Source organism: Lepus europaeus, chromosome 14, assembly GCF_033115175.1.
Source record: "Lepus europaeus isolate LE1 chromosome 14, mLepTim1.pri, whole genome shotgun sequence".
NCBI classification, from domain to species: Eukaryota; Metazoa; Chordata; class Mammalia; order Lagomorpha; family Leporidae; genus Lepus; species Lepus europaeus.
In genome coordinates this window covers 53179415-53251254 of record NC_084840.1, presented here as the reverse complement: position 1 = coordinate 53251254, position 71840 = coordinate 53179415, and the positions used below count along the sequence as shown (strand labels likewise).

At 45.9% G+C, this 71840-nt stretch overlaps 1 protein-coding gene and 1 non-coding gene across 2 annotated transcripts; both read left to right on the top strand.

Annotated features, from left to right (window-relative positions):
* The first annotated feature begins 57332 nt into the window (after positions 1 to 57332).
* Positions 57333 to 66426, top strand: LOC133773430 (serine/threonine-protein kinase 33-like). The gene is made up of 3 exons (XM_062210777.1): positions 57333 to 57403; positions 58740 to 58937; positions 65652 to 66426. Exons 1-3 carry the CDS (start codon positions 57333 to 57335, stop codon positions 66424 to 66426), a joined length of 1044 nt encoding a protein of 347 aa, XP_062066761.1.
* LOC133774025 (U6 spliceosomal RNA) lies at positions 64819 to 64925 on the top strand. The gene has a single exon (XR_009868006.1). It is a non-coding gene; the product is annotated as a U6 spliceosomal RNA (small nuclear RNA).
* Positions 66427 to 71840: the final 5414 nt, after the last annotated feature.

Here is a 71840-nt window from a genome sequence, read left to right as displayed (position 1 = left end):
TTTGTGTGTGCGTAGAAATCTGAATTCTAGAAAATAGGTCACGACGTGCTGCTGACTTGTTATTTGATCTTCAACCATTCTTCTGAACACTCACTATTTCCTTTTTTTTATTGGTAAATGTGATTTTGTTTCTATTTCGTGCCAAAAAGAATTTTAAACATCTTTTGCTTTAGTCAATTCTCTCACATCACTAAAGGAAGAAGTAAATACCAGACCAAAGTACCAGTAGAGGAACAATAAATGCATTTATCGTGCGTAATATTAGAATGAGATTGATACAGTGTTGGGAGCCCTGTTCTTTGGACCTCGTATAATTTGGGTGCTGATAAAAAACAAGTGCCAGTGTGATGTTGCAAATTCTTTGTCTAATTCCACTAAATACTCTGGGATGCTGGTATTTGGGCCTCTCATTTGCATATCTTTAATTTCTCTAAATACTCCCTGGACCCATCCTTATCAGTAGCTTGTTGCCAGTGCCTTTATCATTTCCCAATTGTCCTTACCTCTTATCTGTATTCTTCTGGTTTAAGATAATTTTTAAAAAGCCATTTAAGAGCTGAGCTAATTTGGAATCCTTGCACTATCAACTCCCTCCTGGTTCCTCAGTGGGCCTACTTTCTCTTTTTCCACACACCTCCCACTGCACAAAACATGTTTATAAAAACACACCCTCTTCCCCTTGGTCCCCTTTGGCTGGCCTTAAATCATTCTGCCTGCCCCCCCGCCCCCCCGCCCTCATCCTCATGTTTTTCCTGAAAATGTAATGTTAACTTAGTCCTAGTGTTCTCGCGCCTTCTGCTCCCCCTGTGTCTGCATTTCTTGAGTAAATTCAGCAGAAGTTTTTTTTTTTTTTTTTTTTTGCCGCTGGCCCGGCTGAAAGCACACGGAGCCGAGCACTTCTTTCTGTCCTGTTTCCGTGGGCCCTGTCTTCTGGCCCTGCTGGGAGGGCCCTTTTCATGTTATCTTTCCTCCCAAGGCAACAGCTCACATCCTGGCAGAGGAGACAATGGTAGCGCAGGCCTTGACTTAGCTTTTATGCCTTTTGTTTAAGAATGCAGGATTTCCTTATAGTTTGTTTGGGCTTTGAAAAAAAAAAAAAAGCTTATTTACCAATCCTGAGAGGTGCCAGATTCACCACCCTGAAGAATAAAAGCCAAGTTTATATGTGCCTGAAAATACTCCATCATGTCCAGGCCAATCCGATGTTTTGGGCCAAGTTTGAGGCCGATTTGACTGCTGTGTGTTCTGTCCTGTTGTTTGCCAAAAGAGTGGCTGCTCAAACAGGCCAAAACCACAGCTCACGGTGCCTCTCCTCATACAGAGGGAACAGGGCTAGAAATGCAGACCAGGATAATGCTGGGAACAGGAGGGGCGATGATTGCGCTTTTAAACGATGATCTTGTTTATACTTTGGTGTTCAAGTCTAATGGTTTATTTGTTTAAACCAAGCTCCTTTGCCTTAATTAAATGCTGCAATGTGAGGTTTAAAACCATAGCTGTGTTTCAGTCTCACCTTCTGTATTTTGGATGGAGAGCATATCTTTACACAGTATTTCTAATACAATACAGCTTTTACAAAGCCTTTAAGCCAAGGCACAAGGGCCGGTTAAGAGACAAAGCGTGTGAGCTTCTGATGGAACCGCAAGCAGGGTCTAGGACGGGGGTACAGTGCAAGTTTACTCCGACTTCTCCAACCAACCCAGGCCCACATGTTTGTCTGGTTTTCCTTCATACTGATGTGATGTCGCTGCCTGGAGGAGTGGTGCAGGCTACAGCAGGGTCTGCAGGGAACACTCACCCGTGTGCACACTCAGAGACAAAGCATAGGCTGCTCGAGCTGCCCTGGCTGCTGAGCCAGGGGCCGTAACCCGGGGAGACAAGATGTTAGTACCGTGCCCTCCACTCAGAGCCAGCAGGCCCTGTCGGCTAACTGACTATACTCCAGGCACATGCTCTCTGCTCACTCGTCTGTTAACAGGGTCTCCAGAAGGCTCTCCATGAAACTGCTGTTTGTGGAACAGGCCCCTTACCCTGGTTGGGAGGTCTATGCTCCACGTTGGAGTGCCAGGGTTTGAGTCCCGGCTCTGGCTTCAAGCCTATACAGCCTCTGGGAGGTAGTGGTGCTGCTCAGGTAGCTGGACTCTTGGCCATTCACGTGGGAGAGCCGAACTGAATTCCCCCCAGCTCCTGGCTTTGGCCCCAGCCCAGCAAGGCATTTGGCATTTGGGGAGTAAACCGGTGGATGGGAACACACACACATACACACTCTCTCTCAATTAAATAACTAAAATTTGAAAACAACAACAATAACCCACAAAACCAACCATGCCTTCTTCTTAAAATACCGCATCCTCGTCTGGAATGAGCATCTTTGTGATCCCATTAGTCTTGACAGCCCTTGTTCGAGTTCTGATTCAAACGCTACCTTCTCGGGCAGCTGTTTGGCACAGTGGTTAAGTCACCACTTAGGACCCCTTCCTCCTGGTTTGAGTCTGGTGACTTCACTTCCAATGCAGCTTCCTGTTAATGCCTACCCTAGGTGATAGCAGGTGATGACTCAAGTAATTGGGTCCCTGCCACTATATACGACAACCTGATTGAGATCTGGTCTCCTGGCTTCTGCCTGGCCCAGCTTTGGCTGTTGTGGGCATTTGGAGACTAAAGCAGATGAAAGAACTTTGTCTTTCTGTCTCTCTTCCTTTCAACTAAAAATTAAAATAAATAACAAACAAAATGTAAATGCTACTTTCTCATGGAAACTTTTCTCAACCCCTGGGTAAAACTGTGACTCATTTTTTTCCTGGGTGTCCGAAGTACAACACTCCTGTACTAGCACGTTATCCCTTCTGCTCTATCATAGTGGCCCGTGGCCATCATTGATGGTCAGCTTGGTTAGATCAAGGTTTATGTCTTTGTCTTCTGACTGCAATTTGAGCTAAACACTACTCTTGCCAGAGTTGGCCAGTTTGTATTTGTAAACTTTTAAAAATTTATTTGAGAGGGAGAGCAAGAGACAGAGAGCACGAGCAAGTGCCCATCCACGGGTTGACTTCCAAAGGGCCCACAATGGCAAGGCCTGGGCTGGGCTGGGCTGGGGCCAGGGCCAGGAGCTGGGGACGCAATCTAGGACTCCCACAAAGGCTGCAGAATTACTGAGCCATCACTGCTGCCTCTCAGGGCCTGCAATGGCAGGAAGCTGGAGTCAGGGGTTGGAGCTGGGAATTGAATCCGTGTATTCCAATGTGTGACATGGGTGTCTTAACTGTTACAGGCTAACCATGCACTTATATTTTAAGGTCTCTGTCCAGATGTTCAGATGGGGTCACAGACAGAACAACTCTTTGGGCACGTGGACTTTGTCTTGTTTGTCTTTGTACCTCCGAGGACTGAACAGATTGTCTGAACAGATCGTCCGTCACGTCGAAGGTGCTCAGATGCCTGTTGGATGATTGAAGGGCATGATGTGGACACAAGAGTCGGAGCTGACACGGCTGTCACAGCTATCTTTCTTGCTGTCTCCACTTCTTCACTTCTCATTCCTCTGTAGTCCAAAGAATTCCTGGCTTCTTTCCTTGCCTGTAACTATTTCTTTGCAAGCATTCTTACTCAAATTACCATGGCCTTCTGTATGCCAGCCACCTCCTGTATCCCAAGGGACATTTTCCAGGCTGATGGCATTCAGTTCTCCCGAGATATTTGACGCTGGTGAGCAGCCCCTTGCATTGAAACTCGTCTTTCTCGGAATTTCACAACGTGACTCTCTTGCTTTTCTCCCTTTTCCCAGAACCCTCCCGTGTCAGGTCAATCTTGGGGCCTCCAAGCATTTGGTCCCCTGTCTTAAGCTGTATGTGCTCCATCAACAGCCCTAACCCCATCCTGGCTCCAGCAACAGCCTCAATCCGGATATCCATACAATCCCACCCCCAGCTAAGACCTGCCAGAGCTTTGGGTTCTGACCCCCATTTGTCTACTGTGCAGCTGCAAAGGGGAAGACACAGCCTCCTTATCCGCAGTCTGTTGTCTTCCCACTCACATCTGTCCTACCTTCCGCTCCTCGTCACCCTCACTGTATTGTGAGACTGTCCGTAACCGTCAAGGTGATGAGTGTGTTGCTCACGACTTTACCTCCTGCTCATTTTCCAGCACACATTGCCCTGGGCCTATCTTTCATATTAGAAAATTTATTTATTTATTTATTTTTGTTTGTTTGAGAAGCACAGAGACACATACACGCACACAGAGAAAAATAGAAAGAGAAACAGAGAGAGAGAAAGAGAGAGAGAGAGAGAGAGAGAGAAAATGGAGCTCCCATCTGCGAGTTCATTCCCCAAACACCTGCAGCAGCAAGGGCTGGCCCAGGCTGAAGCCAGGAGCCAGGAACTCCATCCAGGTCTCCCATGTGGGTGGCAGGAGCCCAGCTACGTGAATCATTACCATGGCCTTCTAGAGTAAGCATTAGCCAGAAGCTGGGATGGGGAGCACACCTAGGACTTGGACCCTGTAGCATCATAACCTCTATGCCAAATGCCTGCCCTAAGTGTATCTTTCTAAAATATAAGACCCAATGCCAGCACCATGGCGTAGCGGGTAAAGTCACCACCTGCAGTGCTGGCGTCCCATATGGGTGTCAGGTTCAGGTCCCGGCTGCTCCACTTCTGATCCAGCTCTCTGCTATGGCCTGAGAAAGCAGTGGAAGATGGCCCAAGTCCTTGGGCCCCTGCACCCACGTGGGAGACCCAGAAGAAGCTCCTGGCTCCTGGCTTTGGATAGGCTTAGCTCCAGCCATTGCGGCCATCTGAGGAGTGAACCAGCGGATGAAAGATCTCTTACTCTCTCTCTCTCTCTCTCTCTCTCTCTCTACCTTTGCCTCTCTGTAATTCTGTCTTTCAAATAAACAGTCTTTAAAAACAAATAAATAAATAAAATATAAGACCTAAGACACACGATCATGGGACCTCCATCAAAGTTTCCACGTGCCCAGAAGACTGCCCAGCACCAAATATAGAACGCCCTGTGAACTCAGGTTTCTGACTCCTGCCCAAGGCTAGGATTCCCACGCGCCCCCAGGCTTTGCACATGCCGGCTCCTCATAGCGCCCACGGATCCTTCCAGACTCATCTCAGCCGCCTCTCCATCTGGGAGGCCTTCCCGTTCCTTCTCAGAGCATTGCTCCTTTATCCCGCTGGTCGCTGTTTCCCCTTGGGTCTTCCGTCTTTCTTCTCAACTGGACTATGAACTCTTCCAAGGCACCGGCTCACCCGATGCCCTCATTTTAGCAGGCATCAACGGTCCCTCAGCTCCCCTTCACGGTCAGGCACGCCGGGCAGTGCGTGGTCACGTGGAAGGTGAAGCGCCCACCGCCCTGGCGCTCTGTAACTCTGCCTGCTCTCTGCTGCTACCTGCTCCGTCGGCGTAGGAACGCAGTGAGTCAGCGCAGGTCATTGCAGGCTTTTCTGCTGTTGGCTCTAGAGCCGGACGTTGGAGAGGGCTTCCAAGAGAACAATGTAGCCTCTTTGAGCATGTGCTTTAACAAATGAACCCCCGTGTTTGCTTCCCGGTGATAAGTCTGGAAGCTCCTGCTTCCTTCCTTCATAAGGAATTGGGAGCAAGAGACCAAAACTCCCTGGACGAAGAACTCCTCCCAATGCCTCCAGTCTGTTTACCGCCATCCACAGGAACCCGAAGTCCACATCTTTACAGGGCCTCCCATCAACTTGCCTAAGTGTCCCATTTCTCCCCGGCGCTCTTGTGAAGTTGATGGGCCGCTGGGGAGCTAAACCTGTGAATGTGACCCACATTCCCTGGCTGGGGATTCCCAGTGTTCCATTCACATCTCCTTTTTTATTCTTATCGCCAGAGAGGAGCAAGAGGACTGTCTCTGCCCGAGCCAAGTGGAGCCTGGAAATGGCCACTCTAAAGTGGGACAAAGACCACACCAGGGAGCTGAGTTTTCGGTCCTACACGGTCGTGACAGCTGTGGACCCTGTGTAATGAAGAACTCTGTGTTGTATGCTGGTTTGGTCCCATTCCGTGGCATTGCTCGCGTGGCTGGGCTTCCCGGGAGCGTTGTTCTGCTCCAGCTAACGAGGAGCATTTAATCTGAACGAAGAATCAAAGTCGAGCCTGAGCCACACGGCCCACAGAGACCCTGGGACCCGGTCGTCGCTGCCTACCCTTTTTTGGTAGTATACAAGACATGCATAATAGAGTTTCCCTGGCTTTCAGAGCTTCGTAGTGCATTTTTTTCCAAACACGGCAGCTATTTCCATTATATTTTCTTCTTGATTCATCATTTTTAAACGCAGCCTTGTGGGTTTGAGGCCCGACAACCGAGACATAGAGCTGGGGGATGGTGGAGAAGATTGCTTTCGAGGAGGGGCGCAGCTGTAAATCCTGAACTAAAGTGATCTTTGTGAACTAAACGGTACCTGAATGTTATGCAAGTGAAAAGCCGGGCAATGGACTGCGATTTAAAATGATCATTGTTGTATACCTCACATGCTCCAAAACAGGTCGTGGTGTGTGTGTGTGTGTGTGTGTGTGTGTGTGGCAACATTAGAAAAAGTATGCAAATTGAAGTTATACTGTTTAGTCTGAAGAAGCATTGGAAAAAACTGACTGAATAATTGGACAACAAGGAGATCCAGCTTGCGTTGAGGATATAGACCATTATTTATTAGTAATAGCATACAAAATTGAAGTGGACTTAAGGTGTTCAGGAAATAGGTAGGTTAAGTAATGCAAATATAAAAAAGCTAATGTTTACTGGACTTTCAATGTTCCCCTTTTTTTTGAAAGTAGGGAGAAGATGCTAGGGTGAAAACAGAGGAGGAACTTCCCTGTGGTTCTTTGTTAAGAACCACGCAGTCTATTAAGAATCGCAGTCTGTTCTTTAGAGCAGACGTCCTCGGAGTGAGGCCTTGGAGCTTTTCTGGGCTAAGGTGCCGCACACCTCTGTCTGTCGGCTGCAGAGTCTGATTTTGCTGTATCTGCTAGGAACTTCTTGATCTGCCAGGAGAGCCCAAGATCTCCCGGTCTGTACCCTGCAGAAACCCATGGGAATTCAGTAATTGATTATGGTGATCCCACTCCCACAATGCCTTTCTGTATAAGATGGTACCCACCTGAGGTACTGAGAACACATTCACACTTCTCTTCAGAGAACCTGACTCACTATCTATGATGGGGGCTATCACAGAAGAAACGTGCCCCTCAGCCACACAGCAGCTTAGCGCGCATTGGAGGCGTGGGAGGTAAGATGGCAACTGTGGGTTTGTCGCCCCATAGGTGTCAATCCTTCATTCAGGAGATCCAGAGTGAGGTTCTGCTCTGAGATGGAACAGCTGCCTGTGACACATCTTGGAAGGTTCTAGAAGCACCCCTGTCCTGAGTTGGCAAACATGAGGATAATCTTATTGGCCTTCCTCCCAGCAAGAAGGCTAACAGTATAGACCACTACCTGTTACCAACCACCAACCTTTGACCTTCAGATGGATCGGCCCCCTTACTCCAAAGCCCCTTATTGCCATTGCCCTTGCTTCAGTGCCCGATGACCTGGGCCCAGGCAAAAGATAGACCCAGAGTGGCTCTGGGAGATGGTGCTCTATGCCGCTGGCCCTGGTCAAGCTCCTGTGAAAGTCTGCTTTGTCCTGTCGGTCCAGCGCATGTCCTTGACAGATCTGGGAAAAGATGCAGGAGCTTTCTGGAGAACCCAATCCTTTGGCCTTTATTTTGGTGCTTCTGTGTTAAGCTGTTCTCCACTCCAGCTGCCCAGTGGAATCCCAGAGGGAGCTTTTAAATAAGACCTGTGCTTGGGCCCCACCCTGCACCAATTAAATCAGATTCTCTGGAGAGGAAACCCAGCCATGGTGTGGTTTCAAAAGCTCCTCAGGTGATTTTAATGTGCAGCCTGGGCTGGGAACTGCTGGGTCAATGGCCACAGCTCTGAGAAGAGACTGTTGAGCACCAGTGTTTGGGCAGGTCTGCAGAACACTAAGGAATCCGACCCTGCACAGGCTCCAACCACACTTCCATGAGGGGTTCAACTGGATCACAGGTGATTGCCCTAACACCAGAGGTCAAGAATGTTTGCCTTTATTTATCTTTTTACAGAAAAGCATTACAGTTTTGGGTCCAGCACTGTGGTATAGTAGGCTAAGCCTCTGTCTGCAGCACCGGCAGCCCATATGGGTGCAGGTTCGTGTCATGGCTCCTCCTTTTCCATTCCAGCTCTCCGTTATGGTCTGGGAAAGCAGTGGAAGATGGTCCAAGTGCTTGGGCGTCTGCACCTACGTGGGAGACCCGGAAGAAGCTCCTGGCTCCTGGCTTGGGATCGGTGCAGCTCCAACTGTTGCGGCCATCTGGGGAGTGAACCAGCAGATGGAAGACCTTTCTCTCTGTCTCTCCCTCTCACTGTCTGTAACTTCTACCTCTTAAGTGTATAAATAAAAACTTAAAATAATTATGACAGTCTTTCCCTGTCACTGGTCTGGGTTGGGTTGGAACTTATGAAGAACCACAGGTCTAGTGTGGCCTGGCTCGGGCAGGCCGCCATGTCCTGTTGGGGGCAGGGATCCGCAGAGATGTCCTCATGGTTATCATCTCTCTTCTCAGCAGATCTTGAACAGAACCCAAGGTTAAGGTTTTGGTGAACCAGTCTCTCCAAGAATCCACATAGCCACTGCCCATCCTCGATCCTAAAAGCTCTAAGACTCAGGCCTTGGGACCTGTGGCATTTGCAGATCCCTGCTCCTGCAGCCCACATCCTGTTCACATCCCTACCCCAAAACAAAACACAGACCGATTTCTCTGCAACTTTCTCTCCTGCTGGACCCTACTGGCCCATCTGGAAGTCCTGAACGTGGGTCTTATGTGCTGAAGTCTGTGCCGTGCTGGGGCATTTCAGAGCTGGGACTAGCCAAGGTCAGTCTTTCATGGTCTGGAGGTGAACGCGAGGCCTTTCCTACTAACAGCTGCTGACGCGGCTGTCCCTTTGTGACAGCGGTTCCTCCTCACTCTGCCAGAGGCACGGAGAGTGATTAGGGAAAGATGTGGGAAAACCAGTAGACTCTGATGCAGAACTAGACTGAGGAATAGGTGGGTGGGCCAAGGAGGAAGAGGAAGGTGCAGAGTGACTCATAGATTCTCAGATTGCTGGGTAGAGAGAGAGTCCATCACCGACCAGGGACCCAAGGAGAAGATTCTTAAACCGTATGAGCTGCTTTGTCTTCAACCTTCCATATTTACTCTTCTAATTTATATTTCTCTCATTTAATGCTTCCTATAAAAACTTATAAATCATTCATTAGAAGTTAACGAAACTCCTAGCTATTGATTAAACCAGACCCAGCCAAAGGGATAAAACTTTAACATCGACTGCTAAAAATGGATTATCTCGACTTCATTCTTTCCCCAGTCTTTCAGCATAGCCACGATTCATTAGAGTCAGTCTTTAAATCAGCCTTGGAAATGGAAAGAGAAAAATCTATGAAGCTGGGTATGTGTTTCGTGCATGCCCAATGTATTGGATACACTTCAAGCACCTGCTACAAACATTGGCTCTGTGCTACACCACGGTATCCCACTCTTTCTTAAACACAGCTCTCAGGCCGTGGGGTGGTTGGGAACTAAGTGCAAGATGCTGAGTTATTTTTAAAACAAAATCCTCAATCATTCATCTGAGGGCATTTCTATGACTCAATTAATGGATCACTTGGCAGGTGTTTATTCAATGCCTTTTCTGTGCATGACATTGTGCTACGTAAGCTGGCAAAAAGATGAATAAGCAGAAGGGGCGCACGGTGAACTTTGGTAATCAAATAAGTGAAACATGATGTCTAACACATGAGCGTATACACGGGGCATGCATGGATGTGATATTGGAAACATCTTGGAGGTCAAGGTGCCTCAAGGCGCCATCGGTGAAAGATGAACCGTCCCTCAAGCCTGGAAGGGCATATTTTACCCGAATCATCTCAGTCTCACTGTCATCACAGTGTAGTAGTAACAGCAGCTCCTTCTTCTGTTGATTGACACAGCACCTGTGGCATCACTCAAGTCCTCCCAAACCCCTCTGTCTCTCCTATGTGACCCTGGGAGGCTCCTGCAGGCGGTTCACATGTGTTCACACATGCTGGCCCCTGCAGCAACCTAGTGGGTGCCACTTGCTCAGGAAGGTGCCGCTGGGGCTCCCGCATGCAGGGCCCTCCTAGGGAATGCTACTGTCTGTGCAGGGAGGGGACCCGCCCCAGTGCTCCTCGAAACTGCCTCTTCTGGGGGGCTGGTATTTTGGCACTGTGGATTAAGCTGCTGTTTGCAACATCACCATCCCATGTGAGTGCTGGTTGGAGTTCTGGCTGCTCTGCTTCTGATCCAGCTTCCTGCTAACGCACCAGGGAAGGTACCAGATGGCCCAAGTCATTGGGCCCCTGCCACCCATATGAGAGATTCAAATGGAGTTCCAGGTTCCTGGCTTCACCCTGGACCAACCCCAACTGATACAGTCATCCGGGGAGTTGGCCAGTGCATAGAAGATCTCTCTGCCCCTGTCTCTTCCTTTCTCTCTGTCATTCTGTCTTTCAAATAAATACTCTTTTTTTTTTTTTTTTTTTTTTTTTTGGACAGGCAGGGTGGACAGTGAGAGAGAGAGAGACAGAGAGAAAGGTCTTCCTTTTTCATTGGCTCACCCCCCCAATGGCTGCTGCGGACAGCGTGCTGCAGCCAGCGCACTACGCTGATCCGAAGCCAGGAGCCAGGTGCTTCTCCTGGTCTCCCATGCGGGTGCAGGGCCCAAGCACTTGGGCCATCCTCCACTGCACTCCCTGGCCACAGCAGAGAGCTGGCCTGGAAGAGGGGCAACCGGGACAGAATCCGGTGCCCCGATGAGGACTAGAACCTGGTGTGCCGGCGCCGCAGGTGGAGGATTAGCCTATTGAGCCATGGCGCCAGCATCAAATAAATACTAAGTCTTAAAACAGCAGCAACAAAACTGCCTCTTAGAGGACACCCTCACCTTCCCCAAGGCTGGTCTGGCTCTAGGCTGTGCTCTGCTGAGACACGGAAGGCTGCTCCTCCTCCCAGCACCGTGTGTCACACTGGTCACTTGCGCACCAGGCTGGGTGCTGCTCACGCCTATGGGAAAGCAGCTGCCTCAGCACCTGCAGGGACCCCGCAGCACAGGCCTGCTCTGGAGCACACCTGGTTGGCTTCTGCAATGTCCCTGGCCCTGGAGGAACTCCCTGGGGTCAGCAGCCACCAAGACGCAAATCATCTGCTGCCAGATTGTCTTCTCCCTGCCCCAAAGAGATCCCTCCACCTGGTGCACGCCCAGGCCTCCTGCAGAGTGAGATGCCTCGTGCTGGCACATGGGAACTCTCCCCATGCAAGTCCGGCTGCTTCTGTTGCTGCTTCCCTGTTCCCTTTGGTCCATTCTCCACCCAGGACCACAGGCTTCGGCTGAAACCATATTCCAGGATATGTCGACACTTCACCTCCCAGCAAGTTTAGAAAGAAGTTCGCATACCTCAGTCATCCAATGCCGTGCCCCACCTGGCCCAACTCTGAGCTCATTCTTACCACCCGCCTCTCCCTTCCAGCACCATCAGCCTCTGACACTTCCAAGAACTGCCTCAGGCCTTTGCAAGAGCCATCCCTCCCTTTCCCTAGAATTCTCACTACTGCACCTTCCGGGTCTCAGCTTCAATGCCACCTCCTCAGAGAGGTCTTCCTTGTCTCCCTGTCTAAAAGGCAGTCCCACCATTGTGTCATTAGAACACGGTTAGGGCCTTAGTCTGTTCAGACTGCTAAAACAACACACCACAGAGAGGATGGCTCATAAGGAACAGAAATTTATGCTCACAGTTCTGGAGGATGTCAAGTCCAAGATCAAGATGCTAGGAGAGTGGGTGTCTGGCATAGTCCACTTCCCGGCTCACAGAGGGCCATGTCTCACGTGGCGGAAGGAAGAACTCTGACCTTTGATGGCACTAATCCCTTCCCTGAGGTCTCCACCCTCCTGACTGAATCACCCAAAGACCCCCACCTCCCAATACCATCACTTTGGGAGGTAGAGTTCAACATATGAATGGGGGCGGGGGGGACACAAACCTTCAGACTGTACCTGTTAGTCACTGGGGTTTTGGTTTGTTTATTTCCGTTATTGCCACCTCTCTACTAGGTAGGGGACACCCTAAGGACGAGGACCACTTGTGTCCCAGCAGAAATGTGGCGAGTAAGTGAGTGAAGCGCTCGTTATAGAGTTATTGCTGTTTTCCTGAGCCCATTTCTTCAACTGCACCGCGAGTCTTTGAACCTGCGACTCTGTTTTAGTCTTTGTGATTTCCATATGTATGTGTTTTGGCCTGGCCCCAGATCCAAATATTTGCAAAATTGAAGAAAACTTGACTCATGCTTGGAAAGAACTGCAAAGAGGAAGCCTTCAATACTTGAATATTTCAAACTGAGCCTCGGGAGTGGAAGGGAGCCCAAAGCAAGCCCTAGGCCAGGATTCAAGGGCACTTCCTTGATGTTGCAAGTGACTTAGGGCAACGACAGCCTGCCTGGGGCAGAGCTGGGGAGAGCAACTGAGCCCCAGGGAAAGCTCCTGGTGAGCCTCTGGGGTTTCCCTCTGAGTCCAATTCTCTGCCTTCTCCAGGGTTAGGGCTGCCAGGGGAAGAGGGTGGAGGCCGGCACAGTGATTCCGGCCTCCCACAAACTTGTAGCCTGGGCCTGGTGAGAAGTCGCATGGCGTTTGCTGTCCTCTCCTGTGCTCTTTTTGGTGACTCCTGGCCAGCAAGGAGGAATTGCTGGAAACGAGAAAAGCACTACCAGTCAGTTAAAGCATGCACACGCATGCACGCGAGTGTGTACACACACACACACGCACGCACACACATGCATGCACACACAAATGTGCTCCTAAAAACTGAGATCATAGGCTGGGGTCATGGACTCCGCTCAGCACGCCGAGACGCTCTCACGGTGCTGACAGCTGAAACCCAAGCCCCATCATTCATATTTCCAGGAATGGCAAAGCATCAGGGCTAAGTCCTGCAAAACCCAGAAGGCAGCCTTATGCATTTTTAACATTTATATATGCATTTTCATTTTATTTGAAGTGTAGAGAGATCGAGGGAAAGGGACAGATAGAGAGAGCGAGCGAGAGAGAGAGAACTCCCGTCCATTGGTTCATTCCCCACATCCCTGCAACAGCTGGGGCTGGGCCAGGCCGAAGCCAGGACTGGTAACTCAGTCAGGGTCTCCCACACAGGTGACAGGGATCCACAATACTTGAGCAATCCCTGCTGCCTCTCAGGGTACACCTTAGCCAGAAGCTGGAATTTGGAGTGGAGCTGGGATTCAAACCAGGCTCTACAATATGGGATGTGCGCATCCTAAGTGGCACTTTAATCACTGTGCCAAATGCCTGCCTGACCTTGCGCACTTTCTTAAAAAACATTCCCGAGGCTTGGGAACACGAAAACTAGTACCTACAGCTAGTGCAACGCCAAAGCCCCGAGGGGAAGAGTCCCCTGCTACCTGAGATACCTCCTGCCCTCTCTGTCTCCTCAGTCCCTCCTCTGGGGAGTCCCACACTGACTCTCCCTCCCAGGCCTTCAGGAAGGGCCTAGCCTGGAATATGTTGCTACTCAGTTGACATGGAAGTGAGCACTTGCCCACTACACCCAGGGCTTGGACGTCACAGGGCCAATGGTCACCTCGACCCAAAATGTTGGGGGTGTACTGAGGTCCACTCGGGCAAATGGAGCAAGGAGGGGAGAGATGGCTGAGATCCTGCTGCTGGACAGGCCGGGTCTCTTCCACCTTGTGTATCTATGTGCTCTTTCCATTGACCGTTGACACAGGAAGTACTTACACATCAGACAGGGGCAGGCACACTAGGCCCTCTCCTTGTTCCACATCACAAAGTGCTTCCCAGTCTCATTCCTGACCCCACTTAGCAGAGCCACTCAGAAGTTTGCCCTCGGTGTTGGCTTCCCCCTTCCTGTCCCGCACACCGGGTCCTTTCTGTGTGTCTCCATGAAGGGCTCTGTACTCTCTTGCAGCTCAGGGTATCCATGACCCCCTGACACCCACCTGCATTCTCAGCCCCTCCCCCACCAACCCTTTTCCAGTCAGCCAGCAAAACAACTGTTTTAGGCCCAAGGTTCTCGTGCTGCTGGGTACGAAGTTTGATCACCGAACCCACCCTCTTGCTTCCACCCTAATCACAATTATCTGAAGACTGTTACAAGGGCTGTCCTCTCCAGTGTGTGTTGAGTGATTCTTAGGGGTACACCAGCTAAGCTTGTGTGTTTGGCATGGGTTTTCTGCTTGTCCTGTCATCTCCAGGCTCTGTCACACAGTTCAGTCTTCAGTATAAGCGGCTTGCCATATTTGGGGCTATTTCCATGTGGGTTATTCCTGTCTTTCCATCTGGATTTTAAATTTAAATCCACTATGTCCTAGCACAGAGCTACAGACACTGGATAGCTCTCAGGATGGAGTCTCTAGTGTGTAGAATCATGAAACACTTAGAAGTTTGAGTTGGGAGGACTTTACTGAATCTACTTCGGCTTCCGAAAGACAAGAAAGTAGAGGCTCAGAGAATTCAATGACACGTGAAATGGCAAACCATTTTTTTGCTGAAGAAAACATATTTCCCTGACATCTGATCTGGTGTGATGAGCATCAGTGAAGATGAACCACTCATGGACTTCACCGTCCAGGAACTTAGGGGTTGATGTGAGTAGGAGACAGGCTATTGAATGAACACTGGGAAGTCCACTACATGATAGGAAGCTGCGAGCACCATCAAGGTGTAAATGGACTGTACTCAGGTGTTAAAAATGAATGGGGGGAAGCCGGCGCGGCGGCTCACTAGGCTAATCCTCCGCCTTGCGGCGCCGGCACACCAGGTTCTAGTCCCGGTTGGGGTGCCGGATTCTGTCCCGGTTGCCCCTCTTCCAGGACAGCTCTCTGCTGTGGCCCGGGAAGGCAGTGGAGGATGGCCCATGTGCTTGGGCCCTGCACCCGCATGGGAGACCAGGAGAAGCACCTGGCTCCTGCCTTCGGATCAGCGCGGTGCGCCAGTCGCAGTGCGCCGGCCGCAGCGGCCATTGGAGGGTGAACCAACGGCAAAAGGTAGACCTTTCTCTCTGTCTCTCTCTCTCACTGTCCACTCTGTCAAAAAAATAAAAATAAAAAAATGAATGGGGGGAAACTTTAAATGCTGCGAGTGTCCAAGAAGAGAGCATCTGAGGGCGGGTGGCCATAGGGAGCAAATTTTCCAGTAGATCCATGTTCAACAATGAGCCAAAGCCAGGAACCAGAGCCAACCCCCGTCCTCTGCCCTCTTCTTGGTTAGCAATGGTTCACGAAGTTGATTCAGTCCCATGCTTATGAAGAGTGTTCTGCCTGCCCTGTCATGACTAGCAGAGAAACCTGGGAGGGAGATGAAATAGCAAATGTACCAAATTGCTACCTTGGGCCCTTCCAGCGCAGTCTGACTCTAAAGAAGATAGCAACTTAAAAGAGAGAAAAGCGGGGGGCCAATGCTATGGCACAGCAGGTTAAAGCCTTGGCCTGCAGCACCGGTATTCCATATAGGCACCAATTCGAGTCCCAGCTGCTTCACTTCCAATCGAACTCCCTGCTAACGCACCTGGGAAAGCAGCAGAGGATGGCCCAAAGTCCTTGGGCCCCTGAACCCATGTGGGACACCTGCAAGAAGCTCCGGGCTCCTGGCTTTGGATCAGCTCAGCTCTGGCTGTTGCAGCCATTTGGGGAGTGAACCAGCAGATGGAAGACCTCTCTGTAAATCTGTCTTTCTAATAAATAAGTCTCCTAAAAAAGAGAGAGAAAAGAAAACTATCTTTGTTTCTTTTAAATATCTTCTCTTCCCATCAAGTAATTGTTTTCATAATTTCGACTATAACTTGGGTTGTTCTTCCCATTTTGTTCATATTAAATTAATGCTTGAAAAATATGCCACGGGCAGGTGTTTGGTGCAGTATTTAAGATATTGCCTGGGATGCCTGCAGCCCATGCCAGAGTGCCTGGTTTGGGGCCCAGCTCTACTTTTGATTGCAGCTCCCTTCTATTGTGTACCCTGGGATACAGCAGGTGATTGCTCAAGTACTGGGTCCCTCCCACCCATGTAGTAGACCTAGATTGAGTTTCCAGATCCTTGTCTCTCTCTTTCAAATAAATAAAAGATAAAATTTTTAAAATGTGGCAGGTCAATCCAGGTAGCTTTCAGAGGCACAGCCCAGCCCTCAACTTTTGATGAGGGAGCCCAGGCAATCCCAGAGACACAAGGGAATCAGTGATGACCAGGTCCAAGCGCATTCACCATTCACAGCTGATTCATTCATCCATGACTCAGTCAATTCTCCCACTAGGAACTGTTGCACTGACAATAGAAGTTAAAGTTATCGTCCTTGCCTTCAAGGAGATTACTCTCTAAAGGAGAGGAAAATGCCAACAGTTGAAATATGAGGGGACAACTGGCTTCTACGTGTAGACAGCATGGTGTGCTACACACACACACACACACAGAGTCCTGAGAGAAGTGTGTTTTCTTGCTCAGCACCTCTACCATCTTACCCAGTTTCTCAAGGGCCGGACCCCTTGGGGTTCCCTGCCACCTGAGCAGTACCCCTCTATCTTCAGCCTTCAGTTCCGTCTCCTCACCTGGCTCCTTGCCCATGTCCTTCAAAGATGCCAAGAAAGCATGGCCTGCAGGTCTGCCTTCTCAAACTACTGCTCTGGAGCACCATTTCCCTTCAACATCAGTCTTTGGTTTTGGAAAGATTCCATTCCCTGCTGCCACGTTCCCACCTTCCACTTGTTTCCCCACCTCGCAGGTCAGCCGCTGCCACCGCCATCCAGCTGGAATGTCTCCCTTGCACTCCTGCCTGCCTTTGGGATGTGATGGTCCCTGTGGCTCAGTCTTGGAGCCAGATATCCCCTTTCTCTGGGGTTCTCTATTGCCTCTAGCTGAGGACTCCCAGAGGCAAGCCTGATCTAAATCTTGTTGGGGGGAGTTAAGAAATTATCTTTTCCAACAATGTTCAAGATAGTGAGTCAACCAGGTAGTCTCTTGAAAACCTTCAACTCAGCATGTCCCAAATGGACTCATCCCCTTCCTCCTCAAACCTGCATCCCCCCTAATCTCTAGGGTCTCTATGCAAGTTTATTTATCATACTAGAGAGCCTCCAATCTAGAATCTCAGGATTATTTTAGTCGCCCTTTTCTTTTTCACATCTCATATCCAAAGGCTTCCTAGTCATCTCTTAAATCTGTTCCCTCTTGTCATTCTATCTCAGATCCATTAAGTACAGCTGACCCACATATGCTGTCCTGGTGGCCCCCAAAAGCTGTGAACACTGGCTATTTTAAGCAAGAGCTCCCTCCCCTCTTCATTGTTCCCAGATCCCTGCTTCCTGTCTGTTGACTCTACTTTATTTGCTATTCCTGGTGACACTAGCCCCATTGCTTTTATATTTCCATGATCTACTACAGCGATTGTCCAATGTGCTTACACCTCTAGTCCTAGGATAAAATCACAGCCATTGTTTCTGCAGAGAAACATCAGAAGCCAGTTCTTACTCTTGTGAACTCCACTGGCTAGGCCAGTCCCTGAGACTTCTACTTCTGTACTAATGTTATTATCATTATTTGCCTATTTCTTTCACTGGACTATGTGGCTGTACTTCAAAATTCATGGAAAATTTAATTAAGTTTACTTTGATGTACAAAAGTTTTTAAAACCAAACATAGTTCACTGAAAATGTGTTTTCCTGGAAAAAAAAAAAAACTATCCATGAATTCCAATTTTTCATTTGTACCAAAATAAAATATCCTTTAATTCTATTTTCCATGAACTTTCTGAAGTATTCTCTAAGTCCCTTAAGAAAAAGAACTATTATTGACTTGTCTCTGGATTCTACTGTAGGTACATTATATTAGGCATACTAGGATTCCTGAAATGGAAAGAGCACGCTATCCAAAGGAAATATTTAAGAATGGTGCAAGATTCAGGGCAATAGATTTATGGCAGAAATGCAGAGGGAGGGAGGACTGCCATGGACTGAGTCGGTACAGGAAGCTGGATCTCAAGCTGAATGCAGATGTTATAATTACACATCCAAAAAATCAGGAGAGTACTATTACTCTGATGAAGCCTGTCTTTTAATTCTTCTCAGTCCCCTGAATTCTCCACGTGTTCTGTTACATTTCCATAACCCAGCTGGGATGACTACTGCCTATAACACCAAGAAGAGATGTCCAGAATGTCATGAGGAGCTTGGGGCAGCCAAGGGGAGCCGTGGGCCAACAACCTCCCTGCAAGCCAGGGCCAGGAGATCGGGAGGCCCCCTTCTCTGTTTACTTGGACCAAAGGAACTTTGGAGCTCTGTTTGGCCCCAGTGTAGCTCTGAAATCAGAAGTGTTCATCATTTCTATGAGTACATATCCAGGGAGTGTTTGATGATGAGTTTTCCCTGGAGCCAATTCTCCAGCCAAGTGTGAACAACCATTGTATAATCCTGGAAGATGCTCAAGGGCCTTGCTAGGTTTTTCCAAAGAAGTGCCCTGGGCCTTTTCATTGGTTTCTTCATTTCTTGTTTCCTGTCATGCTCTCATGTGATTGGAATACTGCTGTCCTTAAGGCTGTGTCCCTTTGGTACCATGAACTCAAGTTCTGTTCCCTTTCCTCCCGGCCTTGCCTCTAGCCAAACCCCTTGGCTGAGAGACCACTGCACTGCCCTGAAACATCTGTCTGGATTGGGGTTTTTCCTAGGATCCTTGCCTAAGATGTTCATTACAGACACAAGTTTGTTAAGCAGCTCCCATCCTGTTACCGGTTTTATGAAGGACACCATGCAGACTTGGCTCAAACAGAAGGTAAACCCAGTCCGCAAGAGGGGATCTTCTCGGATTAGTCTTGGCAGGCTGACTGTTTTTCTTTTCTCCATCCTCATCATCCTGCTGGCCACTCAACCTTCCCTCATTTCTCTCCCAACCACAGGAGGCTCCAGATGTTCCAGAGGAGCTACCAGCAGTGACGGCTAGTCAGTGTGAGGCTGCGCAGGTGTGAAGGGACTTGGTCAACCACACTATGAGTGGGCTAACAAAACGCTGCCCAAAGGACTGCACAGGTTGACCCCTAGCCTTCTTCAGCAGGGTCTATCTGTCCCTTCAAAGGTACCTGTATCCTTTTCAGGATCTCATTGCCTTTGAAGCTTTGTACAGAAATATTTAGAGCCCAAGCAACTCCCATAATTGCTCAATGGTCGTATTCACATTGAAACCTGGTTCCCTTGGTTTCTGGAGAACCTTTATGAGCTCTGCACAAAGTAATGTGACAGCATATTTATCTCCAATTTCAGACTTAGGGAACCGAAAGTCCAGGCCATAATGCAAACCCAAAAGAAGGCCTTGAACCTTTGGAATAAACAAAAAGAAAGCACAGGGGAACAAATAAATATGTGAATAAAGGAAGAAGATTCCATGGGTCTGAAAAGCTGCTGTCTACTGATACGCCTCCACGTAAATGCCTTCTCTTCTCGCTAAGCCTACCTTGTCTCCAGCAATCGACAGAAGAGAGATGATGATGCTGATTACAGATACACACATAGATCAACAGATAGAACCAGTACAATGCCACTCTCCTTAGAGTAGTTCATTATATTGTGAAGAACCTAACTCTACTATGTGTTTTGAACTTGCTAGACAATGGCTTAGAATTTGTACTATCTCTGCTGACAAAATCAACTACCACTTTTCATAAATCCCTTAACAAGTGTTTCTTCATATAATTTATATATGGCATCATTAGGACGGCACCTGGTTTGCTGGTACTTTTTGTTATTTTTCTTTTTATTTATTACTTTAACCTTTTTATCAATATTTTAATTGTATACATGTATGTGGCATAATGTGATAATTTGATGCAGGTATTCAATATTTAATGGTCAAATTAGATTGGTTGGCATATCTATCTTCTTAAGCATTAAAAAGATGTGTTGATTATAATCATATAATCATACAGTGTGATGTTTCAATAAATGGTTACAATGTGTTCCGATCAAATCAGAGTAATTAACACTTCCACTTTGTGCCATTAATTTGTGTTTGGAGTCTTTGCATTCCTTTCTTCCATTTGTTCTTAAGATACGCAATGGGTTATTGTGATAGTTTTTAACCAGTCCAGGTTTGGTCACCTGGAAAAGCGTTCCTCCTTTGCAGCTGACCCATGCTCTCCAGTCCCATGGGCTGAAGCCTGATTCTGGTTCAGTGCCACCCAGCTGACCCTTCCCTCCCTCTTACTTCCATGCTCACTCCTAGCTTGCAGTTCTGATGAGAGAGGGACCCCCTGAGAATCAGCCTTATGTCAGTTGTACAGAGCTAGGCCTAGAAATCTTGACAAACTGCTCTCTCTAAGCTCCTGTGAGGGAGGGCAAAAATAACAATAATAAATAATGCCTCTGAGTCATCCATTAACTCCTGGCGATACCACCTCTGTGCCAGCTGTCACATGTTAATAGTGTCACCTAGGATTCCTGATGGGACCATGCAAGCTTGTGCATATTCCCTCCCCCGCAGCAGTGCTGATGTGCACCTGCCCATAGAGCACATCTGTCCTGGTTCTGTGTGGCTGGGCCTCTTTCTTTCCAAGCTGCAGTGAGCAAAGCAGAGCAAATTCATTGTCATTGATGTTGCCACGAAGGTCTAAGGCCCTAGGCTTCCCTTTGGTCTTTGCTGCAAACCCCTGTGTCTGCTGTTTGGTGGTGATGCACTATTTCACTAGCTTGCCTTCAGGTCAGGCGTCAGTGCTCTGGATTTCCAAAGTCTGAGTTGGCTCCGTCTTGGGAAACCTCCACTCATTAGAGCCACAGGGCTCCACCTGCCAGGGGAGTGTCTGCAGGCCTGGATGGGCTGTTTCTCTGGCCTCTGCCTCTTTCTCCAACCTGCTCTTGTTCTTGCTGATCTAAACTTGCCAGGTTTATTTTGACATTTTTATCTGCCCTAAACAACACGGAGACAAGTGCACGCTGGGGACTCGCCTATAAATGATGGCAAAGTCTTCCTCTCTAGGAAGTCTATCAACTTAAGGAGCTAAGGAGCACCAGACAAACCAACTTGGACTTTGTTTGCAACCTCTGATCAAAACTGCCACCCCACCCCAGAGTGTAATTTCATGATTTGGCCTCCGGACTTTCTCCAGCCCTCACGTCTATCTTGAAGCACAAATGCAGACGGGTGTGGGGCCTCTTCATGCCTCACTTAATTGCCACTCACTTCTCTCATGGTTCCCCAGCCCCTGGGTTCAGAGGTCCTCCAAGAGTTTGTCCCTCATTTTCTTAATTAAGTATCGTACAATGTTTGATCACTTGGCACAAGTCTGGCCCTGTGTTAGACTCGGAGGCTGCCGTAACAGCTAAGATCACTGATACTGCTATCTAACGCCTACTGGGGGTGGAGGGGCAGACCAATCTGAAGGTAAGGTACAGTGTATAAGCAAAGTGCCTTGCAACTCCAGCATGGGCGTGGGCAAAGGAAGGCTGGGAAAGCCTTTACAAAGGTGTGGCTATTTGATTTGGGTACTACAAAGGACCACAAATATGGCTGAGAGTGAAAGGACCATGGCAAGGGTGTGTCAAGTTCCCTGACCAGCAATGAGGAAGTGTGCGGCCACAGGGAGGTCTCCAAGGGCCCTGCCAAGGATCCAGACCTTGTTCTCAAGACAATAAGGAGTCCCTGGCTGTGTTTGAGCGGAGTTGGTTATGCAGGATGAAGGCTGCAGTAGGGAAGCCACTGCTAGGGCAGGAAGACAAGGCACGATGGCCCTGATCACAGATGCTGGGGGCCGTCTTTGGATGTGGGGGTGCAATGGGAGGGGACGTTTCTGTGCCAGAATCTTCTGAACCCGGTGAATCCAGGCAATGACCATAGGGAGAGAAAGTCAGGAAAGAAACACACGGAGATTTTCCATTCGAGAGACCAGACTCAGGGACGGCAATGGCTGAATGGTGGGGCTGAAATCAGGCAACAATGGCTTCGGGAATATTGTCGCTGATGAAGAGGAGATAGGGAATACAAACAAGTCTTTCAGGACATTCGGTGTTGAAGAGAAGGAGGGAGACCCCAACAACTTTAAAGGATTTTTTTTTTAAATAGGGGAAAGAGCATATTTGTAAGTAAGGCAAAGCAGAGTAGGAAAAGAGAGATTGTTGAGTGTAGTAGAGCTGTCAGTGATTGAACGGTACCACGTGTGGCTTGAGCCAAACAGCACACGTGTCTCATCTCAGTGTCACACCAACCCCTTGAGGGAGGTATAATTATACCCATTTTCTAAACGAAGAAACAGGTTGACCCATGGATTCACTCAAATGGATTCACTGCTTCCTGAGCCGTGGACGCGGAAGGATGGAGTTTCTGGGAAGGGAATTAGATGGGAGCTAAAGCAATGAGGGACTGAGGAGCTGAGGAGTGTCTATAAATCTGGGATTGGGATCACACTGATGACAACGACCAGACAAGGAACTGGAGTTCAGTGGTTCCTTTGTGTATTACGGCTGCCCAGGCTGGGCCAACTGCAAACAGCCCTCTGTGCATGGTGACTGTGGTGATATTTGCGTGGATGTCTGATCCTTCCTCAGCTTCTCTGCTTTCCCTCAAGCCTCTCTGAACATCATATGCACACCCTATGGATCCTGGTGTGTCCAAAAATAATCCCATGTTCCCATTGCCTTTGCTATTTAGCACTGCAGTTGGGCAAGGCAGGCTTGCTTTCTGCCTGCCTATGTCTTTGAAGCAAATATGACCTACAAATAAATACAGCATGCATTTTGCCTCAACGATGCATTCTTTGTTTTTTCCTACTTGCCAAGTTAAACTCTAAACTGACATTTCATTTATCTGTGGTAATGAGGGGGTGGTGATAGCCTTGCATAATTGGAATTGGAAGATAAGCCAAAAGCTTCTTTTAGCCAAAATTTATGTGTCCTTTCCCATAAAGTCTTTGTGCTCATGTTGTAACAAAGGGCAAACTCTCTAACCTGCGTTTCACTAGTTATTTATGCGGTACATCTGACCTTGATTCAGCATTTAATTCGGCCCAACAGACCAGAGCCCACTTAAGGGTACCCCAAGATATGAGTGTCTTGTGTTTGGGTGACCATCTTCACAGATGACAATAACCAAAAGCTCTCGCATGTACCACCCATATATCTTTTTACTGCAGTCGAAGTAATACTCCCATCTATGATTAATCTCTGATAAAACTGATGAATGAATGAACAAACCAATGAATGAATGAATTTCTAAGCCATCTATAAGTGGAATTCCTGGACAATTCACCTGATGTGACAGAAGCCTTTTTTTTTTAATTTTAAAGATTCATTTATTTATTTGAAAGGCAGAGTTACAGAGAGGCAGAGGCAAAGAGAGAGAGGTCTTCCATCTGCTGGTTCACTCCCCAGATGGCCACAATGGCCGGAGCTGAGCCAATCCAAAGCTAGGAGCCAGGAGCTTCTTAGATGTTTCCCTTGTGGGTGCAGGGGCCCAAGCACTTGGGCCATCTTCTACTGCTTTCCCAGGCCATAGCAGAGAGCTGGATCAGAAGTGGAGCAGCCGGGACTCCAACCGGTGCCCATGTGGGATGCTGGCACTGCAGGCAGTAGATTTATCTGCTTTGCCCCAGTGCCAGCCCCAGTGACAGAAAACTCTTACATAGCTTTCTACAATTTATGAAATTTTTTTCCATCTACTATCTGATAATTAAAGACCTGAACATATTTTAATATTTTTATTAAAATATAATGATAAAGACCTGACTATTTTTTAATATTTTAATATGTGAGACATTTGGGGAGATCAACCAAAATACAAGAAGAAACTTGCCAGGGTTTGTGTAGAAAGTTATACACTTGGGTTGTTTTTTTTAAGGCCCTCCCAAGTATGGAAGTATAAAATGGGAATGATGTGACAGAATTGTGAAGTGAAAAGTGACTATTGTACATTAACCCAACTTATTCTCAAGAAAAATTAAACCTGAGCAGGTTCAAAGACTTGCCTAGGGTCTTAGTCAAGGATCATGTCTTCAGAATCAAAATCGATTCAAAGAGTCTTCAATTTAAAAGGGAGTTGATTACAGAGACTCCTCATGAAAACCTCTTGGAAGAGCTCTCGTGGGCACTTGTGGAAACTGTCAATCATTGGTCGATTTCTCTCTATCTCTGTGGGGCCGTGAAAGAGTTTTCTTCATGCCCTCTTCAGACTGGCTTCTCCATTCTGTCGTAACCATACTGGAAAGCAGAGTGAGCCTCCATGACTCTCCATGACCTTCACAGCCAGCTAACCAAGCCAGGGTCTCCCAGCCCGTCCTAGGTCAGCAGCCCACCTCGGCAGGTGGGGCCATCCCTTGTGGAACAGACAAAGCTGACTCACTAGGAAAGGAGTCTGGGCACCTAAGACACAATCAGCTACTCTCACGCCTGCAGGATGGCACAGGCAGGTCAGAGCCTGGCTGTCTGACTCCAGGCCAGCATCCTGTCACTGACTAGAAGGGTTGGGTGCACTCCTAATCCTTGGTTGCTCTAAGGATAAATGTCGTTATAAGGGAGAAAGGAGGTGATAGCCCTGCTGTATCCCTCCTTAGTCAGACACTATCCCAGGGGTCATGGCTGACACATTTTAAGAATAATCCAGAGACCACTCAGAGCACAGTTGGGAAAATAAGTGACTGTGACAGCAAAGGGATTTAAAATAATGCCACCAAAGGAATGAATGGAGGGACCTGGGTATTTACCCTGCCAGAAAGAAGGTTTAAAAGAGATGTGATTCTTTTGTCTAAATGTTTGAAGAGCTGACTCCATCCTTTTTGTAAATACTTAAAAGTTTAAGAGTTACATGAGAGGCAGACAGACAGACATTGGGAAGGAGAGATGAAGAGAAAGAGAGATTGATTTCATTACTGGTTTACCCTCCAGATGTCTGCAGCAGCCAGGACCTGGGAATGCGATCTAGGTCTCCCACGTGGGTGGCAGGGCCCCAATTGCTCGGGCTATCACTACTGCCTCTCAGAGCGCACAGTAGCAGGAAGCTGATAGATGGAGCTGGAGTGGGGAATGGAACCCAGGCACACCAACATGGGACGTGGGTATTTTCACCAGCACCTCAGCTACTAAGCCAAATGCCTGTCCCTGACTTCATTTTTAAAGGGTTTTATGTGTGTGTGTGTGTGTGTTCTTCAGAGGTTTGGAACTAGTACCCACGGGTTAAAATTCAGGGGAGGAAGACACGGGCTTAAAAGCAAGAACTCCATTCTTAGGGTTATCTATGAACATGCTGCCTTGCCATGGTCAAAAGAGGGGGAATGATTGCTTATTAGGAAAACTGTAGGGCTGATACATGAATAAAGAGATACCTAACGTCTATTCTGGTTCTGGAATCCTATGGGCCTGCAACAGGTGCAGCTGCTGGCTGGCTGGGTAGCTATCTAGGAGTGAAGGCCACTGTGTGTGGTCAATCAGATCAGCACATGCCCAGTGGCTGCACCTGTGGAAGCGCAGGTGGCCTTGATGTTGGATTCCTTCCTCTGAGCCTTCTCAGGTCTGTATGAGACATGCTTCTCTTCGCTGAGCTGTGATAGAATGTCCAAGCCTCCCTACCACCCACAGGGTCATCATCTTCTGGAGCATGCAGTGCGGCTGCCGGTTGCCTATCAAATTCCCAAGCTGTGAAATCATCATTGAAAAGAGTACTTTAGACTCAGCTCATTTGGTTGCAAAGATGAGAAGCCTGTTCAAAGCGGCTGAGATTTTAGAAAGAATAAGGGAAAACTATAGAGTTATAGGCATTTTAGGCATTTTAAGGTTATAAAGAGGTTTTGCAGAAGCCCAGGAACTGCTGAAAATCAAGAGCCAGGCAGGGCAAGATGGGAAGGCCTGGGGGCATCCGCAGGCAGGCCTCACAGGCCTTCGCACTGGCTGCCTCTGTCCATGGGACCCAGCTACAATCCCCAGAACTGCTTATTCTTCCCCAGTGTGTCTCTTCACTCACAATCTATGAGAGGCTTCTGATTGCTAGCTAGTCGACAAACTGGCTGGTTGGAGCTCTTACCCATCCCCAGACTAATAAACTAGAGCCATCAGGGCCTGATTACTTTGGGGCCATACCTGGAGCAAATGAAGCGGGACAGAGAAATTGGACTGTGGAGAAAGTTCACCAAATCACTCAACAAAGAAACAGAGTCCTGGGTGACACTCAACTAATTTGAGTGATTTGGAGTCATTCACACTTTAGCAGGTTTAACTCCTTTTCTCTGCTTTCCCTGTGTTATCTACAAAATTTTATTGTTGATTCAACTGACCCAAGGAAAACTAGTTCAGTGTGCCTGCTAGGCCAAGTGCCTTTGTACAATACCAAAGTTCAGGCAAGAAGATAAAATATCCATCTGTCATTACTCACTCTAAGTAGTTCACTCATTAGCACTTGTAGTGAATAAGTTTCAAGTGCTGAATTGTAAGCATAGCTCTCGTCTACAAAGAGGTATAATCCATGGTTTATGTCCTCAGGCAGCTTGCATTCTATCTGAGAAAACAAGTTGTACATCCTCTGGCAAAGAAATATAATTTAAGTGTTGTTTTGTTGTTGTTGTTGTTGTTGTTTTAATTTCAGAGCAATGTGGGTTTAACCAGCCACATGTCAAAAGGAACCAGGCCCAAGGCCTTCAGCTTAGCATGCTAGCTAAGCAAAACCTAGCCTTTTCACTCAGCATGGACAGAACGGTCTCACAGCAGCACTAAGCGATCAAGTCTTCTGCAACTGATTAGGCTGAGTGCAATTGATCAACGCATAAAATAAAGAGGGGCTCCAGAGAAGTCCCACACAATCTGGGTGACTGTTGCTGAGCCAGGACCAGCCTCTTCCCATGCTCCCCGGAGGCCTCATGCTTCCTAGGAATGATATCACCAACCTCGGCTTCCAGAGCACAACTCAGTGGGAGATTGTCTAAGACAGTCGCTGGCTCCATTTCTTGGAAGCTTCAGCGTTGAACTTGGCACAAACTCTCAGAACTATGGAAAAGAGGAGCTGTTAGGTGGAATATTTATAGCTAAAGAATGTATAGGGTTTTTTTTTTTTTGTAGCTTTCTTTATCTTTAGAAATAAGATTATGAAGGTACTTATCCTGGTCCCTCAGAAGAGAGCTTCAAATGATGTTATGGTCCCTGTTCTTGCTGATGTCCTTCCTCTAAACTTGGCCAGCCAGCTCCATCACCAGGCCTGGCCTCATCTTTTCCAAGTGAACATCTTACCCAGTGTCATCTCCCTCCCAAGTCCATGATCACTCAGAGCCTTTATCAACATTCACTCACGGAGGCCTCCACTGCACCACAGGAGACTCAAATTCCATAGCAAGCCCAGCTTCCAGGAGCTTGTTGTCTCCAGGGAGAAATGTGACCTAGGGAACAGCTAGAACGCAAAGCAAACTCACACCAGGGTCTGCACTGGAACTGCACTGATCATGTTAACTTGGGGGAGAATCGACATCTTTAAAAAAAGAAAAAGAGAGGAGACCTGATAGAAGAGTGGGCAGTGAATGTGAAGATGCAACTTCCACTAGGGGAAACCCAGCTACGGTCATCTTCCATCAAGCTACATATCAGAGAAGAAGAGCAATTAGGACAATGGTCGGAAAGTATTTCTGTGCCTGTCAGATTGGGAAACGAAATACTAAACTGGATAGTGCTGATTGTTGAGGATTGAAGAGGCAGGAATTTCCGTGAAAGGCTCCTGGGAAGGTTAATGAGCAGACACTCATAGAAAGCAATGTGACAGTGTTTAGTGAATCCCACCTCTGGGCACGTAACACAAAGTCCGATATAACAGGATAGGCTCAAGGGCGTGTTTATTGCAGTAGTGTTCATGGTAGCGATGGTTGGGGGCAACATAACGAGGATTGATATGGCTAGTTGATGGAGTACTATGCAGCAATCAGAATAATAAAATAGATGAACCTTTGGCATTATATTAAAAAGACAATATTGGCTGATGATGGTGAGGAATGGGTTGAAATATATAGCAGAGTGCCATTTATATAAATTTAAACACATGCACAAAATAATCACATTTTCACCAGCTTACGAAAGTGTCTGAAACAGAGCAGACCCGAGATAAATGATCATTTTGTTATTGCTATTAAATATATATTATATATAAGCTAGCACTACACATTTATATATGACAGTATTATGCATTTTTCAATGATACCAATAAAAGGAAATCAATAACAACACTTATGTACATTGAGAATATAGGGGCAGGCGTTGTGGCAGAGCAGGTTCAGCCGTTGCTTAGGATGCCTGCATCCCACACTAGAGTGCTGGTTTCAGTCCCAGCAACTCTGTTTCCTGCTATTGCACACTCTGGAAGGCATGGGTGATGGTCCAAGTGCTTGAGCCTTTGCCACCCATGTGGGAGTCTAGGATGGAGTTCCTGGTTCCTGGTTTTGGCTTGGATTCAGGCATTTGGAGAGTGAACCAATAATGGAAGATCTCTCCCTCCATCTTTCTCTATGTCTCTCACTTTGCCTTTCAAGTAGGTGAAAAAAGAAAAAAAAAAAGCAGACATTTATAAAAAAGAACATATAGACATACACATACAAATCATTTTTAAGGGCATAAACAAATCTAAGAACATAAGGGAATGGCTCTTCTGGTTATAGTCATTGAGTGTTAGAAAGGGGTTCCCTGGAGTGAAGTAAAACTAATTCACAGAGCTCTGTTGTGCCCAAGGACAAATGCCCTCAAGAACACCCACTCTCTGTGCTTTGGATTTATAGTCATTGAGCAACATTCTGAAGCCTGGGGGCCTCTTACATCCCCAGTTATCAGAAAAGGCAAAAAGACAATTTCCTCAAAAAGAAAATATATATAAACCCTACATTTATTAGAAAATATCAGACAACCTGGGCCATATAAACAATATGTTGGTATCACTGTCTTGTGAGCTGAGTTATTAAGATCAATATCTCATAGGGTACTTGTTTCATTGGGTTCCCTGTACCCCTAAATCAATGATTAAATATAGATTTAGGTTCTATTTTTATTTGAAAGAATAATTCAGTGTGGCGCCGGCACACCGGGTTCTAGTCCCAGTTGGGGCGCCGGATTCTGTCCCGGTTACCCCTCTTCCAGGCCAGCTCTCTGCTGTGGCCCGGGAGTGCAGTGGAGGATGGCCCAGGTGCTTGGGCCCTGCACCCCATGGGAGACCAGGATAAGCACCTGGCTCCTGGCTTCGGATCAGCGCGGTGCTCCAGCCGCAACGTGCCAGCCGCAGCGGCCATTGGAGGGTGAACCAGCGGAAAAGGAAGACCTTTCTCTCTGTCTCTCTCTCACTGTCCACTCTGCCTGTCAAAAAAAAAAGAATAATTCAGACGTAGCTCTGTGTATTTCCTACTGCACCACCTTAAGAGGGAGGCGCATGGAGTCTGCTTGTCTCATTCTGGTGGTTCTGAGGTTGATCAGGGTGTTCACACGGTATCTGACCTTGTTTCTTCATTACAAGAGTCTCCATGTGCTTTTTACCCAGTGGTTTCAGCACCTGTGGATAATCTCTGCTTGGATTGATCAGGATTTGCAAAATGATTTTAGAAGTGTATGATTCTATTCTATCATATACACTACCTGGAATTCTTTACAAAGAAGAATTTTCCTTCATCAACTATTTAGATAACCTGAAAAATAATCTATGAAAACACAGGAAAAGTTACCATAAAGGCTTGACATTTCTCCTTCCTCATCAATTTTAGAATAATGATGAAAGTTATCATTAATAAATTCTAATGGTGATCAATATTTTTTTCATCATTTTATGTCCAGGAATTTTTCTATATTTGATAAGTATGAATTAATTGGTATCATGTTATTCTCTTGTCTCTCTTTAGGATCTTTTCTTTTACACAGTTTATACTCAATAAACTACACATATTTAAATTGCACAATTGCATACTCTGGGTTCTCTTCAGAAAATAAATCTTTTGCCTTTTACTAAATTGTACAATTGCTAAGCTTGAGCCTATCTATATGGTCATGAAACCACAATCAAGATACTGATCATATCCCTCCGGATCTAATGTCTCCTGGTGTCCTTTGCAAGCTTGCTCTCTTGCTCCTCCCCTACACTACCTCCCTGGCAAACTCTGTTTTACTTCATGTTGGAATTGTCTAGAAATTTCTATCAATAGAACTATAATATGTACTCTGTGTTTGAATACTTTTCCTCAGCAAAATTATTTTGAGATGCATTGTTGCATGTATCAATACATTTTATTGTCAAGTAGTATACTCTTAAATGGCTGTCATAATTTGCCTAACCATTTGTCTGTTGATAGACATTTGAGTTGTTTATGATTTGGGGCTCATATGAAAAAAACTGCTAGGATGAATCTTCTTGTAGATACAGAATCTGATTTCTATTGAATAAATACCTTCATTATTAAGTTTTGGGAGTTACTGTTGTGGACACAAAATCCTTTATCAAAAATGTTTTTCAAACATTTTCTCCCAAACTGAAGCTTGCATTTTCATTTTCCTAACAGTTCTTTTGAAGAGCAGATAATTCTTAATTTTGATGAAGTTGTTTATCAATTTTTTTTATAAATTGTGTTTTAAGTACTGTATCTAAGAGATCTTTGCCTAAACCAGAGTGACAAAAATTCCTTTTCCTACATTTTCTTATAGAAGATTTATAGTTTTAGATTTTACAGGAATGTGTGTGGTTCATTTTAAATCAATGTTTTGTTTATTTTGTTTATATTTGTATATTCTAGTTATTCTATCACCATCTGTTGCAAAGAGTGTCCTTTCACCAGTGAATTGCCTACATACCTTAGTTAAAAATCAGTAGTTTATGGCCGGCGCTGTGGCTCAACAGGCTAATCCTCCGCCTAGCGGTGCCGACTGGGTTCTAGTCCCCCTCGGGGCGCTGGATTCTGTCCCGGTTGCCCTTCTTCCAGGCCAGCTCTCTGCTGTGGCCCGGGAGTGCAGTGGAGGATGGCCCAGGTGCTTGAGCCCTGCACCCCATGGGAGACCAGGAGAAGCACCTGGCTCCTGCTTTCGGATCAGCGCGGTGCGCCGGCAGCAGTGCGCCGGCCATGGCGGCCATTGGAGGGTGAACCAACGGCAAAAGGAAGACCTTTCTCTCTGTCTCTCTCTCACTGTCCACTCAAGGGGAATGAAACAGGCAATCTGTTCTTATACAAGCACATGGTGTCACAGACCCAACAAGAAACATAACCCAACTAGGACCTATCAGGAAACGCCTTCCCAGAGGAGGTACCACCTAACCTTAACTCTAAAAACTTTAACTCCAAGAAACACACAATTTATTTATGTCCCATGTTGACCTTTCACCGGCTTATTGGCTGTCAAATCAGCAAGCAAATGCCTGCTCCTCTAGGAACCAAAGTATCCATTTTTCAGGAATGGCAATCTGAAGCAGAGAATTAAGCTGCTGCTTATTCCGTATAGGAGCAAAAAAAAAAAAAAAAAAAAAAATCAGTAGTTTAAGTATCTGTGTATTTATTTCAGGACTATCTGTTTATGTCAATAATACACTGTTGGTCACCGGAGCTTTATAATAAGTCTTGAAAGGTAATAAGGTAGTGTCAGTTAGCAGTTGTTAGATACAACTTTGTTCTTATTCAGTTACTTTGGCAGGAGTGGTGCTGTGGCACAGTGGGGTAAAGCCCAGGCCTGCAGCTCTACCATTCCATATGGGCGCTGGTTCCAGTCCCAGCTGCTCCACTTCTGATCCAGCTCTCTGCTATGGCCTGGGAAAGCAGTGAAGGATGGCCCAAGTCCTTGGGCCCCTGCACCCAGAAGAATCTCCTGGCTCCTGGCTTTGGATTGGCGCAGCTCCAGCCATTGAGTCCATTTGGGGAATAAACCACTGGATGGAAGATTCTCTCTCTCTCTCTGTAACTCTTTTAAATAAATAAATCTTTTTTTTTTTAAAAAAAAAGTTACTTTGGCTACCCTAGATATTTCTTGAATTTCAAAATATATTCTAGAATCAACATATCAATAAAGAACCTGCTGGGAATTTGATTGGGATAATATTGAATCTATAGATCATTTTAAGGAAAACTGATCCCTATAATATTGAGTCTTCTGACTCATGAACATAATGCACTCACCATTTACTTAGGTCTTCTTTAAATTCTCTCTGGGGCTGGCACTGTGGCATAGCAGGCAAAGCCTCTGCCTGCAATGCTGGCATTCCATATGGGCACTAGTTCAAGTTCCAGTTGCTCCACTTTTGATTCAGCTTCCTGCTAATGGCCTGGAAAAAGCAGTGGAAGATGGCTCAAGTGTTTGGGCCCTTGCTAACCACGCTGGGGAGGCCCAGATGAAGCCCAGTCCTGGCTGTTACAGCCATCTGGGGAGTGAACCAGATGGAAGATCTCAATCTGTATCTCTCTCTGTAACCCTGACTTTCAAATAAATAAATAAATCTTTAAATATAGATATATAGACAAGAGTATGGGGAATTAAATGACATAACATCTGAGATTCAATGTAAAATCTTCAGCAAATACAAAATAAGGGAAAGACAAATGAAATTTTGCAAAATCTTGATAAAAGTTGATCCTAGGTGATAGGTATATAGAAGTGTCACAGTATTCTGTATGTATGTGTTTGAAATTTTATAATTTAACTTTTAGAAGAAAGAGGAGGAGATGGAGGAGGAAGAGGAGAAAGAGAGAGATCCACTAGCTTCATAAGAGTGGCAAGAGGTTTCCTACTTTCTCGCTCTTCCTTCCCCACTGTGTTGTTGCAGCATTAACTCACGTTTGCCTTTTGTGCACATCAGTCTTCATTTTTACCCCCAGGCATTTTTCATGTTTTCTTGGAATTCAAATAATGAATTTAAGAAGATATTACAGGTTTCCAATATTTCTTCATGTTTTGTAATAGGAAGAATTTCAAGTAATTGAATCCACCCTAGTTTTGGAAGTAGAGATTTTCAACTGTGTTTTCAAATGGATTTCACTTTTTTTTAATATGCAGAGAGGCAGTCCATATGGTCTTTCAAATGCTATCTTACAAATAGGTTATTGGTGCTCAGAGAGGATGAATGAATGAATGTAACCCCATCCTCGCTCTTAGAAAAATTCGAAGTGCATTTCCTACTTTACAAAAGTCAGAATAATCTGTGTATGAGTTGATTAACACAGTGATCGAGGGTAGTGGATTATAAAGTATTTTGTTCCGGTGTTCCCTGGAGAGAAATGAGTGCAGAGCACTTAGTAAGGAAGCACAACATTGGCTGAAGCTGCAGTCTACTGGGTTATAAAACATGATCTCATTTCATCTTCACAACAACCTCACAGCACAGCAGAGACCGTCATGCTGTGTTTACAGATGGGGAGCCTGAAGCCCAGGACTGAGAAGAAACATGCCAGACTTCACACTAAATGCCAGCCCCCCAACTTGAACCCTCTGTGTTACACCACCCCACAGCATTTATCCTAAAAAAAAAAAAAAGTCAGCCTGCCTTCTCGGAGTAGTTCATCAGACTCATTCATTTTCAAAACCTAAGTCAGCTAAGTGTTGAAGGAAGAAGAAAAAACAACAATATATATATACAGAGAAAGGCACCAATAGCTTTAAAATCCAAAGAAAGGAGTGAATCTTCTGGTTTCAGGCCAAAAAAAAAAAAAAAAAAAAAAAAAAAGTGGTGGTTATGGGAAGCCTAATCCTCGAAGGAACAAAATGAGCGTCCTTGGGCTCAGGGAGCTGGTCAGATACCTCATCCCCTTCTTCGCAAGACACACATCTATCCACCAGACCCCCCTCTGCAGCTGGCTCACCAACCTGTGCCTGTTCTGTCGTTTTCACCCAAACATTTAGATCTGTGGCCGGGTGGATATTAGTGACTGGGTCAAAACGACAGTTCTGGTATGAAATATTTATACTTAATTGGCTTCTGTGTCTGTCTGTGTAGTTGTGCCAAGCATTTTAATAGTTTCCATTGAGTATTCTTTATTCTTTTTTGGGAAGAAAGCTATTCAGGGTAGGAGTTGGGGGCGTAAGCGACAGGGCACGGAATATTCTGTTTCCTGTAAAGGCGCTGGGCACTCTTCCCAACAGATGCAGAAGAGGATGCTGGCCTCCGACTTGCAAATAAAAATTGGGGATTTTTTTGTCTTGTTCACCAGTGTCATTCTTTGTCTCTTGGCCTCTCTGCTGTAAGTTCCAGTTAGGTCCTGATTTAGTAAAATTATCAAAATATTGGATTTGAGGGAAATTGTAATTGCTCATCCACAATAGTGTGAGATGGGCAATGGAATGTCCTATTTGCATTTCAGTTTTTAAATGGGACTTTTATTTCAGTAATTCTCATCACTCGTTTAAAAAAAAAATCTTTACTTTTTTTTTTTTTTTTTTTTTTGCATTTGACAGAACTACAGAGAAAGAGAGGGAAAGAAACAGAGAGAGATCTGGTTCATTCCCCAGATGGCTGAAATGTCCAGGGCTGGGCCAGGTCAAAGCCAGGAGCCAGGAGCTTCATCCAAGTCTCCTATGTAGGTGTAAGAGCCCAAGGACCTGGGCCATCCTCCCTGCTTTCCCAGGCATATCAGCACGGAGTTGGATAGGAAGTGGAGCACTTGGGACTCAAACCAAATCGGTGCTCATATTGAATGCCTGTGCTGCAGGTGGCAGCTTAACCCACTAAGTCACAACATTGGTCCTAAAATCTTTACATTTATTATTAGAAAGTAATATAGACACTTATCCAAAGAAGTAGAAAGTATAGAAAAATATAAAGAAGAAAACAAAAAGTACCCATAATACTACCATGCAATACAAAAGATTATTAAGTATGTACCATTCTAGGTATTTTTATGCATTTTCATTTGTCCTAAACTTTTGAATTAAATATGTGTGTGTATATACATATATATGTATATATATATAATTTCTATCACTTGCTTATTTGTCACTGCCATTTTTTTCCACTGCCATTCTTACAAACATATTTTTAAAAAAATCTTCATGTTACTCTAAATACAGATGGTCATAATTTACTGGATGACTTCCTCATTGCTGATTTTTTTCATTTTGTTATAGTAATAAAATCATGGTGTGCTTTCTATATTTGTACCTTTGTCCACATTTTTGAATGTGTCCTTACCATAATTTCCTAGTAGAGAAATCACTGAAATGAAGGATAGGCACGATTTTATGGTTCTCAATATGTATTAATTTTTTTTCTTACAAACAAGTTCCCAAGTTATATTTCCATGGAGAGAAGGGTTAGATGCTCTGAACTGCATTTCTTTTCTCTGCATTCCTTTCCCCAGCGTTGCTCCAGCTCCTTGGCTTAACCCTTACCTCCACCACTGGTAAAGAGGAGCCCCAGAGCTCTGTGTGCTCCAGGTACAGTTACCCATCACCCAGTGTCCACCCCTTTCCTGGCAGGGCTGATGTAGGGCAGTGCCCCATGTGTTTCTCCATGTGTCCCTCCACATGTTTCTTCCACACCTCCATTGACAGAGGAACCATAGAGCTCCAAGTGCTCCCAGAAAGACCCTCAAACGCCCTCCAGCCAGTCATCACCACAGTCAGCTTTGCTGATCAACAGGACAACTCCCATGATGCTCTTCATCCCAACCTCCCAGGTCATCCCTCAGCACCAACTCATCCTCACATGGTTCAGCTAACTTGTGCTTCTCCCTAGTACCCCTCACTTTTTTTAAAGATGTATTTATTTATTTATTTGAAAGGCAGAGTTACAGAGAGGTAGAGGTAGAGAGAGAGAAATCTTCCATCTGCTGGTCCACTCCCCAAATGGCTGCAATGGCCGGAGCTGAGCTGATCCAAAGCCAGGAGCCAAGAGCTTCTTCCTGGTCTCCCACATGGGTGCAGGGGCCCAAGCACTTGGGTTATCCTCTATTGTTTTCCCAGGTCATAGCAGAGAGCTGGATTGGAAGTGGAGCAGCTGGGACTCGAACTGGCACCCATATGGGATGGCAGTGCCCTAGGCAGAGGCTTAACCCACTGCGCCACAATGCCAGCCCCATACCCTTCACTTCTGAAGACTTTCCACTGTGGCATCTGGAACCCCCAGCTGGTCATCAGCTGGATGCTGCATATCCTCAACCTCTTGTTTGGTTGCCCACATCAACTTCTTGCTCTAACTGGAACCTGGCTCTCTTGATGACACTGCGTTCCTGGCAACCTTTTTTATCTCATGGTTTAGTCTTCTCCCACACATCGTGAACTACCCGATCTGGGGTAGACGATGCGTACCACCTCCTATCCACCAATGCTTCCAGCCATTCTGCCTCCCTCCTGGCTTCTTGAACTACTCCTCCAGGCCTCAATCAGCTACCTCTTCCTGTGCCATTTCTCTTCATTTATTCAAAGTGTAGCCTTGATTCACGTGCCCTCTCTCTAATATGACGGATGACACTTGGTGATGTCAACACCCACGTAAATGGTCTTTCCCTTACTCTGGGCTCGCAGTTTCATGTCTTCTTTTTCCTCCACCTCACCACTGACTCCACCCCAACAGCTTCCTACTCACACAGTTCCATCCTGGGTGTTGTCAGTCCCAATAAGTGCAACTTCTCTACCATCTCAACGCCAAGCATCCAGTTCTCCAGATTCCACCTCTTACCCTTCTTGCTCAGTCTCCAGTATGCCAACACCACCAATGGGACCAACAATGATTGGTTCTACCCTGTGTCCATGTCCCACACTTTGGAGTCACTCTTGACTTTTCCCTCTGCTGCTCTGTAAATCTTATTGGCTCCCCTTTTGCAAGGTGGCTGACCCGACCACTTACTGCCATCCTACCTGGTCCTTGGCATCATCCTTTCCACCTCACTGCTCTTCAGGAACCCACCCTTGTTTCCACACTCTATTCCCAACACAGCAGCTGGCAGTCCTTCTTAAAATGTCTCACTTCTTGAGGCCAGTGCTGTGGTGTAGCAGGTAAAGCCACCGTCTGCAGTGCCGGCATTCCATATGGGCGCTGGTTCGAGTCCCAGCTGCTCCACTTCTGATCCAGCTCTCTGTTATGGCCTGGGAAAGCAGTGGAAGATGGCCTAAGTGCTTGGGTCCCTGCACCCACATGGGAGACATGGAAGAAGCTCCGGGTTCCTGGTCTTCAGATTTGTGCAGCTCCAGCTATTGCAGCTATCTGGGGAGTGAACCAAAGGATGGAAGTCTCTCTCCCTCCCTCTCTCTCTCTCTCTCTTGCTCTGCTTCTGTCTCTCTGTAACTCTGCCTTTCAAATAAATCTTTAAAAAAAAGTCTCACTTCTGCTCAACACCCTTGAATGGATTCTCATTCAGAGTAAAATCCAAAGTTGATTTGCCATTTTTGCTTTAAATTAGTAGACACCATTTCTTAGAGCAGAACACCAAAGTTTTCACAATGCTTACAAGGCCCTGAGGGATGCTTCCAGTCTGGCCCATCCAGTCCTCCAACTTGATCTTCTGCCTTTCTACATCTTGCTCACTCTCTTTCGTCCTGGATGCTTCTTGAAGAAACCAAACTACACTTTTGGTCTCTACCTGCAGTGCTCATGCTTAGCCACAGACCTCTCACTTCCCCAAGTCTCTAATCAAGTGCCCACCTGACGAGCGAGGCCTCCAAAAATCCCTCTATATAAAGTAGCAACCATCGGAAGCAGCTCTGTATCCCCGTCCTCTTACTGCACCCAGTTCCTTCCTCCCCCGTCCTCCCTTCATTATTTTTACAGCCGTTTTAGATTCACAGCAAATTCAAGAGGAAGCATGGAGGTCACATATGAGTATACCTCCCGCCACCACACAGGCGCAGCCTCACCGACTGTCAACACTCAAGCTTTAGAGTGGTATATTTGTTACAATTGATGGACTTACACATCTCACCCACTAAATATTTATTCAATTATTTGCATATTGTCTTATGTTCCTCTCTAGAACATCTTTACCTGTTTCCTAATTTTAATGAGATATCTTTATTGCTTCATTGTTAACTATGATGTTATAGGTATTAATTAATAGGCTTTATTGGGAATGAAGGTTGAATTTTACCAGGTATGTTTTTAGTGTCTGCTGACATCATCATTTTATTCTCCAACATTTCTGTGTGAAAAATTGTATTATTAGTTTCTTCTTATTGAGCCAACCTTGACTTCCAGGAATAAAATATTCCCGGTAGGTATATTCTTCTATTATATTGGTAGATTTGATTTGCTAAGACATCTTAAAGTTTTCTCTTTGTCCTTATAAATCAGATTGATGTGTAGTTGCCACTTTTGTTCTAGGTTCCTCGGGCTTATTAAAGATCACATAAATTTATAAATTGATTTGAAAAGCTTTATATGTTTTGTTGTGTTCTGCAATGATTTATTTAGTGTGGAAACTACTTTTTTATTGAAAGTTTGAAAAAATTTGCTCCCAAATCATACATCCAATGGAGCCTCATTTTTTTTAAGATTTATTTATTTATTGGAAAGTCAGAGTTACAGAGAGAGAAAGAGAGATACATACAGGAAGAGAAAGGGAGAGAGAGAATCTTCCATCTGCTGGTTCACTCCCCAGATGACCACAACAGCCAGGGCTGGGCCAGGCCAAAGCCAGGAGCCAAGAGCTTCTTCTTCCAAGTCTCCCTTGTGGAAGTCAGAGACCCAAGCACTAGGGCCATTTTCCTCTGCTTTTGCAAGGCCATCAGCAGGGAAAGAGGATCAGAAGTGGAGCAGCTGGGACTTGAACTGGCACCCATGTGGGATGCCAGCGTCGCAGTTGGAGCTTTACCTGCTATACCATGGCGCCAGACCCCTGACTTTCTCGAATGCAATGTTTAACAAGTTGTTTAATATCTTCTATAGCTATTGATTTCTTTGGGCATCTAGTTCTTATTGAGTTAATTTGTGTTTCCCCAGAAAATTCATCATCATGCTTTCTATAAGATGCATATTAACTCATAAAAATTAATATCCTGGCCCAACTCACCAGATAAACACAAACTAAAAAGGAAATAATCATTGCAAATATCATTATCAGCCAAATTAAAATCCAAGGCTAGAAGAATTAATTGATCACAGAACGTAATGTTTTGCTGATAAAGGATATCATTTTCAGGAATGATATAGATAACAGGCATAAATGTTAAGCCCTAAGGAATACATCCATGTTGTATATAAATCAAAATTTTCCTGAAGTATAAGGAAAAAAAAAGTGATAGGAAATTTTAGAACATCTTGACAGATCAAACGACAAAGCATAAATAAGGAGAAGTAGGCTGAGTGCTTTTCTCACGTCTTCAGCAAGCAGGCCCAGCTGACCCACCCGCAGCTTAAATCCTAACACCTAGCAAGCATTCTTCCCACACAGCTCAGATTTCCTAACCCGGCTCCTCAGCCCATTTGTCTGATTTGTAGACCTAATGGACTAAATGAGAACTACAGTCCCCAGCATGCACCATCACCAGGCCTTCCTCCCTTGCCCCATCAGAGCGCTTTATCACCGCCAGTTACCAGTCTCCCCTCTCCCTGAAGCAATTTCTAGCCATCTGTATGGGAATTGTCATCTTTCAACACTAGGGAAAGAGATGGGAAAAGAGAAGTGGACGGGCAGTATTCAGGCTTCTCACAAAGCAAAACCCACTCATAGGAGACCGGAAATCCAGCTTTCCGACTACAGCGGCCCTTGGGTTTCTGAGCCGCAGGGCCAGGAGGGAGGAGGAGACATAACAACCAATGGCCTACCTTTTCAGGAAATCACCTGGCTCAATTTCAGGAAATAGGAGAGGGTAGTCTCTCTCTCCTCTCCCTCTCTCCCTCTCTCCCTCTCTCCCTCTCTCCCTTTCTCCCTTTCTCCCTTTCTCCCTTTCTCCCTTTCTCCCTCTCTCTCTTTTAAAAACAAAGACAAAACCAACTCCATCTCCTGTATTTTTAATGGAAATTCCTCCTGACTGCTGTGTGCCAAGATGAAGCCAGCGACACAACCCTACAAGATAATTTTCCCCTCTGGTGAAGCTAATGAGGACTTGGAAAGAGCAGTAAAAAGACATGAAGGGCGGTTAAGGGCCTTCCCTCGCCTCCAACCAACAGGCTTCTCCTTGCTGCGCACAGAGCCCTGCGTCACAGCTGCAGCTGCTCCTGGTGAGGCCTCACCGTCTGCTAAAGAGGATTATGCTGAGAAGACAATAAAATAGTCAAACGCTCATCTTTTTTTAAGATGAGGGGTTGACGGTTGGCGTGAGTAGGGGCAAAACAGGAAGGGAAAGAACATGTAAGTACCAAAACAAACGTGGGATAGCCAACTACCTTCAAGGGCATTGTCCAAACTACAGAAAAAGGGGAAACACCTTCAATGCAGAGGGAAATCTTTCTCTAGAACTCTTGTTTATACCAAATAGGTGTGTTATATAAGGGCCTGGCTCGATCCCAGCCTCCTTTAGGAGTTGGCTTCTTGGGATCCTTTAATTAAAAGGACCAAGACACAGAATGAAGATGAAAGACTTAGCAGCTATGTGGACTGCGCCCAGCACTGCCGGTGGTCTGCCCAGAACTAGGGAAGGTGTGGGGGGTCCTGTCCCAGCTTGCACGGGGTCTGGCTCAAACACTTCTTGGGGATTTGGGGGACAGTGTCAGGTAAGCTGGAAAGCCTGGGCGGGAACGCTAGGCTCAGCTTCTGGACACTGAACCTCACATGCATCCATGAAACATGTCTGTATTTGAATTCCAGCAGACATACTTGGATGCCCAGGCACTGAGGGAAAATCCCCAGGCTAGAGTCACGCAGCACACCTGCCAAGGAGAAGATGGGGTTTACGCTGCCCATGTATTGTCAGCTTCTGGATGGGTGAGCTTTCCCAGAATCCTCCACTGTTCCCTGGGCTTCCCATTCAGGTGCTTTCATTCCTCTAAGGTCACTCGTCACAGGCTTCCATCCTCAGAGCTCCTGTAACTTGGATCGAATTCATGATCCTGGAAGTAAAGGCCCTAAGAGATCTTTTTAAAGAGAAATATGCCCATATTTGTAAATTCACATCACGCGTTTATGTCCCCAGACACTTGAGCGAACTACCTCCTTTTCAAAGGCTGTCTGGTGGTAGAGAACCCACCAAACCTGTGTGAATGGACCACCCCACTTCCCGTTCACAGACGTGTTGTTCTTATAAACCAGATTTCCCCAGGCCCACAGGTCTGGATGCTAATGAGCACATTAACAGTAACGACCTAGATCTGATCCCCCCACCCCAAATACAGGAGTGTACCACCCCCCAGGAATGTCTGTGGGCCCCAAGGGGCATTCACAGGTGCTCTCAAACAGCTCCCCATTGTTCTGCTCCCTCCTCCACCCCCACCCCACCAGTGGCTACGGTCAGCTCCACTCACTGGTGAAAACATCCAGGTCCTCCCTCAGCATCCATGGAAATGGGAGTTACAGTCCCTTTCTCCGCCATTGGGCAAAGCAGAACTGCTCCTTGCCCCCATGAGTCCCCTCCCATAGACCTAACGGCTGACCCTAATGCTAGGTTACAGACCAATTTCTGACAGATGCCACGCTGGCCTCCCCACTTCAGTGTCCCCCTCAGCTCCCTGCATTCTTGTCCTCTGTCCAGACAAAACGGTGTTGCCTGAAGCTGCTCATGAGTTTGCACATTACTTTTGGATCCTAGTTAATGTTCAGATTAGGACCCAGGTGAAAACAGAAATCAGCAGATCGTAAGTTAATTTCAGAGGCAGAAATACTCTCCTGTAGCATCTTCTCACCTTGTATTTGGGGGCAGTATTCAGGGACTGTCTCTGTATTCTCTGTTTAGTTCTGAAAGACAGGCGAGTCAGTGAATCCAGAATACTGGTTTGATGTTCTACGTAAAAATTATCAGCAGATAGTTTATTCTCATCTTCCAGAGACCCATGGAGCCAGATAAGCCAGATGACAAAGGACACGGAGTTCTTTGGATGCTGTAAAAATTCCAAAAGAAAAGTTAAGAGTCCTTGAGCTATTTCATAGGCTGATGGATCTGTCCGCATGGCAAGGTGGAAGGACTCTCTGCAGACAAAGCAGGGTTAGGTCAGAAAAAACATGGTCTCTGGATTCAGATCTTGCTCCTCCCCCACTATCTGAAGAGTCTCAGGCAATTCACTTTATGTCTATGAATTTCTCTTTTCTCACATATAGGCTGAAAAATCTTGCTGGATTATTCTAATTAGGGAACATTTCATAAGCACTCGGGGAGCTTCTATTATTTAGTCTGTAGATCTTCTTAGAAGAGGACCTATGTGAGCCCTATGCTTACCACCATCGCCATGTTTGACTTTAAAACACGCCCCTCTGTCTCTCTTTCTCACGTAGGCATGCACACATAGCCACACAGATGCACACACATAAAGACAATGGGCTCTAGCCCCAGTGAGACCCAGACTGCCAGGGCTGGGTCTTGCTACTAACCCCTTCTCACTGTGTGACCTTGGTTACATTACTGAACTCATGCGTGTCCCTTCCCCTCATCTCCCTCATCTGTTAAATGGGGATTATGATAGCTGACATGAGGGTGAAATGAATGAACATATTTAAACCATGAAAACAACGCCTAGCACATAAAAGAATATATATGGGTCAACTACGATGATGACGATCCATTATTCATTATTATTCTAGAAAAACAAACCTTTAACTGCCAGTGAGATGCTGAATTCCAGTTCTCACCTTCACCATTGATCTTCATCCCACAACCCTGTACTGAATAGAACTTCCTTCCTCTGTTTCTTCCATTCACACATCTGCTTGCCTTGCTGGAACAGCTGGTACCAGTGGGTCTGCTGGGCACCTGTAACCTAATTACCTTTCAGCTCAGCTCTTCCAAGCCACCATGCAAACAATTTCCCAACAAGATTATCCTCTGGCAGCACAGGTGGTCCCAGAACTCCTCTTGGGTGGAGAGCTGTTGATTAATAAAGTTAACAAAGGTAGGGGAACTTCCCAGAAAGTTTGTTGGGGCCACTGCCTGAGGGAGTAAACATTTAACTCTGAGAGAGGCTGGGCAGAGGCCCTGTCTGAGGAAGGTTGTATCTGCTTGATCAGGAAGACCAACAGTCACTCACAGCAAAGGTAGTCCTGACCTTGGCCTTCTGTCCACCTAGTCTGCTAGCAACCCATGAAAAGTCCTGAAAATGACTCCTGGCCCTACCACATCTCCACACAACAGGATTCTCGGGAGGATTCACAGACTAAGAACAGCAGCCATCCAGGCTCACTGAAGGGAGGCCCTGGCTGGGGTGGGCACGGGTGCTCAGTAACAAGTGGTGTTGGTGGCCAGGAAGGGAACACTCCAGAGCAAAGAGGCACTGGGAGTGAGGGCAGAGAGGGAAGGAAGGAAAGACTCCTGGGTGAGACCTCCTTCCACCCTCAGGTCTTTCCTGGGAGACCAGGAAAGGAATGCAAGAAAGGAAGTAAGTTTCCTTTGACTTCTCAAAGGGAAATGTTCTTCAGAAAGGAGAATCAATGAGCCTGGTTAAAGGGAATAAACCATCTGATGTCTACTAATAGATGTAGAACGGAAAGATGGATCGATGGGATTGATTAATATTTATGAAGAGTTTAACTAGGCAGAGTAAAAAGCCTTGTATATTGGATAAGAAGGGGAAAGGATTGCCTGCCACAGCACGGATTTGTTTGGCTCAAGTTTCTGTTTTGATCACTGGGCAGTTGTTCAGGGCAGGAATGTATGGCGGAGAACTCAAATCTATATCTAGAAGCTATTGACTTCATGCACAAAAATGCTGATGTCTATTCTGGGGGGCCACTCTGTCTTAAAAAAAGAACTTTGGTTTTGAACAACCAGTTATGGTAGAAGAGGAGATCCAAAAAGTGTGTCTCCTCCAGAAAGAATCCAAGCTGTTCAAATTTCTTAATAAACAGACTTACTGATCATGTTCCCTAGAAGAAAGGAAATTTATGGACAGAACAGAAATATGGATCAAGGCTAATTCTTTTTTTTAAAGATTTTTAAAATTTGTTTTTATTTGGAAGTCAGAGTTACACAGAGAGAGGAGAGTCAGAAAGAGAGAGAAGTCCTCCATCCGCTGGTTCACTTCCCAATTGGCTGCAACAGCTGGAGCTGTGCCAGGAGCCAGGGGCTTCCTCTGGGTCTCCCACACAGGTGCAGGGGCCCAAGGACATGGGCCATCCTACACTGCTTTCCCAGGCCACAGCAGAAAGCTGGATCAGAGATAGGAACTCTTGATTATACCAGGGAAAGAGGAGAACTGTTTTGGGAAATTTCTGAAAGATGAGATAGAAAAACTGAGGCTCAGAATCATGGTGTGATGAGAATAAACAGAGGGGATGCATTTCAAGGAGCTAAGCTCCACCATCATAAAAGGCAGGATGAGTAGAGAGAGGGGAACAGGAAGGCCCAAACAAATAACAAACACCAGACCATAAGAGATGATACCAAATAGAGCGTGCAAACACTCAGAGGCTGTGGAAAGATCAATTAGAAGTCAAAACTCAGTTTCCATTATCAGGCAAAGAAACAACAGAACTCCTTGCAAAAGCAAAATGACTTAGCATGAGGTCAACCTGGTTTTCCTTAGGTAGCTTGGTCTGGGGAGAGAAAGCTGATATCAAACCCCTATCAAGGGTTTTCAGACCATTTAAGTGAGTCCTACAGGCAGGGGTCACAGTGAAGATTATTGACCATTGTTCCAGGAGGAAGGAGCCAGCTGGTGTTTCACATTAGTGTTGGTTAGCATTGCTGCACACAGACATAAATTACAAAGTACTGGGAGGAATGAAGCCATGTGGGCAGCCATGTGCAGGTGGGTGTGGACTCCCTAATTCCTCTGGACCAGGGGGTGGTTCACAGCAGATCCTGGCATGATGTCCCTTTCAACGTTGGAAATATGAATATATGGTAGCCAATTAAGAGTGGGGAGACAGCATAGGCGAAAAAAGCCATGGCAACTCTTGGATGAAGTTGTGGCCTCAGTCAATTTGCACATTTCCGTGAGGTGGTGGTAGTTAGCTCTCTCCATTAATGAGGAAGAAAATGAGATTCCAAGAGGTTAATTGAAGAGCAGATCTCCTGATTTCTTGTTTTATATCCTTCCCATGTGCCTTATGGGTTTGTATTCTGACTCCATCACTTTTAGATGAATCACTTGAATATGTTACTTATCCTTTGTATTATTCAAATGGAATTACTACCGACCTTATAAGGTTGTTGTAAGGATTAAATGGGGAGAACATGCAGAAAAATGCCAGACGTGGTACCTGGGACACAGTAAGTCCTCAGAAAATATGGCTTTTCTTCCTTTGCCCTACTGTAGCTAGCACAGTTATAGATGGACTAAGCTGTCTGGTATGGATGGACAGCACAACCCAATGTAGTACAAGATGACCTGCTGAATCCATGCTCCAGGTGGAACAGAGTAAGTACTCTTGCTTGGGTGGGGAGTCTGAGGGGCCTGAGAGTTAGAAGGGCTTGGGAAGAGCCTTAAGAAGGAGCAGGATTTGCTTGGGTGGAGAGCTGGGCAAGGGTTGAGAAGGAAGCAGTACGAATGCATTAAGGCAGGAAAAAACAAGGCATCTTTGTCAGGGACCAAGAACTGCTAACCAGTTTGCAAAGCAGTGGCTTCTAGTAGAAAGGACTAGGAGAGGGGCAGCAGGCACTGAGGCTCTCGTGTGGGAGATTTCTGTGCTGAGGTCACAGGGGTGAAGCTGAGCTATTGAAGGTTTGTGAACCTGGAGTCTCTTCCATTCAGAATATTAATCTGGTGCCAGTGTGTAGAATAGACTGTCATAGAACAGGTAGAAAACAGGGGCATTTCATATTTTATACACACACACACACACAGCCTTTTTCATTACAAATATATACAATCAACTTAATTCCACTTTAAATTGCCTGGGAATTAATTTAATCTTCCTAATTAATTATAGGGATTTAAAACTGTTGTGCTTTTGGCTTTGTGACATATTATGGTCATATCTAAAGTTTGCTTGATGTCAGATCAAGAATAAAACTCTGAATTGTTAAGCTAAAACATAAGCTACTTCAAGTCAATTCACTGTGTCATAAACTTTTCAGGATTGAAAATTGATAAAATGCAGGCCCACTACATATGACATTAATTAAATCTATATTAAACGAGTATAAAGGCATGGAGGGGTAGTCAATTTGGAGGAAAAGAAAATGTTTCACTTAAATATGTCGCTGAAGGCTGATACCCATTATCTATTTTTCAGATATGGGGTCACGCCATGTATTTGAGAAAAAGCAAAATCCGGTAAGTGCCCAAATTCTGAAATGAATTATCACAAAGCAGCAGGTAAAGTCTATCTTTTAGATGTCGGAATCTATACTGAATACGATATTATAAATAAATGAGGATTTAGTTCTCAGTCTATGAAAGTCTTGTTAAATCATGTAGCTAAAATATTCTATATTGGCAATCAATGGAGTTAAGTAATCTTTTTACAATCACAGTAATAAAACCCAAAGTGTAATAAAAAAGTCACTTTAAAAAGAGTTAAAGTAAGTTTAGTTATGTATTTAGAGGTTGATAAATAATTGTGTGACATTCCGAAGAGTCTCTCTGAGCACTTTCAAGAGCTTTAGAATTAATAAATCTTGATCTTACTATGTCTAATTTAATATTTAAGATATATGACTCCACTCTTCATGCATTTATCAAACATAATTTAGGTATATAAAACTGGGGGTTGTATAATGGCTGGAGATTCAGTGTAAAGAAATAGTTCCAAAGTTAAATAAAAATAGCACTTGAAACTTTTACTGATGCATTCAGTACTTCACAAATTTAGCTAACAAATATTGTTAGCTACACTGAGTCTGTTACTCCTATGCATATCAGCTCCTGTTAAGTATCTGTAACTTACCAATGAGATAAAGAGAAAAGTTCCTGAGATAATGACCCAAAATTGGGAAAGAAAGAAAACTGAGGAAGGAAAAAGAGGAGAGGGGTGTGTGCGTGGTGGGGATGAGGGGCAGCAGCTAAGTGTTTGTGCTGCTCAAACTGTCTGAGACAAGGTAGCTTACAAAGAACAGAAATTTACTTTCTCACTGGTAGAGAGGCTGAGAAGCTGATCAACTGGCAGGTGTGGCTTTTTGGTTTCAGTACAGTACACTGTTTTCCTCCAGAAGGGAAGACTGCTGAATCCACATATGGTGGAAGGCAGAAGGGCAAGTGAATGAGCGCGTGTTAAGCCTTTTATAAGGGCCTTAACCTAATTCATGATGGAGGAGCCCTCATGACCTAGTTACCTCTGACAGTGCCTCCCCCCCTTGATACTATCACATCGGCAACACCTGGATGTTGGAGGAGGAGACACATTCAAATCATAGCACAGTGTGTTTCTGACTCCAAATCAATACGGGGCAAGAATCTTACAGTCATTCACAGACATGAGCAAAGCCAACAAAAAAAAGTGAGTCACCCATTCAACCCTGCTGAGATCGAACAAGCCAATGCTTGTTGCTCTCACAGTGTAAACAAGCATCCTTTTTGTGGACTCTTTAGTGCCATCTTTCTTTATGTTTTTACTGTTTATGTGTGTGTGTGTGTGAGGGAGGGAATGCGAGGAGTCAAATGGATTAATAGGCAGTCAAGGTGGTCCTGGTGGAAATTTAGGGTGCAAAATGCTTGCTTTCTCCAAAAGTTCCCTTTAGCAAGGTCAATAATGGCTGCCCCACTCCTTAGGCATTCCCAGTTTTACCATGAGAACAGCAAAGGAGTGGTGATTCCATCCTCCTGAGCTCACAGTTTACTGTGAAAACAAGTTCCCTATCCCACCATTCTGGATGGCTTTTTTGCTTCATGAACAAGCCAGTTAGGGCAAATAAGATGACAAATCAGGGCTTTTGATGGGTTTTGTCCCTGCCTTGTAACTGAATGTCAAGCTGGTAAGTTTTTTCTTCCCCAAAATTGTGTTTAAAAACCCCAGTGCCAACAGCCTCTTCAGGTTTTGCCTCTCTTGGAGCCCCGCCTCCAGTCCACTCTGGCTGGAGGTCTCTGACTCTAATAAATCTTGCTTTTAAATCTTAAAAAAAAAAAAAAAATCCACTCCCGTTGTCCCCACCCCAGTATAATGCTGACAGGCTGTCTAGCCTTCCTAAATGCAAGAAGGCTGTGTGATACGTGTAGAAAATACATGTGTTTGATAAGCTTCATCCAGGCATGAATTATAGTGATGTGGGCCATGAGTACAACGTTAAGAAATCAAAAGCATATATTAAATAAGTGTCGTTGGCCGGCGCCGTGGCTCAACAGGCTAATCCTCCACCTTGCGGTGCTGGCACACCGGGTTCTAGTCCCGGTTGGGGCACCGGATTCTGTCCCGGTTGCCCCTCTTCCAGGCCAGCTCTCTGCTATGGCCCGGGAAGGCAGTGGAGGATGGTCCAAGTGCTTGGGCCCTACACCCGCATGGGAGGCCAGGAGAAGCACCTGGCTCCTGGCTTTGGATCAGCGAGATGCGCTGGCCGCAGCAGCCATTGGAGGGTGAACCAACAGCAAAAAGGAAGACCTTTCTCTCTGTCTCTCTCACTATCCACTCTGCCTGTCAAAAAAAAATAAAAAATAAAAAATAAAGGTGTTGTTACCAGAAGCACAAATAAAACAAGCTTATGTGTTGGTGGGTTGATGAAAATGCAACCATAAGCTCATGGGAACTTCACCTTGCCTTTCCCCAAGAAGCACTGGTTCAGTACTTCCTAACTCAGTGTTTAAGGCCATTCCATAGAGCATAACTGTTGTGAATAATAAGAATTGGCTGTATTTTCAAAATATTCCACTGGATTTATGTGGAAAATGGATGGAAATGAGGAAAAACAGATGGCAAAAAGACCAGTCCAGGAGTTTGGGCTTGATGGGAATGGTGATAGGGAGAAGTGAGAGGGTGGAGAATGTGTTTTAGGCAGAAAGGAAAGATTTCTTGTACACCCATCCCAGGAAGGTTCTTAGTCACTCTCACATTCACTTAAATTCCCAACTAGCTTTTCGCTATCTGGTATATTCTTCATTTATTTATTTGTTCTTATTCTTGCCTTCCCCAGCTAGAATGGAAGCTATGTGAGAGCAAGGATCTTATCTGTTTTCTTCATCTCTGGACCTCAAGTGCCAAAGGTGGATGTTGGCCTTGCACTCAATAAACAGCTACCAATGAGTGGATTTGCCAAAAGAGTTGGATCAGAGGTTGAGGAATGAGAACAATTAAGAGGACTGGGATGTCAGGAATAGGAAATAGAGAGTACATTAGGAGGTTAACTTCTTGAATATTCCAATCACACAGAGATTTTGACAGAACGAATAGGCTAGGAGCTGGCACTGTGGCATAGCAGGTAAAGCAGCCAGCTGGAGTGCTGGCATCCCATATGGGTGCCGTTCAAGCCCCAGCTGCTCCACTTGCAATACAGCTCTCTGCTATGGCCTGGGAAAGCAGAAGATGGCCCAAGTCCTTGGGCAGCAGCACCCATGTGGGAGACCCGGAGGAAGCTCCTGGCTCCTGGCTCCAGATCGGCCCGGCTCCGGCTGTTGTGGCCATTTGGGGAGTGAACCAGCAGATGGAAGAGCCATCTCTCTCTCTCTGCCTCTGCTTCTCTGTAACTCGGCCTTTCAAATAAATAAATAAATCTTAAAAAAAGAAAGAACAAGCTAGAGAGGGTTTCCAATATGAATTTAAATTTTCTCATTTGAACTCAAGAACATTTTTACGTTTTTGGGTAGAATGGTTATCCAATCATTCGTGCCTCTTTTTAAGGCTGTATCACACAAGAAGGAATTGCATGGACAGTTTGTTGGTTTGCTAGGGTTGCCGTAATGAAATACTACAGACTAGGATGACTAAGCAAATTCACTGTGGGAAATTTAGTTTCCCACAGTGCTAGAGGTTGCAAATCCAAAGATCAAGGTGTTAGCAAGGTTGGTTTCTCCTGAGACTTCTCTCTGACTTACAAAAGATGCCTTGTCCCTGTATCCTCACATGGCCTTTTCTCTATATGCATGAAGAGAGCAAACTCATGAGTTTCTACCTCTTCTGATGAGGACATTGGCCATACTGGATTAGGGCCCATCCTATGAGCCTATTGAACCTTAATGACCTCTTTAAAGGCCCTGTTTCCAAAGGTGGCCACATTCTGAGATATACTGGGGGCTAAGGTGTCTCTAAATGGATTGGCAGGGATGGAGGAGATGGAGGGACCCAATTCAGTCCATAACAGGTGGCCTTGAGAAGAGCCTGTGCTGCTGCAAGACTGTCCCCCAGATGGAGACACAACAGTGAAGCAATCATCTGCAAGTGGTACTGGAGTGCTGGCCTAGGCCAAGAGCAAGTCTGGGGACATTCAGGAATCCCAACGCCAGGCTCCTGCAAGTGTAAATAAGCATTTCTCTGAACCCGGGTTGCCTACTTGGAGATATTTTTAAGTGTCCCCTGTTTTTGGAAAGGGAACTAAGTGTTCCTTCTGCCTTAGCTCCCTGTTGCCTGATGACCACGTGATGGAAAAACCAGGCTGGGCTGAGGACAGAGCGGAGGGAGTGAGCGCTCGGATCCTCACACTGATTTGCGTTGTGGTTGGTGGCTGTCGTGATTGGGCTTCTTGGTGATTGGTATGATCTGGAGGTTGGTGTTGTTAAGGAGAGGTTTTGGTAATGACTTCAGAAAATAGAAAATTACTGTAAATAAGGTGCTGTTTAGCTGCTTTTAATTTTATACAGCTCATTATATCATGGTCAAATGAAAACCTTGACATTTGGGGCAGGAAGTGTGTGGCTAGTGGGAGTGGGTGGACTCCAGGCAAGGCTGCTGCACTGGGTGGATGTCATTCAAGAGTCTCACAGGAGTGAGCCACACACAAGGATCTTTGGAAATCAACACTGGTGATCTTTTTTTCCTGCTGATAGAGTTCTCTATTCTATCAACTCCCTACTCTGTTATTGGATAAAGAGAAAGGAACAGAGGCATTAGGGAACAGAGTGTGCACTCCTGTGACACACAGGGCGCAGGCCACGCTTTCTCACTGTATTAGACACGGAGAACCCACTGTCCTGACCCTGAGACTCCTGGTCCTGGAGGTGAGAGGAACACAACCCCTTAGCATCTCTGTGCGAGGCTGCACTGCCAAGGCAAGGTTCTCCCGACAGCTTAGGAAAAGCCAAGGAGATGTCCTGGGTTGTTCCACTTCCAGCCTGAAAAAGCAGTCACACAAAAACCGAACTGTGAAGAAAGTTTTTAGGAGTCCTTGGTACGTCATCTACTTTCAAGTTGAAAGAGCTTTGAACATCATGTTTGTCTTTGCAATAACCACCACCCCCCACGCCCAGCACGCCCTGGAATTCTATCCTCTATTTGAACACGGCGGTAATCAAAGAATGTAACGTAGAGGAAGAGCAGTACTGTACTGTGGTTAAGAGCATGAACTTTGGGGTCAGCTGGCCTGAATTTAAATCCAAGCTCTGCCACTTATGGACTGTGTAAGTGTGGACAAGCAAGGCATCCTCTCTGTGCATAATGATAGTACCTGCTTTGTGGGAGCATTGTGAGAAGTAGACACACAAGGGCTGGGGACAGCGGCAGGCCCATGGGACAAAGGAAGCTTGTCATCATGATTACTAAACAAAGGATCCTTTGGAGATTCTGCTGTGTTAAGAGAGAGAGGGAGAAAGAAAAAAAGAGACAGAGACAGAGAAATAATACATGTGTGAGACAGAAAGAGAATGAAGGAGGGGGAGAAAAGGGGGAGGCTGTGTGTCACCTACTTGTTAATGACAGCAAGTATAAGAAGGACAAACCAGTCTTTCTGAAACATCACTATAAACACCATGTATTAAAACTCTCTCTCTCCAGGCGTGGGGCAGTGGCTTACTGGACAAGACCACACATCCTGTTGCTCTCTAAGCGAAGCGTGCTTTCTTTCTCTGGTGAAGAATCCTGGGAACACCTTTACACGCCTTCTCCTAGCCTCCCCTGCCACTCTTCTTCATCTTGACAAGTGTCCCTGACCGGGAATGATCAGACACTCGTCCCCAGCCCCATGACTGAGTCCTCCCTCCCCAGAAATCTTCTGTCTTCTGGGGCCTCAAAACTGCTGGGAGTTTAGGCCTTAGAGTTGGTCCTGGGTGCATGTCTTACAAAGATACTTGCTGATTTGAAAGAGAAAGTCTATTCCTGACTCTGGAAATGAAGGTAGGCAGTGAGGCGGGAAGTAGAAACTACTACAGAAAAAAAAAAAAAAAAAAGGAGACGGGAAGGAAAAACAGATGGGAAAGATGGGAGGATGAGGAGCGAGGGAGAGGGGGAGGGAGGAACATTTTCCAAGTTCGCTGCGAAGCAACGGGAAAAAGCAGTGCAATGAGCCTCTTCATGTAAATATGTATGAAAATATGAACACTTGTAATAAGCAGGATAAATTTAACATGCAGAAAAATACACACACTTGAATGTTACACACAGCAGGATACAAAAGCGTAAACACAGAATGATTAGAACAATGTTCAAGGCAAACAAAAACTGATGCAGGAAAGACGACCTGACAGGAAGATGTCCAAAGTGTTAGCACTGTTGGTCTTTGGGACGGGGTCAGTTTGGGGCTTTTTATAGCACAGGCGTATTTCAGAGAGGAACCCGGCTGCACCAGCACTGCCCATCACAGACACTGTCAGTGAGGTAGCCTGGCTGCCCCTGAGCACGGAAGGAGCCTGGCCCCCTCGCTCCTTTCTTCCTGTTCCTTCTCAGGCCCGGCTTTCTCACCTCTCACCAACCCAAGTTCAAACGTTTCCAGACTATGTCTTTCCGGCCTCGATCTTCCTGCCCCGTCTGCCCATCCAGGTGTGGCCAGACTTGTCTAATGATTCCCACGTCCACTGGCTCCCTCCGTTCCCTTGCTCCTCTCCTCCTCGGCTCAGGACCCAAGTCTGTGTCCCTCAGGATAAGGTGCAAGCTCTCCCTGCCTCCCACCTTGTGTGCCACACAATCCAGCTCCAAGCCTTGTCCCTAAGCTTGGCAGCAATGTGTGGATGTTTCTACCACAGCCCTCACCACGTTCTACCCAAATTATCTGCTTCTTGTCTGTCCCCCAAATATGGAAACCCTCTAAGGGCAGAACATGCCTTTGCCGTGGTTAACTCCCAGGCCCTGAAACAATCCCCAGGGCAGGTCAAGTTCTTAACGAATAACATTGAATGTCACCTTCCTTACCAAAAACTGCCAGGGCTCTTCTCTGAAGGCAGTGCAACCTCCCGGCCTGACTTTCAAGGAAGCCAAAGGCTGCTTTTAACCTGCCTTTACAGGGCCTAGTGTCACAGTGCAATTGGTTGAGCTACCGGCATCCCATATGGATACCAGTTTGAATACCAGTTGCTCCACTTCCAATCTAGCTCCCTGCTAATGTGCCTGGAAGGGCATCAGAAGATGGCCCAAGTGCTTAGGCCCCTGTCACCTCATGGGAGACCAGGAAGATGCAGCCATCTGGGGAGTGAACCAGTGAATGGAAGATCTCTTTCTCTCTTTCTGTCACTCTGCATCACTCTGCCTTTCAAATAAATAAATAAAATATTAAAAACCAAACTTGCCTTTGCCACCTTACTTCCCACTACTCCAGCTCCACCATGCCAAGCGTGCACTTTCTATTGGGCATGCCCTGAGTGCTCTGTACCCACACGTTCTCCTCAACAGACCCAAACCTCCCTCCCAGCTTCTGGTTTCCTAAATTCTGGCTCTCCTTCAGGTCCCATCACCAGACCCACCACCTTCCAAAGTGTCCCTCAATAAGACTCATTGACAGGTTGAGCAGGTCACTCTCTCACTCACTGGTATGGAGGTGATGGTGCTGCGTGTGCCAGTTTAGGTTCCTGAGCTGTGGATCCATTTCGGTCACAGGCAGTGCCTTGGGGCGGGGGGGGGGGGGGAGGGAGCTCTTGAACCTCTCTCCCTACCCCCACCCCGGCTGTCCTGCCACTGCTTCCTGATTTCCTGCCACAGCACATGCCATGGGCAGCCAGGGAGGCCCGGCCACAGCTCACTGAAGGACCAGACAGGCACCAGGGGACAATGGGCCTCCACCAGAAGCCAGCTGCCTGGACCCTAGGACCACCCACCCAGGGTTTGCTGAATCTGGAGACAAACTTATTGTCCATGGGAGAGTACTGGCAATGAGTTTGCCCCCTCACTATTAACTTTCGATGTCTCCCCTCTGAATACCATCCAAGGCAATCAGCAGCCTCATGTTCTAGAGCTCACACTTTTTCATCCAAATCTTTCACTAATCAGGTAGCACCCAAGGCCACCCAGCCTTTGCCTTTTATGAAAATTCCTCACTCGATGAATGAATGAATCCAGTGGCTGCTGCTTCACATTTAATCTCCCATGTTCTCTGGATTTACTACTGAGAGATATTGTGAGCATCTCAGGGGGACATTCCCTCACCCCAGCTGGCTTCACAGGGGCTTCGGCTCGAGCTAGCACCACAGAATACATAGCACCTGGTGAGAGATCAGGCATCTTCTGTCTTCGAGATACGAGGGGGGCATCACAAGTCACCTCCGGGTATTTCCCCTCCCTCTGTGGAAGTGATGGCCTGAGGCCTGGAGTTGCTGTGTGGAGGGGGCTGGCTGAGAACAACCTGCCAGGTCTCTGAGTGCATTGAGGGAAGGCGGGCTTGCCCCAGCTCAGAAGACGTGGAAGCAGCGGCAAGAATGTGGGCTGAGACTCCCGGATCTCTGGGCCTGCAGTCAGCCCATTGTATGCAGATCAGGGTGAGGGCTCTTCACGCTATTACGCTATTACGACACCAGGCCATTGCCTCTGCCTAACTAGAATGAGGCCTGGGCTGATGACTCATTCTCACTCAGCAGAGCATGGGCAGTGCCTCAACCCACTGCCCAAACCACTTGTCTCCCAAGTTCCGAGCTTCCCTGTGTCTATCCAAGGGACTGCCTCCTAGCCACAGAAAAGACCTTTCTTTCCCTCCTCCACGGGTCTCTCTCAGCACGCCTCCCAACCCCACCCCACTACTGACTTCTACCTTCTCGAAATGTCCAAGCTGTTTGCCGCCCACTGGAGCTGCTTATCCCCCGAACTTCTACACTTGGGGCTTGAGAGATAAGCAGTCAACGTGACTAAATGGGCCAAGGCAGGGAATCTGTGCGTGAAAAGTAAATGAGTGGAAAGTGCGTACCCAGCCATTTATCATCACCGCTGATAGTGGCAGAATCGGTCCAGGAGGATATGCACTCCGGACTTTCAATCATCAGAGACCCCTTATCTGGGGACAGCACACCTCTCCTTCCCCTGTCACCATGGTCTCAGGTCCCTCTCTTCTCCCCAAGATCTGGGATGCCACACTTGGGTTCCTGGACAGAGGAGAAATGTTTTGTACTTCATCTACCTGGTGTTCTTCCCAAATCTGCAGCCCATGCATAGTTGATGAGAGGAAGCCCTGATGCGCATCAGGAAGGCTGTGAAGACAGCCACCACAATGCAGGTGTCACAGGGCAGAGCAGAGACCAAACAGCTTGCCCATCCAGTGGGCTGACCGCCAAAGTGCCTGGGGCTTCCTGTGCATTTCCAAATATTTCCAAAATGCAGTTTGCATTGTAGGAGAAAACAAATCCATTGTAATAACCTCCCGTACTTCTCCCTCCTCCTCTTTTGATAACGGAACAACCCCTTTCCCCCTTCTCTATCCCTCTAATAATGGAACAAACTCTTTTCCGTGTCAGCAGGGCTGCCTAAGAGCAAAGGTCACAGATCCCAAACCGTGGCCTAGGGGCCAGCCAGCCCTGTCAATGAGGGATCCCACTGGAGACGAACCTCCCTCCACTTCTCAGCATGGCCTGCCCTTGTGCAGCTTCATCTTGGACCTCCAGTGCTTGCAGTTAGATTGGGCCCAGGCCCGGCCTTTGGGAAATCTGCATGTTTCCACTGGGAAGTAAGAGTGGCAGAAACCTACCTGCCTGCCCCTGGGAGTCTGCCCAGGGCCTGGCATCCTGAAGCTTTGCCTAGGCTCCACCCAGTTCCAGTCTAACCCTGAGTGAGCTGACATTGGCTAGCTGGCCTGGCCTCACCCAGGATCCCTGTTTGGCTTGGCCTTTGGCAAGGAGGTGGGCAGCATGGGGAACTGGAGAGTTAAGCAACAGCTTCCCAAGGGCGAATTCCTGACTGGTGCCTGGTATCTGGTTTCTGAGCCAAACATGGGTGGCTCTGGCCCTGCTCCTGCTGAGTCCTGACCGTGGTTGTTTGCCACATGTTGCTTCTTGATTCTTGCCTGGATATTCCACTCCAGATGAAGAAATGAAGGGGCCTTAAAGCTGCGGGCCCAGATGTAGGTCTTATAAGCAAGCACTTGCACTGAATGCTCATAAGATCCTATGGCCCCTAGGAGCCACGCTGGTATCTTGCTAGCCTTCCTTATAGGCACAACATAAGCAACTTGACCAGGTGTTATTTCAGATACCTGAAATAGGCAAGTGCTAGCTGTCAAGCTATCAGGTGGCTGAAATGTCAGAGAGGCAGGGCATGGCAGAATGTTGGAGGCTGGGACTTATAATGCACAGATAAGAGCTGTCCTGGTCACTGTGACAGCTTTGTCCAGCTTTACCCACTCTGAGGGGGCTGAAGGGTTGTGCCTGGCTATTTTCACATGCAGGTTAGAAAGGCAATGATTCTGAATTTCTTACTCCTTGCTCTAGAGCCAACCTAACAGGCAGATCATGGCAAGCTGCTACTATCCTCTCTCCGTGAGCTAGGAGACCATAAGCTAAGGAATGCCTGCTCCTACCGCCATTTTCACCAGAAGTCCCAGAACCTGACAGGGACCACGTGTTTAAGTGAGTCCCAGTGCAATTATGAACACCTTCCCTTTTGCTCTCAAAAGTGAAAATTGGACAGTGGGTTTTATAGCCACCCTAAGTACAGAAGATATCGCATCTGTGCCAGCCATGTTCTTTCCAGATGTACAGAGAGTATGCTACAGCTGGAGAAGTCAGGGACGAGAGAGGGAAGTGACTTGTCCATGCTCACACAGTGAGTCAGTAGCAGAAACATTTGGGAGACCCTGGGGGCTCTGACTCAGGTGCTACTCACCCTCGGCACCGCCCTGGTAAAGGGAGAAGAAAAGACAGGAGTCAGTCCATTGACAACATGCGGGGGGGGGGCCAATATGTGAGTAAAACTATGGCGAAAAGACTCGTGGTAGAAAGTCATTGGCAAATCAAAGGAATCCTTAAAGCGTGTTGTTTGAGGAGCTAAGCCCACGCACCTACACGTGTGAACTGACTGTACACAGGGGACATGCCTGTACACGTGGGACCCAACTATAGAAGACTTACAAAGGGGCAGGTGCACTATAATATTGTGATTTGGTGAGTTAATAGGGACCCACAGGGAGAAGGGAAGCAGAAAACCAGACAATCAGGGGTGGCTGTAGGGAGGAAGCCTTGAACTGCCAGCTGCTTGTCACACCTGCGCCTCAGGTGTGACGGAGGTGCTCCTGGCCCGGTAGGGGCGGAGGGGCCTGGCTACCTCCTACTTGAGGACAGAGGGATTTATCGAGGTGGGAGTTGAGCTGGATTCTGGACAGAGTGCTGAGGCCAGGGTGCAGGCGCAGTGGGCAGTGGGCAGCGGGGCCTGCCCAGAGCAGACACACATGCAAGAAAGGAAACAAAGAATGTCTGCCCAGCATCCTCATTTTTTTGGTTTTATGGGAAAATGGTGAAACTCTTGCAAGCAGCGATTACAGAGGGTGGGAGTAGGAGAGAAACCACAGTGATTTTTTTTTCAGGACCAAAAAAAAAAAAAAAGAAAGAAAAGGAAAAATGTTTTTTCCCCCAAACTAAACAAAGTTAGATTGAGAAATTCAACATGTACCTCAGGGACCTGGGGCTCAAGGCGACCCAGAGGCCGACCTCCCCACAGGCGCCGGCCTCACACTGTAATGGCCGCCTGGGGAGGAGCAGCGGCCACTCACACACTGCAAGATCCGAACAGCCAGGGTTCTGTTGGTGCAGTATACTTCTCCCAGCTTTCGTCGGCTTGGGGCCACCACACTGGTGGCCTCGGCGGGTCGCCTGGGCGGCTGCCCCTCTCCCCAGGGAGGCTCGCCTGTTACCGCCCCCTAGGGGTCACCTTGAGAGCCCGTGACGCCCGGGGAGGTGGGGGGAGGCGGGGGGGGGGGGGGGCTGCTGTTACCTAACAGGTGATCACACCGCAGGCCGATTGTCCTTCCGAAAAGGTATCCTCTCTAATAACAAGATGAGACTCCGACTTCAAACAGGGACACCAAATTCTTTCGGAAGGATCGGCGAGGGCCTGGGTGGTCTTGTATTAGTTCTTTAGTGATTTGATTAAACAAAGCCATTCATTTCAGAGCTGCCTTTTTTGTTTGTTTGTTTTCAAGAAAAATGTAGGAGTTCAACCTTCTTCAGCAAATTACAGTGATTTTGAGTGAATAAAAAGTCAGTAGTCCTACCCACACTCTGCCCTGTCAGAAACAGTATCTCTGATGACAGGAAACTTGCACAGCCTGGGAGAAAAAAAAAGTCACTGCCCAATTACATGTTGGGGGTGGGATTTTTATCTACATGAAATTCTTATTCTTGACTGTCTGATTTTTGTTAACTACTGGCTCTAAATCTAGACAGGTCGTTTGCCCACAGATCCCTTTCATTGTGTGATATCTTAAATTGCTTCTAAATTGAGGTGGCCCGGCCTCAGTGCCTCCTCCATGGAGCTAGAAACCTTGAGGCCACTTGTAGGCCCCTACCTGCAGAGCCCCCCACCTGTAAGCACTGGCCTCTCTCCTGGCCGGTTGCTGGGGCTGAGCTCAGAAGCTCCCCCAGCCTCCCCAGCCTCACCCCGGACCTCCGGGCCTTTGCCCAGGCCCCAGTGCCCGAAGGCGTAGGGAGTGGGGCTCAGCCCCTCTCAGAGCCAGGGAGGGAAGTGCAGTTGTTGGGCTTTGGGGCAGGGAGGCTGTGATGCCTGTCCCCACATGTGGAACTTCGGAGCTCACGCAGGGTGTGGGCTAGCCCAACCCTGCTTCTGCATGATGGGGACGGAGAGGGGGCTTCCCCGTCCCAGGCCATTGTTGGGGCTGCTCTCGGGCCCTGCACCTCTTGAATGTGGCCCCCTGAGGCACCCCGAGCAACTGGCTGAGACTTTGGGGCCTTAAGAGTCACCGCAGGGCGGGACCTTGGCTTAACAGGCTAATCCTCCACCTTGCGGTGCCGGCACACAGGGTTCTAGTCCCGGTTGGGGCGCCGAATTCTATCCCGGTTGCCCCTCTTCCAGGCCAGCTCTCTGCTATGGCCCGGGAAGGCAGTGGAGGATGGCCCAAGTGCTTGGGCCCTGCACCCACATGGGAGACCCGGAGAAGCACCTGGCTCCTGGCTTCGGATCAGCGCAATGCGCCGGCCGCAGCGGCCATTGGAGGGTGAACCAACGGCAAAAAGGAAGACATTTCTCTCTGTCTCTCTCTCTCACTATCCACTCTGCCTGTCAAAAAAAAAAAAAAAAAAAAAGAATCACCGCAGGCACTGATGTCCTCACTGATGGCTCAGTGGCCCTTTCTGTTCAGTGAATCCCAGCAGGAGGGGAACTTCTCCCAAGCAGCCTGGATGAGGCAGCGGGGAAAACCTGTGTGGTCGCCATAGCCTCCATGCAACCCTAGCTTTTGTCACATCCACAGAAGGTGGGAGTTGCCACCAAGCTGAACCCGGAGGATTAATGACATGGTGCCAAGCGCCTTATTCCTTCTCAGAGTAGGGCCACGTCCATAGAAACTGCCACGGTGGTTCAACTCCACAGAGGTAAATGATTATTTTTTTAAATTTTATTTTATTCATTGGTAGATTTTCCCTTTTTAAAAATTGTGTATATTTAAAGTGTCCAATGTGATGTTCTGATACACATTACAGAGTGAAATGGTTACTGTAGTCAAGCAAATTAACATACTCAGTTCACATTGCTAGCTTTTGTGTGTGTGTGTGTGTGTGTATAGTAAGAGCACCTAAAAGCTACTCAGCAAATTCCCAGTATACAAAAATACAGTATTAACTATCGACCTCATGTGTACATTGGATTTCCAGACTTATTCTTCCTACATGTAACTGCAAGTTTGTACCCTTTGACCTAAATCTCCCCATTTACTCTTCCTGTTTCTGCTAAGCACCATTCTACTCTCTTTTCTATGTATTGAACTTAAACAAAAACTTCCACATGTAACAGAAACCATACCGTATTTTTCTTTCTTTGCCTGGAGTATTTCACTTAGCATGTCTTCCAGGTTCACCCATGTTGTTAAAAATGGTGGGATTTTTTTTTTTTTTTAACAGCTGGCTCATACTTCATCATGCAGCTATACCACAATTTCTTTTTCAATTTTTTAAAATTTTATTTATTTTCCCCCAAGAAACCTGTTATTTAAAGAATACATACTTCATTCATTTCATAAGTACAGCTTTAGAAATACAGTGATTCTTCCCACCATACCTGCCCTCCCACCCACTCTCCCACCCCTTCCTCTCCTCCATCTCCCATTCCCAGTCCCATTCTCCACTAAGATCCATTTTTGACTAACTTTATACACAGAAGACCAACTCTATACTAAGTAAAGAATTCAACAATTTGCACAGAAAACAAAACAAAAACTGTTCTTCAACAGACGAGACAAGGGCTGTTCAAAGTCATTGCATCTTGAAGTTAATTTCACTTTCTTTTTTTTTTAGAAACTTAACTTTAAAGAAGCACCCAAAAATGATACATCTTTTGGGAGCACTTAGACATAATTACAATACAACTCTTTGAGGACAGAGGCTCTGCATGAGAAGTTAGTACACAGTGACTCTTGTTAATTTAACAATTAACACTCTTATGTATGACGTCAGTGATCACTTGAGGCTCTTGACATGAGCTACCTAGGCTATGGATGCCTTTTGAGTCCACAAGCTCCATCAGTATTTAGACAAGGCCATCAGCAAAGTGGAAGTTTTTTCTCTCATCCCTTCAGAGAAAAGTACCCCCTTCTTTGATGACCACTTCTTTCCACTGGGGTTTCACCCACAGAGGTCCTTCATGTAGGACATTTTTTTGCCACAGTGTCTTGGCTTTCTATGCCTAAAATGCTCTTGTGGGCTTTTCAGCCAGACTGGAATGCCTTAAGGGCTGATTCAGAGATCAGAGTGCTATTTAAAGCTATTGTCATTCTATGAGTCTGCTCTGTGGACTGCTTCACATGTTGGAGCATTCACTCCTTTTAAATTCTATCTGTTATTATTACCAGACCCTTAATCCTATCCATATGATCACTTTAACACTTAAGATGGTTTTTTTACCACCCAGCTTAAGGGGACTTGGGGTCTCATGGCAAGTTTTTAAACAGTACCCTTAGAAGTAAGTCTGTAGAAATGTATGCATAACTATACAGATTTACAGTTAAAAACATCATACCCTTCATATTTGCAACTTTAAGAACATGGTGAATCTTTCCACCAGTGCCCACCCTCCTACCCATACCCCCAACCCCTCTTCCTCCTCCCTCTCTTATTTCCACTCTTATTTTTTACTGAGATCTATTTTCAATTGACTTTATACACATATGTTTAACTATGTTAAGTAAAGAGTTCAACAAATAGTATTTAAAAAAAAAAAAACTATTCCTTAACAGTTAAGACAAGGGCTGTTCAAGCCATTGCTTCTCAAAGTATCAATTTCACTTCTAGAGATTGCCTTTTAGGTGCACTATTAGTTATGGCAGGTCAGGGAGAACAAGTGGTATTTGTCCCTTTGGGACTGGCTATTTCACTAAGTATGATGTCTTCCAGATTCATCCATTTTGTTGTAAATGACCACATTTCATTTTTTTTTATTACCGCTGTGTAGTATTCCATAGTATACATATCCCATAATTTCTTTATCCAGTCTTCAGTTGACGGCATTTCAGTTGATTCCATGTCTTAGCTGTTGTGAATTGAGCTGCAATAAACATAGGGGTGCAGATAATTCAGTCACCGGTCAGTGGACACTCGAGTTGTTTCCACATATTGGCTGTTGTGAATAATGCTCCAACGAACATGGGAGTGGAGATATCTCTATAAGGTGCTGGGCATATATCCAGCAGGATTGCTGGGTCACATGGTAACTCTATTTCTAGAGGAACCTTTATTTATTTTAAGGAACTTCTATAGTGTTTTCCATAATGGCTCTCCAAATTTGTATTGCCACCAACAGTATACAAGGGTTCCCTTTTCTCCACACTCTGGCCAACACTTACTATCTCTTGTCTTTGTGATATTTGCTGTCCTGGTAGATTTGAGGTGATATCTCATTGTAGTTTTCATTTGCATTTTCGTAATGATTAATGTTGAGTACTGTTATGCATGCCTGTTGGCCATTAAAAAAATTTTTTTTTTTTTTTTTGCTTTTTGAAAAATACAGACACAGACATACAGATAGAGATCTTCTGTCTTCTGGGGTCAGTCCCCAAATGTCTGCATCAGCCAAGACTGGCTGGGCCAGGCTGAAGCCAGGAGCTTGAAACTCCGTACAGGCCTCCCAGGAGGGTGGCAGGGACCCAGTGTTCGAGCCAACATTTGCGGCCTCTCAGGATGTGCATTAGCAAGAAGCTTGACTGGAAGTTGAACAGCCAGGACTTGAACAAGGCAGTCCAAACCAGGGCGCAGGCATCCCAAGCAGCAACTTAGCTGCTCTGTCACACTCCCACCCCTGCTGGCCATTTTTACGCATTCCTTGGAGAAAAGTATTTTAGGTGCTTTTTCTGTTTTTCAATCTGGTTGGTTGGTTGTTTAGTTAGGTTTTTTACTTTTTATTTTTTTTGCACTATTGAGTTGTATAAGTTCCTCATATATTTTGGATGTTAATCTCTTATCAGGTATATATTTCACAAATATCTTTCCCAGTTTGTAAGCTGTCTTTCCTATTGTTGATGGTCTCCTTTGCTGTGCAGAACCTTGTTAGTTTGATGTAGTCCCACCTGTTCACTTTTACTTTGGTTGCCTGAGCTTTTGGTGTTACATACAAAAAAACATTGCCAAAACCAATGTGAAGGAGCTCTCTTCAGTGTTTCCTTCTAAGAGTTTGTGCTTTCTGGTTTCCATCTATTTTGAGTTGATTTTCATGTATGTTGTAAGGGATCCTTTTAATTCTTTCACATGTGAATATCCTGTTTTCCCAACACCATTTATTGATGAGACTTTCTTTTCTCTGTTGTCTTCATAGTGCTGTTGTCAATAATTAGCTGATCATAGCCTTGGGTTTTTCTCAGCTTCCTATTCTGTTCTATTGACCTGTGTCTGTTTTTATACAGTACCATACTGTTTTGATTAGTATAGCTTTGTATTAAATTTGAAATTAGAAAGTATGATGCCTCCAATTTTGTTTTGCTTTCTTATGATTGCTTTGGCTATTTGGAGTCTTTTGTGATTGCGTACAAATTTGGGAATTGTTTTTTCTAGTTCTGTGAAAAGATAGCATTAGAATTTTGTTGGGATTTATACTCCTTTTAGTAGTAGGATATTTTAACAGTCCATGAGCATGTTATTTCTGTTTATTTGTGTCATCTTCAATTGCTTTCATCAGTGCTTTAGTTTTCAGTGTATAGATCTTTCACCTCCTTGGTTAACTTCATTACTCTGTATTTTACTTTTTTATAGTACTGTGAGATTGTTTTCCTAATTTCTCTCTTGGCTAGGTCATTCTTGGTGTAAAGAAGTGCAAATGGTTTTTGTATGTTGATTTTGAATACTATAATTTTACTGAATTCCTTTATTAGTTCTAACAGTGTGAGTATCTGTGTGTGTGTGTGTGAAGTCATTGGACTTTTCTACATATAGGATCTTGTCACCTGTAAACAATGATACTTTTATTTATTTATTTCTGATTTAGATACCTTTCTTTTCTTTTCTTTTCTGGTTTCTCTGGCTAGTCTTTTTAGTACTATGTTGAATGAAAGTAGCAAAAATAAATGCCCTTATCTTGTATCAGGTCTTAAAGAAAAAGATTTCTGTTTTCCCATTGATTATGATGCTATCTGTGAGCTTTTAATAAATGGCCTTTATTATGTTGAAGAAATTTCCTTCTATGTCTAAAGTGCTTTAAGAGTTGTTGTTAGGAATGCTGTTGGATATTGTCGAGTGCTTTTTCTGCATTTATTGAGATGATTGTGAGTAGCCTGCAAGAGCGATTTGTGAAAACAACTTGCAAAGTGTTTGTGCTTAGTGCACCAATCCAAAAAGGGATCATGTGGGCGAGAACTTCCAAATAAGAATAAAGGAAATGCTCTCAGGGAGGCCGGGGTGGTTGAGCAGCTCAACCCAACACCCAAGATGGGCGTATCTGAATAATCGCTTGAATCAAGGCATGTAATATTGGGCCTTCTCAATTTTCTCTCCATTCCATAGCTAATCAGTAGCTTCTGCTCTAATTGTACATCACTGTCATCATCTACCCCCTACCCAAAGTGGTCAGCATTAGACATTCAGTGAGTGTGGATCAGGTGAAGGCAGTAAAAGCTAATTGAAGAGGTGAAAAAAAAAAAGGCTGTGCTACGAATGGTGGTGGAACCACTGGCTAGCCATTTGCAAAGGTCAGCTTAAGCTGATTTTGACCTTGCATTTTACCTCCAATAAATTCTTCATAGATAAAAAAATCTTAAAGGTAAAATTTGAGCCCATAAAATGTAAAAATGGTGCATGTGTTTGTTGATAATCTCCATAATGGGAACTCCTTTCTGGTGTGGAAGCAATCTATTAAAAATAATGAATTTGTGCTCGCTTCAGCAGCACATATACTAAAATTGGAACGATACAGAGAAGACTAGCATGGCCCCTGTGCAAGGATGACATGCAAATTCGTGAAGCGTTCCATATTTTTTGAGTGAACCAGCAGATGGAGGACCTCTCTCTCTCTCTGCCTCTCCTTCTCTCTCTGACTTTCAAATAAATAAAATAAATCTTTATAAACAACAATAAACTTAATATCATGAAAGAATATACTTTTCTATGACAGAATTACCTTTAAAAAAGTGACAGGGGTGTACGCTTGGCATAGCAGTTAAAAGACACCCCTGGTGGGGTGTCCGCATCCCAAATCAGAGTGCCTGAGTTCGAGTCCCAGCTCTGCTTCCAATTCCAGTTTTCTGCTAATGCCCACTCTAGAAGGCAGCAGGTAATGATTCAACTGTGTCCTTGCCACTGATGTGGGAGACCCACATGAAGCTCCTGGCTCCTGGCTTTCACCTGACCCTGCCCTGGCTTTCAGGTATTTGGGAGTAAATCAGCAGATGACCTCTGTCTCCTCCACCCCCATCTCTCTCTCTCTCTCTCTCTCTCTCTCTCTCTCTCTCTCTCTCTCTCTCTCTCTCTGCCTTTCACATAGAATAAATAAAGTCTCATCAATAAATGGTATTGGGAAAACAGGATATTCACATGTGAAAGAATTAAAAGGATCCACCAGGCCACACTTGAAGCTGGTTGGGGCAGCAGGGGAATGAGTATAGATGAGGAAGTCAAAGAAAATGGTTCCTTAAGGTTAGTAATGCAGGAAAGAGGTTTGTGAATGAAGAACAGAATGGAGCAGATTTACACTTGGCCTCCTCAGATTGGTGACTGATTTTGGCCTAGCAGTGAAGAAGCAAGGCAGGAGTGAAGCCATGATGCAGACCACGTGTGGGACTCCGAGCTACATGGCCCCTGAAGTTATCAATGCCCACGACTATAGCCAGCAGTGTGACATTTGGAGCATAGGTGTCATAATGTACATTTTGCTGTGTGGAGATCCACCCTTTATGGCAAGCTCAGAAGAGAAACTTTTTGAGTTAATAAAAAAAGGAGAACTACGTTTCGAAAATCCAGTCTGGAATTCCATAAGTGAAAATGCTAAAAGTGTTTTGAGACAGCTCATGAAAGTAGATCCTGCTCACAGAATCACCGCTAAGGAACTCCTTGATAACCAGTGGTTAACAGGCAACACACTTTCCTCAGGGAGACCATCCAATGTATTAGAAATGATGAAAGAATGGAAAAATAACCCAGAAAGTGATGAGGAAAACACAGCACGTGAGAAGAATAATTGGCCCATTCAAGAAAAATCAAAAAGTTATGAACTCAAAGGAAATGTCCATGATGTCAATGACACTTCAGATGAGGAGGAAGAAAAACAGCCCACTGCTTCTGCAGAGGAGTCTCCCTCAACCAGTAAGAAGGCAAATACAGACAACGCGGACACGTGCTGTTCAACTTCCACATCTGGCAAGCTCCTCCCCGCGGATCCCAAGGGTGAACTGGAGAAAAGCCCCGTGACTTCAGGCCAAGGGACCACAACCAAAGTCACCGTGAAATCCACTGCCCTGGCTAAAATCAAAAAGAAACTGTAAGGCTCCCTCCACTGCTGAATGGTGCGGAAACAACAGAAACTGCCCTCTCTAGTGCCAACACGAGGGGGTAGAAGGGAACAAGGACAGTGCTCTACTGAGCTTGTAGCCTTGGAGCTCCGTGGAGTCCTGCCACGCGCGTGTGTTTGCCCACTTAAAATCCAAGCTGGTTCTCTCCGGAGCAGCGGGACTGCTGCACGTGGTGTTAAAGGAACAGCCAGCAGCAGGCCGGACGGTGGCTGCAGCCGGCGTCAGCTCGGTGAATGCCAACGTTGCTGGGGGGTGGGGGACGCCCTCCGTGCAAGGCTGTGGGCACACTTGCTCGGTTTGACATGGTTATTTATAGGGGGAAACATGAGGCCCAATATGGTAATGGAGGTTCCCACTAGTTCTGTGCACTTTGCACTATGAGACTGTTAGAAAATGACTAATAAACTTGCCAGAGGGCTTCAGGCATTAAAAGAAAAAAAAAAAAAAAGAATTAAAAGGATCCCTTACAACATACTCATCCTGTCTATTTGACAGGAAGAGTTAGTGAGAGAGAGAGAGAGAGTTATAGACAGTGAGAAAGAGACAGAGAGAAATGTCTTCCTTCCGTTGGTTCACTCCTCTAATGGCCGCCACAGCCGGTGCTGCGCCAATCCGAATCCAGGAGCCGGGTGCTTCCTCCTGGTCTCTCATGCGGGTGCAGGGACTGAAGCACTTGGGCCATCCTCCACTGTACTCCCAGGCCACAGCAGAGAGCTGGCCTGGAAGAGGAGCAACCGGGACTAGTACTCGGCACCCCAACCAGGACTAGAACCCGGGGTGCTGGCACCACAGGCAGAGGATTAGCCAAGTGAGCCGCGGCACCAGCCATAAATAAAATAATTTTTAGAGTGACAAGAATGTGAGGATATTTGTAACATATATGAGAGGACAAGCTCAAATTTCAAAGACTGTTTTCTCAACTCATTGTCACCCAACATAGCTATCCAAACTATGAATTGTGAATTGGAGTCTTCCTCTCCTAGGCATGCCCCGGCATAAGATACAGAATGGAACAGGAGAACAACACAGAGGGCTTTGAGTTTGACTGATTACAAGGACAATAATAGCTAAAACATTGCACAAACACAGACAAAAAGGGCAATGGAATATAATTAAAGTGCAAACATTCTCAAAGCATTTTAGACATTTTCTTCTTACCCTTATGATTCTGTGCAGGCAAGTAGACAAAGAAAAAAGAGAGTGACTTGTCTGAGACATGTCCCCAGAGTGAGCTGGCCCAGAGTCTTTATGGGATAAGATGGGATACAATCCAAAATTAAGCAAACAGCAAAGAGATCTCAGTACAAACATACCACTTACCTTACCTAGACTCTATAGTGCTAAAAATCATAACTGGTATCTTAACCACTAGGCTAAATGCTTGCCCTTATAATAAGGGATTTTTAGGCAACTATTCTATGCGAGGTATTAGTCTAGGCTCAAGTGTTGGCACAGTGCTTCAGTTGTCTCCTTTTAATATTTGTACCTCTTAAGTGTTTAGCACAAAACCTACTGAGATGCAGGGCTATAATCTGTAACCTCGTCATACATTCCTGCAAAATATTAACAAATAGAAAATTCCTGCAAAATATTAACTCATAGAAAATGGAGTTTACAGTACAAAAAATAAAAATGGCCTTTTATATGAGTAATTACACACATACATATAAAATTTTTACACAACTCAAAAATTCTGGAAGATGTCAATTCTGAAACAAGCTGTGTCTATACTAAAAACTGCTCTGCTAAAAATGCTTTCTCCATAATTTCCTTCAGGCATTTGGCATATATTTGTGTTATCATAATCTTTCTTCTAAGATATAGTCTTAACAGATATTATGCTATGTAAGCTACGTATTCTTTTTAAAAAGTTTTTTTTAAAGATTTATTTTATTTATTTGAAACACAGAGTTAGAGAGAGAGGTAGAGAGAGAGAGCGAGAGAGAGGTCTTCCATCTGCTGGTTCACTCCCCAAACGGCCACAATGGCTGGAGCTGAGCCAATCCGGAGCCAGGAGCCAAGAGCTTCTTTCAGGTCTTCCTGAGTGCAGGGGCCCAAGCACCGGGGCCATCTTCTGCTGCTTTCCCAGGCATGTTAACAGAGAGCTGGATCCGAAGTGGAGCAACCAGGACTCAAACCAGCACCCATATGGATGCCAGCGCTGCAGGCTTGGGCTTTAACCTGCTGTACCACATCGCCAGCCCCTCTTTTTAGATTTAAGATTATTTATTTAAAAAGCAGGGGAGCTTGGCACAGAGAAAGATAACTCTTCCATCTGCTAGCTTACTCCCCAAATGCCTACAATAGACCAGACTGTAGTAGGGAGCCAGGAACTCCATCCAGGCCTCCCACTTGGTGTCAGGAACCCAAGTACTTGGGCCATCATCCAACTGCCTCCCAGGCATATTAACAGGAAAATGGATCAGAAGTGTAGAGTAACAAAGGCTTGAACCAGCCACTCCAGTGTGGGATGTGGGCATCTCAAGTAGTGGGACAACCCATTGTACTACAACTCCTGCCCCCAGCTATGTATTCTTTTATTTTATAAACCAGCCATTACTGCTTTGAAGTATAACATATTTTTGCACTCACATCCTGCCCTGTTTTATCTCTGCAAATCTCAGCAAAATCTTAAGTATACCAGCCAGTTTTTCTTCATAAAAACCAACCCCCACTCTCAGAATTTACATCAACAATTTATTTCTTGCTCATAATATATGTAGGTTATGAATCTGTTGTGGCTCTATCCCACGCATTTTCTTTTTTTTTTTGGACAGGCAGAGTGGACAGTGAGAGAGACAGAGAGAAAGGTCTTCCTTTGCCGTTGGTTCACCCCCCAATGGCTGCTGTGGCCAGCGCACCGCTCTGATCTGAAGCCAGGAGCCAGGTGCTTCTCCTGGTCTCCCATGGGGTGCAGGGCCCAAGCACTTGGGCCATCCTCCACTGCACTCCTGGGCCACAGCAGAGAGCTGGCCTGGAAGAGGGGCAACCGGGACAGAACCCGGTGCCCCGACCGGGACTAGAACCCGGTGTGCCGGCGCCACAGGTGGAGGATTAGCCTAGTGAGCCCCGGCGCCAGCCCGCCTACTCGTTATCTCACCCCACGGTGTAGGTGAAGGAGCAGCCCCCATCTAGGACAGAACATTCCCATGGAAAGGGACACAAGAACAAGCAATCAAGCTGGACCGCACCATCAGAGTTAAAGCTTCTGCTTGCAATTGGCACAGTTCATGCCTACTCCCATTTCATTGGCCAAAGGAAATCACATGTCCAAGCCAAACAGTGAGGCAGGAAAGTGTTCTCAACCTACAAGGCATAGGTAAGCATGTATAAACCTTTTAAAGACGAGGGAACAAATACCACAAACAATATTGTAATCCACTATAGTAACCATTTGGCCATTTCCCAAATACTGAAGAATTTAAGGGCACTTTTTGTGGATCTACCTTTCCGTCCATTCAATGAGTAGTAGAACCTGGACAATTCTCTAGTCTTGGTGTGCTTCGTCTACAGGAAACGAAGTCATCATTATGAAGGACACTGAACTAAGCTCAGCATCTGTTACAAGATCATAGATTAAATAAACAAATATAAAACCACACTGTCACAACACTGGGTTGGAAAAGGATTGCCCTAGTTTATTCAGCATTATGCTGGCAACTTCACTTCACTGGTGCCCAATTTTGTTTTCGTTTCCTGAGATTCAAAACCAAGAGAAGGGAAAGTAGTGGCTAGTACTAATGCCAGCACTTGTCTAATGCTTTAAATTTGTTAAGAAAGTTCCTCCACATTTACAGCAGTTGTGAAAATGATGAACAAAGTTAAGAAAGACGTGTTCTACTTGGAGAATTAGAATTAGAGCTTGGAAAGACAGGGTACTATTTGCTCTTAAATGAAGAATAAAATCATAGTGCTACATGCGCTTCATCATTGTAAAGGCCTAAATCAGTGCAGGTATCTGCTTCTTTGTTCAAAACAACAACAACAACAACAAAAACTGGGACAGGATACCATTTTCCTCCCCTCCTCCTTCTCTTCCTTCCTTCCGTATTTTTTAAATCATCTGTTTCATTCCAGACACTGTGAGACGAATATCTCACACGTACATAGACACACGCTTACTATTTCCACACATCTCTGATTTTCACTGTGCCCAGGGATTTACTCCTAGTCATGAAAGATGGCTTTCCTTAGACTTACTGCCATAAAGCCCTTTCCCTTCATACTACATCATGCTTTCTATAGCTGAGTTAAAAAACATATTTGGCAACAAGAAAGCTAAAGTGAAGTCTTTCTAAAGATCCATCCAGGGGCTGGTGTTGTGGCGTATTGGGTAAAGTCACCGCCTGCAGTGCTGGCATCCCACAAGGGCGCCGGTTCGAGTCCTGACTGCTCCACTTCTGTTCCAGCTCTCTGCTATGGCCTGGGAAAGCAGTAGAACAAGGCCCAAGTCCTTGGGCCACTGCACCCATGTGGGAGACCCAAAAGAAGCTCCTGGCTCCTGGCTTTGGATCAGTGCAGCTCCGGCCATTGCAGCCATCTGGGGAGTGAACCAGTGGATAAAGACCCCCCTCCCCCCACCTCTCCTTCTCCCTCTCTGTAACTATTTCAAATAAATAAATAAATAAATAAATCTTTTAAAAAACCTATCCAAAATGCAGATGACTAACAAAATGACTGTTTTACTCCACAATCCATGATCCACTGAGATAACTGATTGAGAGAGTTGGAATGAGGGCAAGTGAAAGAAAGAGAATAGAGGAAGTCAAGGTAAAATGGTAAAATTGTGGGAAGCACCATGCCTGTGTCGTAGTAACCACTTCAGATTGGACAGCATTGTCAAACCAACCATCCAGAAAAAAACAAAGCTCTGCAACTCTGTCATTCAAATTAATGTCCATGTTGAATTATTTTTTCTCCTCAAGGAACATGGAACTCAGTATTTTGACATTTTGTATAGTAGCTAACTAACATAGTATGACCATTTGTAGATATTAAGGCTAAAGTGTGCGGATGGTAGACCTCCCTCTCTCTCTCTCTTCTTCTGCCTCTCTGTAACTCTGCCTTTCAAACAAATAAGTAAATCTTAAAAAAAAAAAAGGCTAAAGTGTGTGTCCCTAAATTCGTATGTTGATGCCTTAATTCCCAGTATCTAAGAATATGAAAGTAGTTGGACATAAGCTCTAGTGGAGGTAATTACATAAAAATGAGGTCATTGGTGTGGGTCCTAATCCAATCTGACTGGTACCTTTATATATATTTAAAATATTTATTTATTTGACAGGCAGAGTGACAGAGAGAGAGAGGGAAACAGGCATACACGTGCACACACATGCACGTACACACACACACACGCACGCGCGCACACAGATCTTCCATCCACTGGT

What these genes read in the sequence shown, in the direction of transcription:
- LOC133773430 (XM_062210777.1), top strand. Translation starts at nt 57,333, where the DNA reads ATGCCTGTACACGTGGGACCCAACTATAGAAGACTTACAAAGGGGCAG. An exon ending in CACTATAATATTGTGATTTG is followed by an intron (nt 57,404 to 58,739) that starts GTGAGTTAATAG and finishes TTCTAAATTGAG; the next exon opens with GTGGCCCGGCCTCAGTGCCT. An exon ending in AGGCCCCAGTGCCCGAAGGC is followed by an intron (nt 58,938 to 65,651) that starts GTAGGGAGTGGG and finishes TGGCCTCCTCAG; the next exon opens with ATTGGTGACTGATTTTGGCC.